The sequence below is a fragment of the Camellia sinensis genome, unplaced genomic scaffold, assembly GCF_055761805.1.
Source record: "Camellia sinensis isolate YWXY unplaced genomic scaffold, ASM5576180v1 Unanchor1, whole genome shotgun sequence".
In the NCBI taxonomy this organism is placed as follows: Eukaryota; Viridiplantae; Streptophyta; class Magnoliopsida; order Ericales; family Theaceae; genus Camellia; species Camellia sinensis.
Window position 1 is genome coordinate 18,905,326 of NW_028128987.1, and position 72,089 is coordinate 18,977,414.

Sequence of the window (72,089 nt, forward strand, 5' to 3'; positions counted from 1 at the left end):
GCCTTCCAAGAGGCAGTGCAGGGAAAACAGAGGCAGCTTATGCATGGCAGTGCACTTCCGAGCAAGACCCGAGCACGCGCGCATCGAACCCTCTTCCTGAGGCCGCTTTTATTGCTTTTCTTATACTTAGTTAATTTGTTAATTAATTAGGTGATTTGTAATAATTAATTAGCTTGCGAGTTAGTTAATTCATTATTCGAATTGTATTATTCTTTTGGTCCCCCCGAGCGAGGATGAATTTGTAATAAGTGTGGGTGAGTGTGTGCATGTCTTCCAACCCCTACTTCTTTCTCCCTTTTACTTGTCTACTTTGATGGTTAGTAATAGGTCATGTTTAATTTAGCATACCTTATGCTATGCATGCGTGCATCATTCATCCGTATTACATGCACCGGGCTCGGCGTATCATGCTAACTGCATTAGTATTTCAAATCTAACTTGAATACATGCTACTTGTGCATTTTCACATGTTATTCATAGAATAGCCGAGCCTACTCTAGTGACATTCCGTATGCGTTGCATTAGACATTTAAACATGGACTTGGATCATGCATTGATTGCTAACGCATTTATTGTTTTGGCACAGAGTACGATGTAAGTATTTATGCTTTAGCATACCACATGCATGTAAGTGTTGCCATAACAGCATGATTACCATGAGGCTAGCTGCTTACGTGATATAAACTGCTTGAATGCCTATGGATGAAGGTTGGATTGCGTGAGTTGGAACGGCTCATTGAAATCCGTATTTTAGCCTACTTGTGAGTAGCAAATTCCAAAACATTTCTTCAAAACAAACGAATATACAATGCTTGTTCCCAAATTAGGCAATCTAGTCTATACTTGTTTGCTGTGCGCATAACATAGTAATTCTAGGCTAATAATCGGGATAAGAATACATAATGTTTTCAAAACAAGATATCACGGTTAGTAGAGGCCGATCTTCGGATCGGGCGAGAGGGGGTGCTCATAGCTGACCTTCCCCCATCGTACCCAAGTTCCCTAGCCGAGGCAACTTTGGTGATGACGGACACGTGGCCTTTGGCACCGAGTCAGGGTTTCCTAAATTCCCCAAAATAAAATATTTAGGTGGCGACTCTGTATCTGGCAAAGCAGTCCATGTTTGGCACTTCTTTTCAAAAATTTGTTTCTCAAAAAACGATTTGCCGAATTCGGACTCTTTGGTTCAAATTAAGAACCGTGACACAAATCGAGTTCGAACTGTAGCGAGGCCCATGGGCGCATCTACAGGCATCTATAGCCTTTTATAGAGGGATGATAGCCAATGAATATACAAGGTATAGAATTGGGCTGAAGTTTGTAAGAGTTATAAGGTTTGATCCAAGGAAAACACCTATAACCAAAACTTTTAAGAAAACCAAAATCTGGAGCATGATGAAACAGGACTTCAAAAGGAGTTTTGTTATGCAATTTGGAATTAGGTAGTCGATTAACAAGACAGACAGATGTTTCCAAAGCATCAAACTAATAGGACAATGGTAGAGCTGATTGATGAAGAAGAGCAATAGTAGTACTAATGAGACATCTATGCTTCCTTTCTGCAACTCCATTTTGGGGAGGAGTGTGAGGACAAGAAAACTGATGCATAATACCATGGTTTTTAAGAAACAAATCAAACTGAGTACTAGTAAATTCACCACCACCATCAGTTCAAAAAATTTTAAGAGTAGTCTCAAATTGATTTTCAACAAACACTTTAAATTCTTGAAATTTAGAGAAAATCTCATTTTTGTAGCACAAAGGATAAATCCAAGTAAATTTATAAAGAGAACATAGTATTTAATATGAGAAGTGGAAGAAGAGAACGGTCCCCAAACATCACTATGGATGAGAGACAATGGTTTATTTACAGTAGAATTAGACAAATTGAAAGGCAATCTATGACTTTCGGCCACATCACAATGAGTACACAAATGAGTTTTATTACAAGAAGATGATGAAATAAGCAAACTAAAACTTTTTATGAGAACTTATATCTTATGAGATGAAGGATGACCAAGCTCGGTATGCCATGTAGCAGGGGAGACAGAACTAGTGGCAAAAAAAAAATACATTTGAAGCAAATGGTGCATGTCATGAAGATTGTGGCAAACTAGAAGGTAACTGATTGAGACCATGACTATGAACACCTTTATAGAGAAGTTTCTTGGTGGTCTTGTCTTGAATCATAAAGGATTGGTTATCAAATGTGATAGTGCAATTATTATTAGAAGTTAATTGATGAACTAAAAGAAGATTAGAATAAATGGAGGAAACATGAAGAATATTATTGAGTTTAAAAGGAAAGGAAGGAGTAGGGAGGATATCTTGACCTGTGTGTTGAATTGGAATGGACTGACCATTACCAATAGTAACCTGATCGGTACCATAATATGACTGATATTGCTAACAATTATTTAGATCAAGAGTCACATGAGGTGATACAGTAGAATCCACATACCAATTAGCAGTTGGTAATGAAGATCTAGGTGTAGAGGAAGCAATAAAAGCTGCCTTAGATGAAGAAGAGGATGATTGAAATGAAGCATCCATCCTATACCAACAGTTGAGGGTAGTATGGTTAGATTTGCTACAACGTTGGAAAATCAAAGCAGAAGCCGAAGACTGATATGAAGAATGAGAAAACTTTTGAAAATGTTTACCAGCGGCACTCCTTGGATTTGGAGAACCACAAAAAGTCTACCGCCTCTATGACCTCCTCTTCTTACATAAAAAGGTCGATTTCCTCGAAAACTAGAGGACTGAGATTCATAGGAATTTTGATCCTTCATTGCAGCATATGCCACTATAAAATCTGAAGATAGAGGAGCTTTAGTATCAACTTCTACATGTAAAGCCTCAGAAAGCATTGCATTAAGCAAGAAGTCCATTTAGAGCAATGAAAACTAGATCTTCATCTTGGACAGGTGAAGAACCAAGTGCCAACTGATCAGAGATGGTCTTGAGTTGAAGAAGATATGCTTCCATTGAAGAAGATTTCTTGGAAATATTGTTCAATTGATTCTTCAGTTGATGAATTTTATAACAAGAGAGAGAAGTGAATCTTTTGGCAAGAAAAGACCAGACGTCTCTACAAGTTGAGCAATCAAATACTGAGGTAAACACACGAGAGTTATTGTGATGCAACTAAGCAAATAGGAATCTATTTGCTTCCATTAGAGATTATGAGTTGATCATAGTCTTGCCATCGGAATCAAACATAAATTCAGAGGGACATTCAATAGAGCCATCAACAAATCGCAGGAGATTTGTGGTTTGGAGTATATTTTGGAATTGGTTCTTCCAAACAATGTAATTTGATGAATCCAATTTGACAGTAACAAAGGAATTCAAATTAGAAATCAAGAGTGTGAGATTAGAAGGAAGAGGATTTGAAGAATCCTCTATGAACAACATTGAAGGCCCTTACATTGTGTTTGGTTAGGGGATTTAGAAAGAGATTTGGAAAGTGAAAGAGAAAAGATGAGTGAAATTAGGTGAAATGTAAGTATATTTTATTCATATTTTACTTACCATTTCTCTTTTCTTTTCTAAATCCTTCGCAAATCTCCCAACCAAACACAACATTAGAGAACCTAAGCTCCTCGGAGCACTGGCTCTGATACCATGAGAATGATATGAATATCTAGATTATTATTTCAATGAATGAATACTTACATCAACTCTATTTATATACGTCACTTCGAATTGATAACCAACTATGTCTATCCTATATCTAACCAACTCTAACTAACTTAACTAATATAACAAAATATGATTATATCAACTAAATAAAGCTTTGGTGTGCTATAGCTTACAAGCTTTGCTGCAATTCTTGATTAGATGCACTTGATACTGACTTAATAATCCTATCACTTTCTACCTTCACCATCACACACCCACCACAACCCCTCTTTATCACCACGAACCAAACCCTAGATCTAAGATCTCCAAATCACAATCGCTAGTTTTTTTTAATCTACTTTAGGCAGTATTGTAGGAACCTCTACTCTAGAGGATCTAGACGACTTGAAATATTTTCAATGTTCTGGTTTACGGAAATGATGTAAAATGAAATGATCATTCCGTCATAATGTTTAGGGTATATGGTAAATCCTTCATAACTTTTTCACTAAACTCTACAAAATTTCATAACATAAAACATAAAAATCACAACATTTTCACCACAAAAATCATAACTTTTTTTTTTATCGTAAAATATCATAACAAAAAATCATTGTGTCATAATAAAAATTACAAAATATCATAACATTAATTGCTATCTCTAACTTTTGGGTGCATACCATAAATTCACTATTCGAAATTTTGTCACAAAATGTCATAGCACACCACAAACAAACATAACTTTCATCAGAAGGAATCATAACTTCTTACGATGTACACATTTTTAAGGGGTGCACGTACTAGAATTCTTCTAATGTTCATTCTCACGTTTGATTTGTGAAAACGTGACAAGAAAAATATATATTATAAATAGAATTATCATTTATAATGACGAGGAATGATTATTCTATGGAGAGTTAAAAGAATAAGCAATTCATTCTATTGTATTTCGTTTAGCAATGGATTTGTTTTATAGTCTAGGATTCTTAATGTATTTTTGTGTCTTGAACTACTTAAAGTTGAGTTGATCTTCCATATTCTTGGCCCAAATTGTTATTTTATGATAATATTAATAGATTAGACTTTGTATTTGGATAATAAATTTGAATAAAAATTTATGGAGAGGAAGAAAAAGAGAAGAAGAAAGTTACAAGCATAAAGATAAATTTGAATTATATTAATTAATCTTGTAAAATCTTATCTATTAATATATATTTTATATTTAATTTTATAATCAACTTTTATTATGAAGTGTTTTATTTATAAAAGAGTTCAAGAAAATTAGCTAGAAGGCTATGAGTGAGAGCTAGGACATCTCTCTCTGTCTCTCTATTGACTCTTACACATGGATCGCTGAGTGAAAGTGGGTCAAGTGCCAAACCACTAGATAGAGACATTCTTTTTCACGCTTGTTTGTTTCTTTCTCTTTCACTATTTGCGTCACAGCTACATACTTATATAGCATGTTTGGTTATTTGATGCGAGTGTATAGGTTTTGCTTGGGGCGGTGGTTATTTTGGTTGACTATTTGATTTGTAGGTTATTTTGGGTCTCGTTTAGGAACATGTTAATTTAGTAATTTTTTGATTATTTAGCTAAAATATGAGCTAAAAAAAATTAGTATGTTTGGGATGACTTTTTGACTTTTTACGAAAAGATGTGCAAAAAGTAGAGAGAAAAGAGAATCTGTGACTTTTTGGTATGGATTATTGGTTTTTTGGCTAATTTAATAACTTTTTGACTTTTTGGTTAAAAAAGAGGGTTTCCAAACGAGGCTTTAGTTTGACTAAAATAGTTGTGTATAGAAAGTTGAATTTGTTTTTTTTGGTAATTGATTTGATGGTGGTGAGAGAAAAAATGAAATGATTATGGGTTAGATATGATAGTATTTCGGCCATGCTACAGACCCCAGTGAGGTGACCCCCATTGACGACCCCCAGTGATGTGTCGCACTGGGGTTGGCCGAAAATCAAAAAAAAAAAAAAAAAAAAAAACCAGTTTTTTTTGTCCAATGGGAGCTGACCCCAGCACCCCCAGCTGGGGGTCTCAGTCATTTTTCATAGTATTTTTGTTGCAAATTGGGACACATATAAAACTGGGTCTCTGCCAGTGATTTTTTTTTTTTAAATTAAAATTAAAATTTTTATTATTGGTTTTTTTTTTTTTTTTTTGAGTAACATTTTTGTTCCAAGTTTGGCTGCCTATGAGATTTGGTTCTACTGTTAAATAAAAATTTAAGCATACAGAAATCAATTACAGATTTGATACAATTCTGAGGTGAGTTTTATCTTTTTGAATACTCATATAAGAAAGTTGTGTAAGATTCTATCAGTTTTTTGTGCATATAAAAAAACCTCTTTTGAGCCCATCTCCAATCTTTCATCAAGTTTAAATTTGATGAAAAACGTATTAAAATTCAGTTCCAACCATTTTATCAAATCGATATCAAATAAGGGGAGTTGAATTTTTTATCAAATCAAGGAAACTTTATCTTTTCATCAAATTTTGTAGGTGGCCGTTGGACTTCAAATTTTGTAGATTACTGTTGTTGCTCTACCTATAAAATAATAGTTCTCTATTTTTTATTCTCACCATATCACTACTTTCACAATTTCTTCTTTTTTTATTATTCTAAATGTCAATTTTTACTCATGGCCGGATGTCCGTCCAGACATTTGACAATGGTGCTTCTAACAAGATTTGATAAAAATTTTAAATTTACCATTAAAGTGAATCATATCAAATCAAACTTCTAATCAAATTTTTATTTAAATTTGATACTATGATACTATGAAGTTGCATACCAAGTGCAAAGTGCAAAACAGCAATGGAAAACAGTTCATGAAATTTTTAAATTTTTTTTTGTCTCCTTTTGGACTTCTGTTGACCTAAAAATAGTACTTGCAATTGCAATAGTGACCTGAACTAGTACTATAGAGAAGTCACTATGGAATTTATCTTTTCAGGAATTTAACTAAAGTAGAACACAATTAATTTACAAACACTTAGGTCTGTGGGGGTAATATTTAGATTTATTTTTTTTCAATTTATATTTATAATTTTTTTAAAAGTTATATAAATAAAAAACAATCAATAACCATCTTTGAGTACTGCCAACCACCTCTCATCAGCGGCAACAATCTTTGGCCGCCACTTTCGGCAGTAGGTGGGACACCACCTTTGATCGTTGACAACCATCTTTGATTACTATTTTTCGCAGCATAATTTTTATTTATTTTGCCAAATAAGTTTTTAAAATAAATGTTTTTATTTTTATTTTTATTTTTACTAAAATAAATATAAATATATTTAATGTTTTCTATAAATTGGTTGTTAGAGGGAAATTATGACCGAAGATGATTGATAGTAGCGATTACTACCTATGGTGATCAGAGTAAGTTGTAAAGATAAAAAAATCAGAATAAGTTATTAGAGAGTGACAAAATGTGATGATGACAATAATAATAGCGGTGGCCGCCAAAGAGAGTGAGATAATGAATCCACCCAAATCAAAATGCGTCAATTTTAATAGTTAGAACCCACTTAAATCAAAATCACCTCCCAACCAATTGCTTCCACTTCTTTTAATGAGCTTTCGTAGCAAGTACGTGTTCCGTACAAAAAGATTACATGACGTGTTCATGTCATAAACTTTTGTTTTTTTTGTTTTTGTTTTTTTAAATTGTTCCCATCAACACAATTTTTCTTCTTTAAATTACTGAGCTCGTAGAGTCTCACAAACACGCATTTTCTTAGTTATCAAAACAGTTCATGCAAGTTTTCATTTCCTCATTCTGCCATGGAAATTGGGTCTGAAAACTACGTGAAAACACCGCTCTTTGCGCGCAGTTGGCGGTGGTTGAAGACTCTGCCGGAGAAGTTAAAAGCCGAGGTGGTTAAGATTGCTAGGAATACTAAAAAGATTGGACAAGATGATCCAAGAAGAGTAATTCATTCATTCAAAGTAGGGCTAGCACTCACTTTGGTTTCATTACTATACTACTTTCAACCTGTTTACAACAGTTTTGGGATCTCTGCAATGTGGGCTGTAATGACTGTGGTGGTGGTTTTTGAATTCTCTGTTGGTAAGTTCACGAGCTCATTTATATTTGATAATGAAGCACACAAAATTTTGGAATTGTTTTGTTTAGCTTGATACTCTTTGTACTCACATTCTTTATTAATGTTTACTGTATATATTACTCTTGATTTTCATTAATAAAATTTTTTTTTACTAATAAATTTTTTTTTTCAAAATTCACTTACTATATATGGTGCACGAATTAAAGCATAAAAAAATAAAACTGTACACGACAACATAGAAGTTCGTATTTAAACTATGTGATTTAATTATATGTAAGCAGACTTAGGCATTTATTAATCCTTCACTAACAAGTTCGGTAAAGAAAGACCAATTTAGTGAAGGGAGACCTTATTTTATCGACATTGGCCCATTTGTTTTTATTGATGTAATCAGGTTGGTAAGACATTTAATTTTTATTAATAAAATTTTACTTTTGCTAATTAAAAAAAAGAAGAAATCTACGACAAAATACATGATGAATTTTACATACATTTTTTTTTTTGGCAGGTGCGACCCTTGGAAAAGGCGTAAACAGAGGATTAGCAACATTGGTAGCTGGTGGTCTAGGTGTTGGGGCTCATCACTTGGCTAGTATATCTGGAAAGATTGGCGAGCCCATACTAATTGGATTATTTGTCTTCCTCCTAGGTAAGTACTATACTACTACTAGCATTTTGGATTGTGTTTTTGCATTTATTTAAAAAAAACTTGTTTAGGTAAGTATTTCTAAACCGTATAGCTTAGTGCACGAGAGTTTTGTTAGTGAGAGTTTAAAAAAGGACTAGACATACCTAACTTTATCCACATATGTACGGAAGCAATTTTCGAGAACTTAAGGGAAAAAAAAATAATGAAAGACCAAAAATTTGTTTTAGAATTTTTAAAAATTATTTTTTGCACAAAAATAAAAACAATATGAAGACAATGTTTTTTTTTTTTTCGAAGTTCTCATTTTTATTTTTTATTTTTTAAAAACACAAAAACAACAAAAATAACAAAAACAAAATCAACAAGCTCTAATTCGTAATTTATTAAAATAATATTTTAAGAAAATTATGTTAATATTACTCTTTTATAAATTAAAGTTTTCCATTAAATTTAGTTTTTTGGGCATGTTGTGCAGCTGCAGCAGCAACATTTATAAGATTCTTTCCCAAAGTGAAAGCCAGATATGATTATGGGTTGTTGATATTCATATTGACATTCAGTTTGGTATGTGTCTCTGGTTTTCGAAATAATGAGATTTTGGAATTGGCTCACCAGAGACTCTCTACTGTTCTTATTGGTGCGACTGCTTGTGTCATTGTCTCCATTTTTGTTTGTCCTGTCTGGGCTGGTCAAGACCTTCACAATCTAGTTTCTCTCAATTTGGAAACACTTGGCAGCTTCTTAGAAGGTACATCCATTTATGACATAATTGAAATTGTTTTTAGAGTTATGTTTGGGGTAAAAAAAAAATTATCAAATATTTGATCAAATATGTTACATAGGTGTAGGTCACATAGGGTCTTACATGAGACTTGTACCCATATAAGACATTTGATCAAATATTTGATAATTTTTTGACACTTCTATTATTTTTGATGTTATTAATGGTTATCATAATAATATTTCAGTGATAGTTTTGAAATTATGAAGTATTTTTTTTTTTTTTTAATAAATCTTTTAGTACAATATCTATTTGTATGTAAATTGGCCTCGTTTGGCAAGTTAACATTTTAGTCAAAAAGTCAAAAAGTTATTAAAAAGGTCAAAAAGCTTATAATCTATACTAAAAAGTCAAAGATTATCTTTTCTCTCTACTTTTTGCACATCTTTTCGTAAAAAGTCAAAAAGTCACCCCAAATATACTAGTTTTTTTTTACCTCATATTTTAGCTAAAAAACCAAAAAATTACTAAAATAGTCTGTTCCCAAACGAGGCCAGTCACAAAAGGATAAGTTTAGGAATATGAAAATTAGTTTTAGGATCAGATACAATATATATATATATATATATGAATATAATTTTTTTTTTTAAAAGTGTGTTCAACTAACAAATTCTTTAAAATCTTATTTATTAATATACTAGTGCATGCCTGTGTAAATAAAATAAGTGAGCAAAAATGAAAAAAATAAAGAAATAGGAAGGAAAATAAAAAGGGGGAAAATAAGAAATAAAAATATAAAAAGGAAAGAGGAAGGAAGGTGGGCAAGGAGAGAGAGAGAGAGAGATTGCATGAGTGAAAAAGGGGAGGGGGAAGGAGGTGGGTGAGTGAGTGAGAATTAAAGAAATTTTGACCCTTAATAAATTTGGGAACTAATCTTAACTCTTGAAACAAAATGTATCTCTAAGATATTCTGACACATTTTCAAAAAGTCTCATACTTTATTATATAGATATTTTGTGTTTTCTTATGTGTTTAGTTTTTGTGTTGGTAATAGAACTAGTTAGAAGGCAAAAAAAGAAAATGAGAAAGAGGATAGATTGAAGCATTTGACTTTATCATATTTAATAAGTGAATTTAACACATAAAAAATTACACAAAAAATAATTCAAAAAACATTGTGGCATTACATGTCAAATATTGTAGCCCCCCTACTTTTTTTTTTTTGGGGGGGGGGGGGGGGGCACAAGAGCCGAAATGTTACAATGCTTTTTGGATAATTTTCGATGTAATTTCCTGGGTTAGTGGACTTATTCTATCAGAATAAAACATTGAACAACATAATTCAATGCACAAAAGATTCTTAATCCCTAAATTATTTCTTGTAATTGTTAGCCTCCATACTAACTATGAAAAGCAAATTTGCAGGATTTGGAGATGAATATTTTAGAACATCTGAGAGTGAAGATGGCAAAGACAAGTCATTTCTCCAAGCTTACAAAAATGTTCTCAACTCCAAAACCAGTGAGGAAACCTTGGTGGGTAAAAAAAAAAAAAAAATCATATTTTCTCCCTCCCTCCCACCAGTAAAAATTCTTGAATGTTTCCCATATACTGATTTTCTGAATTACCAGGCAAATTTTGCAAAATGGGAACCACGCCACGGTCATTTCATGTATTGCCATCCATGGAATCAATACCTGAAAATTGGAACCCTCACTCGACAATGCGCTTACCGGATTGAAGCTCTTAATGGCCACCTTAATTCCAAGACTCAAGTATGCTACAATATATACTACAATCTATTCCTAATATCCTTTATTGATACATAACTAAAATGTTTTCAAAAGAGCCCTAATTATGTGAATAAACATGTTTAATTCACCTCCCAATTATGCTCTGCTATTGATACAGGTAATGCCAAAAATCAGTGAACATTTTCAGGAAATATGTATAAAAATGAGCTTGGAATCTGGAAAAGCTCTGAAGGATCTAGCATTAGCCATCAAGACAATGACAGAACCGTGCCCTGTCGATCCCCACATTAAAAACTCAAAAACTGCTTCGAAACGCTTCCAATCCTTGCTTGAATTGGACTTGTGGGAAGACCTCAACCTCCTTGAAGTAATACCGGTTGCCACAGTGGCTTCACTTCTAAGTGATATTGTTGTCTGTACAGAGAAAATTGCTGAGTTGGTTCACGAGCTTGCAACTTTAGCACATTTTGAGAGCGTAGATTTCAAAGAAACACTAGAGAAATCAAAAGTAAATCAATGTGGTCGTTTAGACCATATTGCTGTAACAGTTGATGGTTCTAGTCAGCTTGTGAAAGTGTAATGTAGTAACACACAACATAATAAAATTAACTCATACGTAGAATAAGTTCCTAATTTTATTTTAAAAGTATATCTTAGTTGGTTTGCTGCAATCCTTTTCCTTTGATCCATACCATGCTGTTTGTTCCACTGTTCTATGACACTTTTTTTTTTTTTTTGGAACGAAAGGAAGCAACTTTTATTTAAATTTATATGAAACAAAATTTACAACAGAACACAAAAAAAGACGCCCCTAATATCACAGATAAGTACTAATAGCAAATCGGGAGAGGCCTCCTGGTACATATAGTCAAAAAGCATGGAAATTGCTTCCTTAGCCAAAAGTCTGCTGCTTGATTTGCCTCCCCTTTTTTTTTTTTATCAGCAAAAGAAAAGAAATTTCGTTGATGAAAATAACATAAGTTACATATGAATTTGCATCAATAAAGAAGAGGGAAGTTCACAAAGCATTATAGCAAGATTACCTGATTCCAACTAGGTTGGCACCAAGAAGAATGCCCAATCATATGTTAGCACAAGCCCCAAATGTTGGTGAGAGTCCAACCGAAAGAGGAGATTAAACATAAAATTTTGAACCAAAGAAAAGAAAGCACATTTAGCCCACTATGATGTGCAACCCAACCAAGAGCATCCAAAGGCACTAAAAACAGATTATCATCACCCCCAGAGCTGCTTTGATTTCCATGACAACTCCAAGCGTTAAGGGCCTCCTACGAACACATCAACATACCTGTTTGACAGTACATTAGCTAAAGGACTTGAGCTTGGATATTTGTCTTAAAACAAAGTTTGCTTCTTACTAACCCAAGTAAGGGCTACTACTGAAAGTAAGTACTATGGTTAGGGGAATGTCAAGCATGGTTTTAAATATCAACTAATAGGGCACGCATTGTCTGATATGTAAGCATTTTTTGGTATTCTGATGTATATACATTCCAATATACAAAAGGAAATGAAAATTATATGTGCCTCGACCGATTTGCAATATGTATATCGTTTCATAATTGGTTCATGATCCGACTCATAACTGGAATAATTAGTTTGGTGGTTACGAATTTATTAATTATCTTGGCTCATGATTTTAAAAAAATTCATGACTGCATAACTTGATTCCCGAGATGTAGTGCTCAATACTTTCAATATCGCTAAATTTGTGATGGATACCAATTTGTCTTCTAATACAACCTTTAATGCCGTAGTTTAGTCAAGCCAGCAAATTATATTAAATGGTTGTTTAATGAAACTTGGGCTGCTTCAGTTGAGAGTCTGCTCAAACTCAGCTTTTTGTTTAAATCTAAGCTTGAGCCCAACTTTTGTGAGAAATTGCTTCACCAAGTCTAAACTCAAGTGAAACTCGAGAATTTGGATTGGATTTGAGTTTTCAAATTCAAACACAAAAAAAAAAATCATTTCTAGTTGTGGTTACATAATGTATAGCTTTTATTAAAAAGAAAAAAAAATCACAAAAATACAAACACAAAACATAATAAGAAAATTGATTTGAGTTATGTGTATCAAGCAATAAATTGTATTACACTGCAATATGATTTAAGCCAAATGGTAAGAAAATAAATTTAATTTAATTTAATTTATGATATTTGATGTTATTACATATAATTTACTTATATTAACAATAGAATATGGGTCGGTCGAATTGTGACAAACCTAATCCACAGTTAGAATCTAATTTGAGCTAATAAATTTATCCAACTACTGAATAAATTTAAAATTATATACATATTGTTAATTAATAGGAGATTATACACAATATGAGCTACTTTTGAGCTAACAAATTTTAATCCAAGTACTGATTAAATTTAAAATTATATATATTTGGTCAATCAGTGATTACATACAATAAAAAGAAAATTATATTATAGTCCAACAACAACTATAGAAGTCTAATAGTCAGCCCAACAGATAGCCCTCGTAATGGCCGGAAAAAAAGGAAAAAAAAAATTAATAACTATCTGAACAACCAACTATACGTTAAGGAGTTCAAAATAGAAAAGAAATGAACAACACAATAAAGAATCTCATAATAAGAAATAAATGATCAATCTTTACATTTAGCAATACTTAATTTCTTGACCTTCCAAAATAAAAAAGTTACCAACTGAGCTAGTTCAATTAATTTAAAATTATATTATTAAAATTTTTCAAACTAGACTCTGATTTTGTTTCACTAAGCCCAATTGGGCTCTTTAGATTCAGCAAGTCAATTATGTAGGGTTTTTATTTTTTTAAAATTTTTTTTTAGTTATATTACCTCTTTATTTTTCTACATATTTTTTCGTAAAAAGTTAAAAGGTGAACTTATTCAAATCATACCAAATACTCTCTTAGAGCATCAGCATCAGAGTCGCCACAATGACTTTGACGCTATTGTAGAGAGTCAAATTGTAAATATATTGATGCATCAAAGTCGCTATGAGGTTCATTCATTTTGACAAAGCTACAGTTCCTCCTCTGATGAAGCGAGGAACTGTTCACAGGGTAATCAATTTTTTATTATATTTTCTTTTTTGTGCTTCTTTCTCCCGCCAACAAGAACACTATCTCTCATACCACCATTACTGTCAACATTTACCGGAGCCATCACACAAATTTCATTCTCACCATGAAAGTTCATCAGGTTCTCTCTCTCTCTGAACTGGAGCAAAGCTGGGGTCATCTCCTAGGATGTCCCTCGGGATGTCCCATGAGAAGAAGAAAAATGCTAAAATTTTGCTTAACCGGTCGACCGCCCGGTCGACTACCCTGGCTCTTGCTGTTCTGTTGTTGCTCTGGTGCTGTCTTGGTGCTGTCTTGGGTGTTATTTTATACCTGCTTTAATATATTTAAATTGAAAAAGATAAAAGAATAAAAAATAATATTTTAATGAAATAGAATTTTAAAATAGAGAGTTTGATGGAGTGTGTATATAAAAAAGAGGCAAGCTAAAATAAAAAGGTGAATTTTGAATTATAATTTGACTCAAAATTTACTGAAACTGATGCGGATGCTCTTAGCTTGAAAGCTGTATACAGCCATGCTTACTATTAACAACAATACATAAAATAGTATCTACACTCTATGTCGGTTCAGACCAAAAAAATAAAATAAAATAAAATAATAATAATAATAATTAAATATCAGCGGCCATTTTAAAAAGTATTTACATATTTATGAAGAAATTTATAATTTAATATTTTAGTACTTATAAAATTTATCATTTATATGCAATTATTTTTTAAAATTTGTACTGAATTGATATCTCTCGAACAAAAAAAATGATATCTTCACAAAATAATTATAGACACATGAAAAAATTTAAAATTTCAATTATTAATGTTTATAAAATTTACCATTGATCTGAATTAAAAAAAATACACTGAAGTGATATTTTTTAAAAATAAAAGTAAAAATACACAATACAACATTAAAAAAAAAAAAAAAAAAAGGGGGGGGGGGGGGGGGGGGGGCGGGAAGAAGAGAAGAAGAAGAAAGAAAAAAAAAGAAGAAAGAAGAATGTGGGATGGAAAGTGGGTATGGAGCTGTTTCCCACTAAACTCGGTAGCATCCATTAAATTCAGCCAAGAATATTCCACTTTTGCTATTTAATTACAGTGTAGAAATGTTGCCAATCTTATCATGCTCGTGCGATAGCTTATTATATCACTTTTAATATATACTATTACACCTATCATCATTGCTTGTTATATATATATATATATATATATTACATATCTAATTTTTTTAGGTTTCGACACCCGGTCCTTATCACATGATGTTTTCTTTCACATGGAGAAAATATACAACAAAATATAATTTGTGATTAGTTTAAAATAACAAGTTTATTATATAAAAAATATATTTGTTTCACTTAAAATTATGGACTCCACAGTTTAAAATAATCACTAATTATTTTATTCACGTATACCTTACTAGACGTGTGAACAAAAATAAAAGATAGGAACATAAAAAAATTGTCAAAAAATTTATTTCAAAATATGATGTGTAGTTAAGATTTAATTTTTGTATATTGAGAACCACATTTAAAAAGAATCTCCATCATACATTACCTTCTTCTTAGTATTTTTCTAATACCTAGCATTCCAGCGTGAACAAAATTGAATTCCAACAAAATTTTTGGGTTTATAATACCTCTATGCGTGGAGGTTTCTTTCATTTGTGGAGTGTGTTTAGTTTGTGTTTTGAAACAAATTTTCAAAAAAAAAAATTGGAGAGAGAGTTTAAATTTTTTTTTTAGTTTATTTGGTTGTATATATTGAAAATAGTTTTGGAGTTTGAGAGTTTGCAATGATTTGATATTTTGTTGTAGTTGAGTACGTGTGTGTGAGAGAAAAAGTGATTGAGAATGAGAGAAGAGAAGGAAAAAGTGGTTTTGAAAAAAAAAATTCAAAAAATTTGAACTAAACAAAATTTTGAAATTTTTTTTCAAAAATTATATTTTGAGATACAAATTACGTGTAGGTTTGTTTTTCTCCATATATGGAGGCTCTCTTTTTCTCTTTTGCAAATGCATTATTATCGAAATGTATAATAAACTAAGTTTTGTTCTTTCTGATAAAAAAAAAAAAAAAAGTATTCCTTTCTATTAGGGGTAAGCATGGTCCGGATTGGGATAAAATCATGACCAATCCGTTATTTACAATTCTTAAAAAATTGGAACCAATCCAATTTGTTTAAATCGTGGAACCAATCCACTCAAACACGGATTGGATCGGTTTAGAACTACAAATTCACATAATTAAATAACAAAAATAAATATATATATATATATATATAGAACATTTTAATTTCATAAAAATATAAACATAGCATCATATTAGTTCCACAATAGCAACATGTTTTTCCATAATAAAGATATATTGTTCTAGAATTTAAACAACCATAAGAAAACTGATTCCATTATAAGTATTTAGACCATTACAAATTAAAATTAAAAACTAACAAACAAAAGTAATAAAAGAAGATACTATGCGGGTTTAAGTTTTATATGGAATAAGATAATATACTATGCGGAAGGGTGTATAATATAAATATAGATTATTGGTATACGGTCTGATCGGTTCCAATCCAGAACCGTGAGGTTCAATCTGAAACTGATTCGTAAACTACGAATTTTTAATTTTTTAATCCGGAATCAAATCACAGATTCAAAAAATCAATTCAAATATACCGAATTAAACTGAACTAGATCAAATTACAAATTTTACAGATTTTTTACTCAGTCCTACTTTTTACGATATTTTCAAAGTTGAGCGTGCACAATTGGGAGCTTGATTCTACCCTAAGCAATTTAAAGACATGTACTTTGCATTGTCAACTCTATAATGCCCTCATTAAATTTCGTATCGTCTACCCTTTTTTTTTCCTTCTTTTTTTCAATAATGTTATCATTGAAGGTATTCCTTACCTAATTCTGTCACCACGAGTGCTTTGCATAATGAAATTAATGATAAATCGATATTTCACAATTCACTTCCAACCTTTCATACTCCTTTTTTATTTTATTTTGTCATCTTATCTTTCATTAGGAGAGTTGTCAAAGGCCAAAACAGAGTGTGAATATTATTTCTCAATAAATTTTAGAAGATCATCACGATATTGTAAAATTTTTGTATAGAAATAATCTTCCTATAATATATATATTTTTGATTGTGAAATAAAACAAGTTGATGCATGGAAGAGCGCATGCATGGATTGAACAAACTAACCAGAACAATTCACGAACAATAAGTTAGATTACTGTTATTTGAATTGTATTAACTAATTTCAATTTAAAAACGAATAGCCGTAAGGTTTATAACTTTATTTATTATAGTAGAAAACTCCTAATTGGCTACAAAATAGAAATATAATAATTTTAAACAAGACATTGAATAATTTAGATAATATTGAAAATGACTAAAATGAAAAATTCGAGTTAAATTTAAATTTAGATATTAAAAGACTAAAAGAAATATGCTAAAACAAGTTGCAACTAAAATGGAAATTTATACACAATGTAATTAACAAAATAGAATTTTTTTTAAAATGATAAAAAAAACACAAAATTGAAGGCGTAAATGATGAAATCAAACCAAAATTCATAGTTAGTTAGTTGTACCGAAATGGCAAGTACCGATTGTTGGGCCATTTCACATCGAATGTGTGTTATTTAATAGATGAGACAATGTTAAAATTTTTTAAAATTCTAAAAATTTGATCATAGGAAGTGTTTTTTTCTTGTAGTAGCTACCATCATTACCCTCCATATTTATTTGCTGGGCACTGCAAGACAGACAAACAAACAAAATTGAATACTTAAGTGAGCTTTTGTACAATTTGATGAGGAATATACATAGTACTTTATCAAAATATGCTTCTAGGTTAGGCCTTGTTTTTCTTACTTTGTCAAGGTAACGAGTTGAATTTGTTGTTTGTGATTACAACCACAAAATACACAACTTTCAGTTTCTTGTTCTTTTTTCTTAATTGGAAAGTACAAGTGGTGCACTGAGTCATCATTTTGCAAGGCACTTCCAAGGGTGTACTTATCACTAGCTAGCACTTGTTTCCATTTCATCACTAAGAAAATAAAGTAGTGTGAAGATAGTTATCCCATCAGCCACAAATATGCTCATGGAGAAAGAGAGTTCAAACTTTGGTTCTATGTATTAGTATAGAAATGAACCAAATATACTGCTACCAATTAAAAAATAAATTTGGCAAAGTGCCAAAGACTATTGTCAAAGATTTTTTTTTTTTTTTTAAGCCACCATGTACAACTATTCAAATCCTTCTATGTTATTTTTGTAAGAAAAATTATTAACGAACACAATTTGTAAACATAAATCTCATACAAAAATGATTCATAAACTCATATTTGTGCAATTGTAAGTCATGATGATGAGTGGTTTGGTCTGAAATAAAAGGATGGTAAAATGTCACATTATTCTGTATGAATTTTTTTTATATAAAAAGACTATTTGTATAAGAGTTAAGTTTCGATCTACCATGTGACCGTGTGTGCCTACTCAATAGTAGGGGAGGCACGTAACCATTATGTCTAAAAATTAAGAGAAAAAGTGATTATGTCCATCTACATACTGACGACTCTAGAAATTTTCATCAGTAGTGTCAATCTAAAACTTAAATTTCATAAATCAGACAAAAAAAAAAAAAAAAAAAAAAGAAGAAGAAAATTCATACTAATCATATCCATCACCTATTTCCAATAAATCAACAAAAAATTTACTCGTACATGAGTTTTACAATTAATATTATAATATTCACAAATCATTATCAATACTAAGAAATACATCATTTTTCAATATAAACCAAACCAATTACCCTTAAGTTCCATAAAATGGAACCGACTACGCATCATTTTTCAATATGTGAAACTAAAAATTATTCATCTATTAATCTCCTATTCGATTACGCAATCTATTTTTATAAATTGTATTGTAAAAAACACTCATTCTACAACGTCAATTTTACAAGTAAATAGACTAAAATAGAGTGATGAGTGAAAGAAAACCTAAAATCAAATTACTGAAGTCCGAAGAATATTTCTAATAAGGGTTGGTTTGGGGTGTCCTAAAAAAGTGCACTTTTTGTCTTTTTACGAAAAGATGTGCAGAAAAGTAGAGAGGTGATGTGATGGAAAAAAGATAAAAAGATAAAAAGATGGATTATATAGTAGATCCCAAACTAGGCCTAAAAAATACTTAAGATATTATCTTTAAATTTATTCACAATAATATAGACGATTACGTGTTAGTGGTTGATTTATTTATAAATAAACCAATTAAGACCCAATCTCTTGCCAATTGCTTCAATTGGATGGACTTACAAGGAAGCCAATTCCAAATATTTTTAAATATTTTCTTATATGTCAATTTATGGATTCAAATGAGTGGAGTTCAAAACCAGGGTTCAAAGCAACAATTTTTAGTGAGTTCAATTTTGTTTACTTTCCTCTAAAACTCCTACATTTATATGAATTGTTTTAAAAAGTTGGTTAAAAATTAATTTTTAACTTTTTTTTGACTTTTTTTTTTTTGAAAGAATGTGCAAAAAAAATAAAATAAAAATTAATATGACTTAAAATAAATTAAAAACTGCCTTTTAACTTTTAGGTAAATTCCAAAATTGAACCATAATATATATATATATATATAACCTTTTCAATTTTTCCCAGGGGATTTAGGTGACAACCCTGACTATGCCGTAGCGTTGCCCCTACCTCTACAATTAGAAGGGCACGTCACGTATGATATAGGGAGTGTTTGTTTCAGTTTTTCAGAGTTAATTTATGATTTTTAATTTTGGAAAAATTATTTTGGATTGTTTGGTTAAATTTATTTCAAATAACTTTTGATTCTAACAGCTTATTTTAACTCAAAAAAGTTAATTCTGAGAAGCTGCTCACCCCTTGCTTCTGATTATCAGCTTCTGCTGTGGACATGTTAATTTATGATTATACTCTTAAATTTTTTTATTTTTTATTTTTTTAAACATAGAAAAAGACTCAAATGGACTATAGATTATTATTAATATTTTTTATGAGAAATGTAGACAAACAAAAAATAAAAATTAATTGAAAAAACTATTTCACAGCTTATTTAACAAACACTACTCAGTAACTTAAATCTATAATCCAACAGTTATACCAAACAGATTAACAACTTCTGATTAAAGTTATAATCTATAATCTATTAAGTTATAATCTATAAGCAGTTTTAACAGCTACACCAAACGGGGCCATAGGCAGAACCTATTATAAAATAATAAAAAATATATATGTTATATATATATGAATTTCTTATTAAATTTTAGGAGTATTTATATATAAGTCTTAATTTATGAATTTATATTTTATTAAGTCTTAATTAAGGTTTTTTGGACTTTCAAGTTCTATTAAATTTTTAAGGGTAAATTACAAATATACCTCCTGAGGTTTGATTAAAATATAAATTGCTCCATGTGATTTTGAAAATTACATTCCACTCTCTGAAGTTTCTAATTTCATAACAAATCGTCATTTGTTATTAATAAATTATTAAGTCAATTAACAGTTTTTAATGATGTTATAAATATGTTTTAATTAATAATTTAGGTAATTTTATTATTGTATAGGAGAGCAATTATGAATTTTTTTTAGTTAATTCTGTTAAATAAATTTTTTTAACAATGAGTATTTGTAATTTTTCAAACTACAGGAGACAATCTGTACTTTAAGTAAATCTCATGGGGTGTATTTGTAATTTACCTAATTTTTAATAATAAGAATTACTTTCCAAACAATGATTGTTCATCATTTATGATTATCTATAAAAGAATATAATGATTTTTTTTGATCGGCAAGGAATATAATGATTTGATATTTATTTTGATTTCAAAACTTTAAAATTGAAAAAACTAAAAAAAAATTATTTGTAAAAAACTAATCAGTTTGTTTGATTTTAATTTTTTGAAAACTGAATTTTTTGTTTTTTGTTTTTCTTTTTAACAAATATGTATAAAATTTTAAGCTTTTATTTATCTTATTTTTTAGATGCGCCTTACTTAGATATGTTTAAAAAGTAAAATATTTGTGAAAGAATATTTCAAAAAATTAATAAATACACAAAAATATGAAAAATATACTGAATTTTTGCATTTTTTAAAAATATTTTTGGTATTGAGTGAATTTTTTAAAGATATTTTTCACAAAAATTACAATTTTTAAGTGTATTTATGTTAGGTATGTCTAAAAATTAAAAACATTGCTTAAAATATTAAAAAAATTCAGTAAAAACAAAAAAAATACGAAAAAACAAGAAAGTAGAATTTTCTTAACAGTGTTTTTAGAAAACCCAAACCAAACAAAGTTGTTTTTTTATTGAAAAAATTGAATTATTTTTTTGTGCAAAACTAAAATTTTTGTATGTATAAATGAGCATAATGATAGAATATTGATGTGCAAAACTAAAAAAAAAAAAAAAAAAATTAAAAATTGAAAAACTGATAATATTTTCGATTTTATTAGATAGTTGAATCAAACTAATAAGTAGAAGGAAAAAAAACGTTTAATCATATACTTTATTTTTTTCATTAGTTAGTGAAACAATTATCTGAAATATTACTATATAAAATTGATAATATTCTTAGTTTTAAAAATTGAAAAAAAATTGATTATATTCTCAATTTTTTTAAATATTATTTATTAGTTCAAAAAAATCTTAGATAGGACTTGAACTATTATAACATTTATAAATAAGACTTTTAACTAATTAATTCTAAATTTTATTACCACTAAATACAAAGATAGTAGACTCCACATAAATAAATACCAGTGCTTTCTACTCACACAAATGTTTGGATTATAAAAATAAAAACTTTAAAATTCAAGAAACAGTTATTAGTTTATAGATTAACTTTCAAGTGGTAATGGAATTATGGATAGATTTTTAAAACTGGCGAGGGGTATGTCTGCGTATAGAAAATTAGGCTTCAAGACACTAACTTAGAACCTTTGCTTCATATAATAGTAGATAGATACGTGAGATTCATTGTATTGTGTTTAGTGATGAGAACATTAAAGTATTTCATTCAGAAATTTCTCATTATATTCTTCACTGGGATAATATATATGTATATATATTTCTTGTAAAAAAAAATTGTAAGGTTTAATAGGTATCTAAAAACTGTCGGAGAAAAAAAAAAAAAAATTCTTCAGTTATGCAATTTTGGAGATTATAAAATTAAAATAAGAGGATGACAGTAAATTATATTATTAACATTTTGATGGTCTAATTGAATTTTTAATTTTATTCAAAACAAAACATGAAAAGAGGTTTTCTTAACGTCTATAAGATGATCATTTTATTAACTGTCAAAAAGTCATTATAAATTATCACATTACTCTATTTATTGTCTGCACATCTTTTTACAAAAATCATAAAATTAGTAACGTTGTTTGTTTCCAAACTGGGCCACAACATATGATTTTACTATCCGAGACCAAGAGGACCCAATTGATTTTGATAAAGTACTTGGGCTTGGAGGCCCAACCAATACAAAAAACTTGCTCTTTTGTACTCAAAATCAATCCAAGCCCAATCTCCATAAACATTATAATAGATGGATTGGGCTTTGGTCTGGCTTCTCGAATACCTTAATCGAATTCTATAACCTAAGATGCTCATTATATGACAAAATATATCACTTTGCTTGTTTCCACTTTTTAAAAAATACTTTTCAAAAAATTCTACTTTATTATTTTTCGTATTTTTTTATTTTTACTGAATTTTTTTAATATTTTAAACAATTTTTTTACTTTTTAGACACACCTAACATAAATACACTTAAAAAGTAAAAAAATTATAAAAAAATCTTTTAAAAATTCACTAAATACCAAAAATATAAAAAAAAATACAAGAATTCAATATATTTTTTGTATTTTTATGTATTTATTAATTTTTTAAAATATTTTTTTACAATTTTTTTACTTTTTAGATACATTTAAGTAAGGTGCATCTAAAAAAGTAAAAAAAATGTTTAAAATTTAAAAAATCTTCACTAAAAACAAAAAAAAAAAACGAAAACCAAAAAAATCAATTTTCAAAAAACTTAATCTAGAAAACTCAAACCAAACACACTGTATAGTATTCGTAGTCTTTATTTAAACCATTTGAAACTGCATTTTTCCCCCAATATAATCTCTCTGGTACTTTTGTTACTTAGCCCGATTTAAGAATTGACTATTTTAATTGATTTTTTTATTTATTTTATAAAAGAACATAGAAAAAATGATGTGATAACTCACAGTAACTTTTTAACTATTAACCTAAGTCCCCAAATGGGGCCTTATTGTTAGAATTTTGAACAAAAGAAGATCATGTGTAAAATTACAGAGCTCAAGCTGAATTCAAAAAGAAATTATAGGAATATTCTTTTGATTTCACTTTGGTTTCTCAAATTTTGCACATGGTTATTTTCTATCTAAAATGTTAACTGTGCATGATGGAAGGACAACATTACAATAAAACTAAAAGGTATGGGATTCAAATTAAAACTATGAAGACTAAAATCAATACAAGTTAAGGTTTGAGGGACAACAATTTAGGAACAATTACTTTTAGGGACAAAATATTTTTATTGTTAAACGTATCATTATTATAAAATTTACAAATGAAATTGGACAGTTAATGATAATTTGCTATCCATTTGGAACCAAATTTTCAGTCTAAAAAAATACAATTTTTTGAGACTAAAATATTTTGTTATTTATTTAGCAACATTTTCAAAATTTTGTCGCTAAAAGTTTTTTTTCTGACTTTTCAAGACGACTTTTTAATGAGTTTTCGTAACGACAGGAATTGGTCTCCACATATTTTTTATAACAAAATTTTTACTTTGTAGAATCAAAAAGTTTAATTCCTAACACTCTTATTTATTATGGTGAATGATAATTTACATAAATTATGGAGACTAATTATATATTTTATCTATAAATAAATGAAAGTGTCACGCATGCTGTTAAAATCCAGTACTTTGAGATAAACGCTAATAAAATCCATCAATGAAGAAGGACAATTGAATATTCATTTATTTATTATTTTTTTTTTGATACGTAGGAAGTAAACAAAAGAAAATAGAAATACTCACTATAAGAAATAACACTTTTGCCGATCAAAAAATTAGTCACTAAAAGTTCATTTTTAATCGGCAAAAGTTATCTGCGACTAATTTTTTTGGTCGCTAGTTTTGTCGCTAATTGAAGGTCAGCAAAAGTAATTCGCGACTAAAATTTTGGTTGATAGGGAAAAATGATATTTTTCCGACCAAATATCTTAGTCGCCAATTGTCACATTCCACGACCAAAAGTTTGGTCGCCAATTATCACATTGAACGACCAAAAAGTTTGGTCGCCAATTGTGACATTTCACGACCAAAAAATTTTGGTCGCCAATTGTGACATTCTGCGGCCAAAAATTTTGATCGCCAATTGTCACATTCCACGACCAAAATAATTAGTCGGCAATAGACCTATTCGCGACCAAATCCTTTGGTTGCCAAAATTAATAATTTTAACGACTAATTATTTAGTCGCTAAATGTGCTTGGTGATATACCGACTACTTTATTTAGTCGGCAAAAGTATAACTTATCTTTTTCGACTAATCAATTGGTCACCAAAACTAAAAAACAAAACCAAAATTTGGTTGCCAATATCCAACAAAATAAATCTATAATTTATAATAATCTATCCAATTTATTCAATATAATCTGTAATTTGCAAAAATCACTCAAACCAACAAATAAATTGAATGATGAACATTGAACAAAATACATATATCAACCATTTCTGATCCAATTTAGAGAAGGATTATTTTTGCTAGATGCATCACAGAGACAATGTTTAGCATGTTATGTTTTAGATACATAAATTGACAACACACGATTTAAGTTTTCCTATCTTTGATTGCGCTCTTTAGTACTCCAGAGGACACTGATGAAGCTGGGTTGATGGCTTTCATAATCTTTAAGACATTCCAAGCAGTGCCAGCACAGTGTTCGGCAGTCGCAAGCACATCTTCTGTTGCCTCCCCTGCATTTTCTCCAAACCTGTTTGCTCAACAATGGTGAAAGCCAGGCAATGAAAATTCAAATGGAGTTAGAGAGAAAAATAGGAGAAAAAAATGAAAAAGTGCTGGAAAAATTCATATAGAACAAGTTGTACTGGGAAAAAAAAGGGAAACAATTGAGCTGATAAACTAGACAAATTGATTTTATGAAAATTTGATTCAATGGGACAAATGTTGTCGGAAAATTGTTACATTTTAAGTTGGTGCTCTAGAACTACTACACAATTACCCAATTTTGTAGTCATTTTAAATTCTCATTCTAACAACTTAGAAAGGTAATTGTGTTTTATTCCCTATTTTTGTAAAGTAACCAAAAATGTGAATGTACACCAATATCTGCTGTTATTTATATAAAACCATGTTTTAGTCACTATTAAGTCTTTTACCTTTCAGAAACCATTTTGGTTGTGGCAGCAGAGGTGGCAGAGAGGGCTTGTTTTTCAGCAACTTCAGCTGCATCTAACACTTTGTCTGTAGTTTCAAGATAAATCAATGTGATTACTTCATATTCTTTTCTTTGAATCACAAAACTTTAAAGTAGTCTTTACTCACTGGAATAAATCTAAGAATACATAAACTAGTCAAAAAATCAGATACAAAATGCATATATGGATTGCAGACAAGATTTTTTTTTAAGAGTAGGTCCTACTAACAAATTTTGTAAAATCATGTATATTGTGTCTTTTAATATGTTAATGATTTCTGTATTGATAATAGAATTATTACTTACTGGCAGCATCGAGTGAGGCCAAGAGGACTTGTCCTGGAACCATGGCTAAGAAAGCCTTCCCCACCTGCGACTAAACCACCGGTGCCATCACAGTCCCGGTGGCAATGCCAACACTATCAAGCATTGCCTTGCTCATCTGTTCTGTCATATTAGACAGGTTTCTCACACTACATAATAAAAATGTAAAATAAAAATCCATTAAAATCTTTTGAATTATTATAATTTTTTTTTAATTTCTTGGTCAAAAGATATTCTAACAGAAAGATCAATGTTTCAAAAATACCGTTTAAGGGTTTGATTGATTTTGTTCTTCTTTGTGGCACCAGCACCATTGTTGCTCTTACTTGATCTATTTTTCTCTTCCACAACTTCAATCAGAATCATTTCCCCTCCCTTTTGCACCTGTTTTTTTGCCCCTCACTTTTAATTTGACAAACCATTGAATTATGTAAACTATAACACACTGTTTAGCATAACAAAAATCCAACATTTAGTAAGTGGCCACATCACTAGGAGGTAAAGTGTTTGAGTCCACTCCCTATGCTAGAGTCCTCTATATAAATATTTATTTATTACTTCCGAAGTAATGACTCGATATACTGATGTAGTGCTCTTAATGTTAATAAGAGTACTAGTAATGGGATGAGTGAAGCTAGCCTAACTCAACTTGTTTAGTTAGGTGAGAGATAAGGTCAATATCAGTCATCTTCTTTTATGTGACTTCATTGGTCGAAAGTATTGCATGCACATGCGACGATGATACTTTAAGAAAATTAAATAATTTTCCATTCGATATATCATAAAAAGAAAAAATAAAAAAATGATTACTAGGCTTCATTACATTGGTCATGGGTACTGAAATAATATTTTTTAATCTTTTCAATAACAAAGAATTTTCTATGATATTAAGCTCCCAAAATTGTTGTTAATTTAAGTCACTAAGTAAAGTGTCCTATTATTCCACTCCACACACGCGCGCACATATATATATATATATTAGTGGGTGTGTGCTCACTTGATAGATGTACTTTTAAATTATAAAATATAAATTTTGATTTTGAATTAAAAACATGTAGCGTGTCTATTGCTTAAAAGTGTTATTTACATTGGTATTGCTCAAGTAATAAAAGTATTGTTTACCAAACTAATGGTCTTAGGTTCAAGTCCCTTTCACCACCTCAATATTTAATTTTTCACTTACTTCTTCACTTTATATAATCTATATATATATATGGTTGATGCGTTTTGATAACTAGATTGTAATCTGCATTCAAAAATTAAGTACACTCTACAATTGCTCTCATAGAGAAATTAGCATAAGGTTTAATAAGCACAATCTCCAAATACAACATATTTGTTTTTGTGGATCAATAAGCACACAATCACATGAAATCAATTCTTAGAAGCCAAACCATCTATATAACTTGTAAGGGTATATATAAAGTATAGCATAGTATAGTTCCTCTGTTCCAGCTATATTCATTCCTAACCAGTGCCTTCCCACTAGGCCTAAACGGTCCATTTTCAGAGAATGCCCCAACCCCCAATGAAGAACAACCAGGCCCTACCACCAAAATAAAAATCAAAAGACCTCTTTGTACACATTTACTTTGATAAGAATTCAAGCACAAGACATTAACCCTAGCAGTCTGCTATTATTTATTTATTCTTTAACTAATAGCAGTGCTGCTCTTCACTATAACTATTTTTGTATTTACTTGTAATTTCTGGCCCTGCAATATCTCTTCTTCAAGCTCATCAAAAGACCTGCAGATGAAGACCAACGAGGCCAAACATGATTAGTGATTAATCTCTACTAAAAGTTTTTCAGCACTAAATGGATCTAACAGATGCATACCTTTTCCCGCCATTCCTAGGAAAAGCCTCCACACATTTCTTGTTTCTTCTCCCTATTGCCATATCGAAACAACATAATAAGGTTGCATGTTTCTATCATGAGCAACCGATGTTATAAAGGCAAAATTTGTAGAACTAGGAAAGCAAAGAAATCTATCTGGCTACTTACAACAAGTTGTTATAAGGTCAGCCACACCACAACTTTCGAAAAAGGTGCTATCCTGGACAGATGAAAACAGCAACTTGGAAAAGGCCTTCATTTCTCTTTCTCTATAATGTGCGTAATAAGTGCAGAAAAATACAAGAGGAATACGAATAAGAATATATTTGAACTCTTTACTACTTCCACATTATATTTATAAGAATAAGAATAAGAATCACTATGGGATAATGTGCGTAATAAGTGCAGAAAATATATTTATAAACATAAGAATCAAAGTGAAGAATTAATGAAGAATAAGAATCAATTTGAACTCTTTACTACTTCCACATTATATGGCATATTGGACAAGTTTGTTTATTCCTATCGGGAAGAGTCAAGACAAAAGATGGTCATATTGCTTTCTTCCATTAGAATCCCCTTAGCCTTCTCGCATAACACCCTAACCTACAACAGAGAGAGAAGATGTCAATGGAGAACCCTTTTCCATTACACTAAAACAGAAAGGTATCCATTAAAAGGTGAATACTATAGCATAATAATAACAATAGTTTCATAACATGGATAAGGCAAAGTACAATATATAGATGTCCTGGGTAAGAGTCAAATCTAGATGGACGGCTTAAATGTGAGCTACATATATAAAGGTTCCTTTTATAATAAATGGTTATTCATTCATCATAACAGAAGAATACTCGAGCTATCATGGTTCTTCAGTAAATTATTTCCAGAACCAGAAGTGCCTTTATTAATAGTTGATTCAATGCTCACTTTCGAATAATGGAAACTCCACACAATTTCGTGTAGAAGTCAATCCCAGTATTTATTGACCTGCATTAGTATACCAAGAAATTAACAAAATTTATGTTTTGGGATAGGCAACTTAAGAATACAACATAGTGTGTGTTACATGTACCAAAAGGGAAAAAAATGTGAACAATTACAATTTGCTGCAGATAGAAATATGTTGTAGTCCACTATCTTTTTTTCTGTTTTCTTTTTCAATAAAAGTATATGCACTCCCTCTTTATGACATAGAAAGTAAAGACAAACAAGAGAACATTATGATGCTAAATGTTAATATCTAAATGCAGTTTAAAGTTAAAACTAATTTGTCATGAATGGTTAATTTTAGGTGTCACAGAAAACTACAAAATTATTCACCAAGAAAGAAAGCAAATGAGTAAGAAGACTAAACGTGAGCTAGCCACATTATTTCATTCTCATGTACACTTTTTAAAAGCAAAGGAAATATATGCTTTCAAAAAAAGATGATATAAAAAAAGGAATAAATCATACCCTAATGAAACAACATTCGCAGTCATCAGCCAATACTCTGCATAAATTAATCCCAACAATTTATAGCTAGTTTAAAAATCTAGTTTAGCCATATGTAGAGGAATATCTTTTCATAAAATTGACACCATGAGGAGACACTAAATTATATGCTAGCAAGAGAAAACACACAATCATATATGTAAAAAACACAAACAAATAAAAATTGAAGGCATGTAAAGTTTTCAATTTAAATTCAAAGAATTGAAGGAAACTTGAGATAAAAAGGAAGTAGTCCACTTATATTCCAAATTTCATTAGAGAGAGAGAGAGGAAGAGACTTGAATTGAGTGCATGCCTTGCTACTAATTTTTCTCCTAAAACACATCTGTTGAAGTGACTACTTGCTTCTCAGTAAAAGGCAAATGGCCAAGTCTATGCTCCATAACCTGAAGTCAAAAACAATAAAAGCAATGATGATTGGTAAGATTTAACATTTTTATTCTATTAACCTTTTGAATTAACCTTTTAACATTTTTATTCTATTAACCTTTTGATGTGTGCCCAACCCTCATATCAAAACTAAACTTACACTACTAGAAATCAGCTTTTTAGGGATAAATTTATTCCGTCCCTAAAAGTGTAATATTTGTTGGGAAAAACTTTTGCCAACCAATTTTCTCCGTTGCGAAGTTTGTCCCAAATGATCCGTCTGGAAAAGTCAAAAAATGACTTTTAGAAACAAAATTTTGCATTTGTCACTATAAATAGACTTTTAGAGACAAAAATATGTGGTTGCAAAAAGTTTTGATTTTGAGACCATCAAAATTTGTCTCTAAAAGTCAAATTATAATCCAGACAAAAATTAATTTTTGAGACAATAGAAATTGGTCTCTATAAGTTTAGTTTTTGGGACAAATGAAAGTGGTCTCCAAAAGTTTTAGTTTTTGGAACAAATGAAAGTGGTGTGTAAAGGTTATAATTTTTTTGAGACAACTAAAATTGGTCGCTAAAAGTTTGGTATTTTTATTTTATTTATTTATTTATTTTTTGTAACAATTACTCTAAAAATACTAGTATGACCATCAACTTATATTCCTATCTTGATTTCTCAATAACCAAACAGAAAATATCAAACATATCACCAGACTATCTGTTTATCTCCAAATTAAAATTCAACTACATGGAAAAAAAAAAATGCTCATCACATTCAAAGAGATTTAATCAAAAGATATTTCAATAACAAAAAAATACCATGCTCTGATTCATTAGTATGTAATATCTTGATTGTATACCATAAACTGACAGAGATTTCAAAAGTATCATTTCCAATTTATACGGCTAGTGTCATAAGCGTTGTTTGTAACATTCAACTATTCAATGAACAGATTGTAATTGGAGTTATATCTATCTACATAACAAAACAACTAAACTCATCGCATCTTCTTCTCAAGGACTTCATTGAAATGGCATTCAAAATCTAGCAGAGAGCTCGCAAGTTTCAAATCGACACAAGTTTGCAGAACCTGCATAGAATAGGCCAAACTCTCAAATAGATTACCAATTAAAAATTATCCAATGATAGATTAATTTAATAGATTGCAATTTAATGTGCCAATTGTAGTATCTGCAACAATCACACATAAATCTTAGTACACAAAGCTGTCCAAAATTCACTATCAATATTTAAAAGTTAACAAAGATTAAACTAAAATCCAACCCTGTGTTAGGCACAAAAAAGCAATTACCAACAATTAAACATTTAACCACTCTTCTTACCAAAAAAACAAAAAACCCCATCACTCCTTAAATATCATAAGATCAAACTGCTAATAACTGAAAAGCAATAAACACAAACCATAGGCAAATCATATACCAATCAAATTATAATATAACAATCTATGGTCAAAAAATTGAACTCACTATACAGAGGTAACAAGCGTTAGCATTGGAACTCACATTGCTATAAGGGTAGAGGGTTCTTGAAAATTACAGTATATGTATCAATCCACCATTGTAGGTGTGTTGTTAATGTGGTAGAATGCGCACAAGCAATCACCTGCTGTGCTACCTGATGCTCACTAGACTTGCATGCCCGGTCATGTTAGTGGAGTTACCTAGAATCGACCAACAACATAGACATGTTCATTCAATCCACAGTCAAAACAGAGACTACAATTTTTACCACAAAAATGCTATCAATAAGAAATGCAGATCTGTAGGGTCCTATATACTTTCATAAACATGTTCATTCAATTATTAGAGGACAATGCAGAAATGCATAGTTTCTTAAAACCCGAGATGTTTATGGGTATAAATTTATTTAAAAAATAGTAATCTAATTCTGAAGAGAAAATCACTTTTAATGATGATGTGCATAAATATTCATTGAAGTTGGTAATTGTTTCTATTATAGCCAATCAACCCATATTGCAATTCAAAAGCACTCTAATTTATATTTTAAAGACTATTGCATTTGCCTCCTTGTCATTAGTTGCACATCATCTCCTGCAAAATAACACACCCATATACTTAAATGTACACTCACATCCATGACAACCACCAGTATAGACTAGGCCTGTAAATGGATCGGATTTGGATCGGATCTGTTAAAACTCCAACCCCACCTACAAAACCACGGCTCACCAATATCGGCCCAAGATTTTTGAGACCACAGCCTAAACATCAAAATGAGTCCTCATCTTCTTAGGCTTTTGAAAATTTGGAACCTTTGGTAGCAAGAATTTTTGAGATTTTCTTAATGAGTTTCAGTGATAGTTTGTGAGGCAATCTTTCACAAAACTGACTTTCAAGTGTAATGTATCTTTCTTGCAAGGGCTTTCTGACTTTCTCTCAATCTAAATTCATGATCTAAAAATAGAGCCTAAGACTACGTCTAACCCCTGTTGTTCCCTAGATAAATATTCAAGAAAAGAAAAACAAAAAACAAGATTGTAGCCTGAACTTGTGCTAGGCAACATGAAATGGAATTTAAAAAAAAAAAAAAAAACATGAAATGGATAAAGCTTTGGTAAAATCTAGAACTATTAGGCAGCAGTTGTTCATCCAATGGCTAATTGCTAGAGCAGTCACCAAAAGGCATAGTATAAGAAATGGTTAGGTACTAGCCTGAAATTACAGATGAGAACCAGTAAAAAATCACCAGTGAGGTCTGATAGATGAATGAGGATAATAGGATGATGTGCCTAATGCCTCTGCAATACCATTACGGCTCCATTCCCCACAAAATAGGATATTGTAGAACTTTCTTTCACATACAGTTTTCACTGTTCTCTCACATCCTCATTTTTAATCAAAATCTATTTTAATCTACTTGCAAAATACGTATCTTGCTTCTTCCCTAGCTTGTTCAATTTAGCAGATATTTTACCAAACGAACCTAAAACAATAATTCACATATTGATACTACAAAAAGTTTTAAGAACTTCATAAATAGGCCTTTGAGCTTATACAATATACAATACATATGAGTTCTCTCTACCATCCTTGATTGCCTGAAGCTTAAAAATAAATAAAATTGAAAATTTTAGACTCCAATTAAATATCTAGGTAATAAAATAGATCCAAATTAACTAATGATTATTGCTAAAGCTTTAATGATATTCAGAGTTATAAGGCAACGAAATAAGCTACCCCATGAATAAGAAAGTGCACATTTAGCCCTCAAAATGTTGATCCTCAAACTCAACAGCAAATGAATTTCATGATACAAAAGTTCATAAAAAAATATAAAAACAAAAGTCAAAAACAAGCAATAGCAGGAATTCTTTATCAGAAAATAACAATAGATCATGCCTGGAAGTAGAGGACAAGATTGGAATTGTGAAATATGTGTAGAGAAATGGAATAAAGATGAAAGATTCTGACAAGGCAACCACCATATGCAAATAAAAATATAACAACATATAAACCTCAATATTCAAATATTTAGTGATCTACTCCCAACTGACCCAGGATTAAAAATAAGCAACAATAGGATGTCTTAGCTTCTTTAGAGGCACAACAGTTGAAAATGAACAATTGACTATTAAATTAATCTCTCAATAAAACAGTAGATAAAATATTATGTGATGGCACACACATTAGTTTGCACATGATCATTTTTTTTCCCCCCCCAGAGAAATAAGATTTTGAAACGTATGATTGAATTATCAAAATTTGAAAATTGATACACTTTATGAATTAAAAAGACTAATAGTTAAGAGGTTTGAAAAAAAAAAAATTTAATGGCATAACTACTCGTGTAATTACTATTGGGATATTTTTTTAAAAATCTAAAAAGTGAGACATCAACACCAACTTTAGCCTTTGTATAAATATATGCAAAGAGGAATTGGTAGAGTTAATGGGGGCAACATTCGTCTTCTTGATTAACACATTTATAAATTCCCACTACCAGACTAGGAAACAAGTTTTGAAGCAAACCAATTTAAATTCCTAATCTACTCAACAGTGTTTATTTGGCAAAAAAAAAACTACCCCCCCAATTGATAGACAAACCCGACCCTCTTTCTTAGAGTCTACCTGATGTCATTGGTGTAGTCCTGACAACAACACAACAAGGTACTACAAGTTTCAGTTTGTCATCCTTCCTATGGAAAGATAGACAACCGTCACACAAACAGGATCAATGACTCAGTATAGTCATTTAAACTTCAGCTGAGAAAATTATGGCAAATAAGATAATACATGCTATTATAAGATAATTTTTGTTTTCACCAAACTAAACAGATTTTGAAAACTACTCAACCAAACACAGCCGTTGAATTCTTATGATTAAGACTAAAAGACAAATCAGGAATTCAATATTACTTTCAAAATGAAGTAATTTTGAATCAAACACTCACAAATATAAATTTTGTGACAAATGCAAAACGAATCAAACACTCACAAATATAAATTTTGCATTCGTCTCTTTCTCCACAATTACGGCTATTTCGTATCCACAATTACCGAATCTAACACTCACAAATACGAATTTAAAACGAATCATATTATGATAATACATCATCAACACAAACACTGCACCGATAAATCGATTAATCACATTGGATGTTGAAATCAAAAACCAAATCAATGAGACTGAAATCGATTAATCGATCGAACCTGGATGCTGAATTCACAGTGGAGAGAGATACTATGTTATCCCTTAATTGTTGAAATCAACGAGATCAGAAGAACACTACGATCAGTTTGTGCTCACAGCCATCAGGGATTCGATCGTGAGAGAGAGGGACTGAAATCAAAAAACCACCGAGAACAATGAAATTAGGACTTCGATAGAGAGAGAGAGAGAGAGAGAGAGAGAGAGAGATTGGTGTGGAGAAGGAAAAGAAGTCCCGACTATTGAAATTGAAAGAATGAAAATAAAATAAAATAATGTATGAGTTGAGTTTATTGGGTACGAATCAAAATTGTAGGCAAAAAGTCATTAACTCTTTTGAAACCAAATAATTTTGTCTTAAAAATATAATAATATGATTATTTTATTTTATTTTTAAATTCTTTCATTTTGTCTCTAAAAATATAATTTTTACAGACAAATTATTTTTGTCTCTAAAAATTTGTCTTTAAAACCTTAATTTCTTGTAGTGTTATAAAGAGCAATAATTGCAATTTTATAGAATATACTAATAAAAGAATCTACTATAACAAACTTGAGACAACCTATATCTAAGAGAATTGGAGAACTAATAACCATTTCAAGAGAAGTACATGACCCACATAATCATACCCCAGAAGGAGGTGCATGGACTTTTTTGCTCAGGTCTGCTATTGAATATGATATAGCATTTACTAGAGGTGTATGGACTTTCTTGGGAACGATGGGAACAATGGATTTCCTTGAGAAATCATCTTTCATCAAATGATTTGTGATGATCAATAGGTGGAGGTCATAGGTTTATTGTGCCTGAAGTTTCAAATGTTTTTGTGATGACTGCAGATGGAGTTTGAATCGCTACAAAAATGATGCCATAGAGTTATAATTAAATACAGTGCTCAAGTAGTTTCAAACAAATGGAAATACAAGTAACATTGTGTTTTAATAAGACCTACAGAAATTTAGACCCTTTTATAGTTTCAGCTCAGCTTATGTACATGGTATAAAGAAAATTATTAGGCTTAAGCCACTTAGCAGTGGGAATTCATAAGAAAAAAAACTAATATCTTAGTTAGAGTTTCATCACTAAACATTTCTTTTAAGATAATTGGGTGTACCTGAGTTCAAAGAAAGGTTTTGGTCAATCTAAATTGAAATACATCACGGGAAGTAGACAATGGTGGCCTGCATCTAACACGTACTACTGAATCATGGATTTGTGATCCTTGATTCTACAAATTACAGCTAGAATTTGGATACAATATTTGGAGGAAAAAAAATCCCCTTTCTATTAAGTATCATGACTAAGGAAATGTATTTTCAAAAGCCACAACTTAGTAGAAAAACAAACAATGTAATTAATCCCTATTTGTGTTTCAGGGGTCAGCCATATGAACCTTGTTTAACAGTGATATCAAAGAAGTTGCAAACACCGAGAACCCACAATAGGACAATAATGATCTTTAGCATGGATATGAAGAGACATCACGAAAAGATTTCGTCTGTTCACCTATCACAAACAGAAGGAAAGGACCCCAAAAATAGCAGTGCAAGGGGAAGCTCAACACTAAATAAGTCATACCCAAACCACCCTTAGTTTGGAGTTCTAAAAACTTCAGCCAAAGTCACAAACATCATAGTGCAGTTCATAACTATTGAGTTGAAGTCAGAAACGTCATAGTGTGTGTTCTTCATGGATGTTGCTTGTACAAAAATCCTAATTTTTCTACTAAAAGCAAGTGGAAATATGTCTTCAAATAAAAATTCAAATTTTTTTTTTGATAAATAATAATTGATTAAAGAAACAACATCAGAGGGGTTGCTACCCTTATACAAACAAGAACTCAAATGAACAAGTCAAAGCACACAATTATAGGTTCAACACGATCAATCATGTCTTTCTTCACCTAAATAACTCCTATCAAAACAGCTAATCACTTCCTATGTCTTTTTAGTTCAACCAAATTATTTGCGAGTACACGAGGTTTGTGAGCAAAAATGTTACATTTAAGTTAAGTTGAGGGCTTTGCCATAGAACAGACCTCAATGGGGGAAATAAGTAATTTAACATCCTGTAGCCCCTTAGTGTACATAAAAATAATCATGGTACCCTATTACTATTCTACATCTTGAAAATGGCTCCTTGGACACCAGAACATTGAACCATGAACAAAGAAAGGCATGGGGAGAAAACTTCCTACATGTGTCTATGGGGCATATTATTTATTCATCCACATCTATCCCAATGAGTCGTCTATCAAATCAATATCCAGGACGGACAGAAAAGCTGTAATGCTTAGTTCAATCCATGGAAACTACATAATACAAAAGGCCCAAAAAAAAAAGTTTTAAGAGGTTGAATTACTTCCCCCCTCCCACCCCACCCCACCTTTTGAAGAGCTAGTCAGCACTTGTAACATTTTCTAAAGTACATACTTTAGAATGCTATAACAACCAATATTGATTTGTTCCCCAAAAAAATAAACAAAACACAAAATAAAGCTTCTCATCTGTGGCATGGAAAGTAATGACTACCAAAGTGTTTAAGAATTGAAAAAAGACAAAACATAATCATTTAGTCTTGTACATCATAATGAAAGACAATGCTGTTGATAACGCCTTAAGTATGTCAAGGTATGCATAATTGGGAGAACTCCACAAGGAAAAAAGGTGATGGAGGGTAAACTTACAATGTGGAGACGGATAAAAGCTCACCAAACATGTCATTCACTTGGCCTTGAAGTTGATTGTGACCAACATTTCTACAATCAAAGCGTAATGTAACAACCAGTGGTTAAGTATGAAGTTTTAAATAGTTTTGACATGAATAATAAAAGCCAAATTTCGGATGCTTGACTAACAGGTGTTTTAGGGAAGTCATTTGAGATATGGAATAAGGGATGCCACCAGTGAAGCTATTTCCAGCAAGGTTTCTGCATTATAGGAGGATTGCTAATGAAACCACCATAAGAAAATTAAAGGGCGCAATTTTTTAATTTTTTGATAAATGAAATTAAGGGACTGAAATAGAAGAGAAGGAAAAATCAGTAGGCATTAAGCATACAGTTGTGTGCAGTTTGAAGGTTTGCAAAATTTACACATAAATTAAATTAAAGAAAAACAACTTGGAAATGAACAAATTGAATCAAAATCAAAATCACATAGGAGATAGACGACTTTGACCAACCCTAGCCTTAAAAAAATCACTTGTTAGGGTTCGAAAATTAGAAGGAGAGGGAAAGGGACAGAGTGAGAGCAACAAACAAGTGAGAGAGAGAGAACTTAACAGAGTCGTAGTCGTCGGTGGTAGTCGCAGTCGCGGTGGCGGGCTTTGTCTTTGTGTTTAGAGTCTTCGTCCTCGGCGGGCTTGAAAGATGGGGGCTTGATTGTAGGGGGCTTCGGAGGGAGGTTTCCTAATTTTCTCTAAATATCGTCCCATTGAGTCGAAGCTCATTCCACGTCCTTGTACACGAAGTGATAGTTTACCATTTTTGAGAATCTCCGATCAACTCTCTCTCTCTCTCCCCCTCCCTCCCTCCCTCTCCCTCTCCCTAAGTATCGTATTTTGGGGATTTTTTGTTAGGGATTGGGGATTTGAGATCGTGAGAAACAAAGGGAGGGGGGGAGGGGAAAGAAAGGAGGGAAATAGAAAGAGCGGGAAAACAAAAAAAAGAAGAAAAGAAAAGAAGAGGAGAGTTAGGATAGCTGGTAGTTTTATTTATTTTTTGTTAAAATATATATATATTTTTTGTAGTTAATGAATTTTAATTTTAATTTTTTTATTTTTTTAATTACTAAGGTTGAAAATTTATTTGTTTCATTTTTATTTTAATGATTTTTTTATTTGGTAAAAGTAGGGGTAATATTTTTATGAAAAATATTTTCAATTAAAATAAAGTTAATGAAATTTAGAGAGATAGAGACAGACAGATTAACTTTATTTTAATGATTTTTTTTTATTTGGTAGAAGTAGGGATAATATTTTAATGGAAAATATTTTCCGTTAAAATAAAGTTAATTTTTTATGGTCAATGGAAAATATTTTTTTGTGGCCCATTTTTTTTTATTACTAAAAATCAAGAGCTAATTTTTTGTGGTAGAGGAGAGAGAGCGGCAGTAGTGGTGAAGGTGGTGGTGATGGTGAAGGAGATTAGTGGTGAAGTTGTGGTAGTGGTAGAGGATATGGAGTGGTGATGGAGGATGAGAGGTAATAGCAGTAGTAGTAGTGGTAGCAGTGGTGGTAGTGGTAGTGATGGTGGTAATAATGGTAGTCGTAGAGGTGGAGTGACAACATTGGTAATAATGGTGGTAGTGGAATGACATTTGCAGTAGTGGTGAATGTGTAGAGGAGATGGGTGGTGAGAGAGAGATGTGTGAGAGACAGATAGAGAGAGAGACAGAGACAAAGACAGAGTGATGAGCGAGAGAGAGACAAAGTGGTCGCTAAAAGTGCATTTTCTTGTAGTGGAGAGCTTAATAAATAGAGAAGAGGGGAGGGAGAGAGTGAGCAAAGTGAACACAATGGAAGAGTGAGATAGAAAGACATAGAAAAAGAGAGAGATAAAGAGAGAAGAAAGTTGAGCGAGAGAGACAGAGAGATATAGAGAGAAGAGAGATGAACAAGAGAGATAGAGAAAGAAAAGAGATGAGAGAGATAGAGAGAAGAGAGATGAATGAGTCGTGGTGAAGTTGTGGTAGTGGTAGTGGTAGAGGAGATGGAGTGACGGTGGTGGATGAGAGATAATGATAGTAGTAGTGGCAGTAGTAGTGGTGGTGGTGGTAGTGGGGTGGTGGCGATGGTGGTAATACTGGTAGTAGTAGAGGTGAAGTGGCAACAGTGGTAGTAGTGGTGGTAGTGGAATGACATTTTGCAGTAATGGTGAAAGTGGTAGAGGAGATGGGTGGTGAGAAAGAGAGATGAGTGAAAGACAGATAGAAAAGAGAGATAGAAAAGAGAGATAGAGAGACAGAGACAGAGTGATGAGTGGGAGAGACAAAGTGGTCGCTAAAAGTGCATTTTCTTGTAGTGGATTGATAAATCGAGAGGGAGCTCGGTAAATAGAGAAGAAGGGAGGGAGAAAGTGAGCAAGGCGAACACAATGGGGGAGAGAGATAGATAGACAGACAAACAAACAGACATGTAGACAGAGAGAGAAAGAGAGATAGAAGAGTGATAAATGAGAGAGAGAGAGACAAAAAAAGAGAAACAAAAGATGAGCGAGAGATAGACAAAGAGAAAGAGAAAGAAAGAGAGCGAAAAGAGATAACGAAAGAGAGAGAGAGAGAGATGAGCGAGAGAGATAAAGAAAAGAGAGATGCGAGAGAGAGAGAGAAGAGAGCTGAGAGTGATAGAGAGAAGAGAGATGGACGAGAGACACAGAGAGAAAGAGAGAGAGAGAGAGAGACAAACAAACAGACAGAGAAGAGTGATGAGTGAGAGAGAGAAAGAGAAGAGAGACAGAGACAGAGACAGAGAGAAAAAAAGAGACAGACAGACAGAGAGAGATGAGTGAGAGAGAGAAAGAGAAGAGAGACAGAGACAAATAGACAAGAAGATGAAAAAATGGGTGAAAAGAGAAATATTATATCAAAAGAGTAAGACGACGTTGTTTTTTCAAAAATTTTTTTGTGACAGAAAAATGGCGTTGCATTTATTTAAACCATTTTGTGACTATATATATATGAAGACGTCTCAAAGCCACAATATATATATATATATATATATTTGCAACGGTACTTATTATAGTCGCAAAAAACTGTTCTTTTTTTTTTTGCGAATGCAGCTGGTGCCATCGCAAAAAAACTCTATTTTTTTGTGACAACAATCTCTGCCGTCTCAAATACTCTCGATTTTTTTTTGCGACAACAAATTTGGTCGCCAATAAGTTTTTTGTAATTCCAAATTTTTTATTTTCCATTCGGCGACTACATTGTTTTAGTAGCCAAAACTCAATATACAGCGACTAAAATATTTTTAGTCGCTAAAAATAAGTTTTTTGGCAACCAAAATTTTGGTCGCCAAAAGATAAAAAATAATTTTTTATTTTTCATTTGGTGACTACATTGTTTTAGTAGCCAAAACTCAATATACGGCGACTAAAATATTTTTTATTGCTAAAAATAAGTTTTTGGCGACCAAACTTTTGGTCGCCAAAAGATAAAAAATAATTTTTTATTTTTTATTCGGCGACTAAATAGTTTTAGTAGCCGAAACTCAATATACGGCGACTAAAATATTTTTAGTCGCTAAAAATAAGTTTTTTGGCGACTAAAATTTTGGTCGCCAAAAGATAAAAAATAATTTTTTATTTTCCATTCGGTGACTACATTGTTTTAGTAGCCAAAACTCAATATACGGCGACTAAAATATTTTTTGTCGCTAAAAATAAGTCTTTGGCGACCAAACTTTTGGTCGCCAAAAGATAAAAAATAATTTTTTATTTTCCATTCGGCAACTAAATAGTTTTAGTAGCCGAAACTCAATATACGATGACTAAAATATTTTTAGTCGCTGAAAATAAGTTTTTGGCGACCAAAATTTTGGTCACCAAAGATAAAAAATAATGTTTCATTTTCCATTCGGCGAAATAGTTTTAGTAGCCAAAACTTAATATAAGGCGACTAAAATACTTTTTGTCACTAAAAATAAGTTTTTTGGCGACTAAAATTTTGGTCGCCAATTCCACAATCAACTTATTTTTTATCTTCCGCGACCAAATTTATAGTTGGTCGCCAAAACTATATCACTTTCTGCGACCAACTCATTTTTTGGTCGCCAAAATATGACCTTCTGCGACCAACTCATATTTGGTCGTCAAAAATAATGATCATTCGTGACTAATTATTATTTGGTCGTCAAAAGATAACTTTTAACTATCAATTTTTATATTAGTCGCGAAAAATAATCGCTAAAAGTACTGATTTTGCAGTGATTACAAGATTACTACTTATCATGTCTGCAAAATAAGTTTACTCATAATCTGATCAGGGAATCTTTTAAAACTTTTAACTAACTCCCATATTAGTTAAGGTATCTGCACATTTGTTGCTCTCCTAGACAGTAGCCTGTGGAGTATTATTATTGAATGAAATCCTTACTTGTGTCCTTAAAACATATATTAAAAAACTAATAATTAGTTTTATTTACCTTTACTAGTATGGAAAATGTTGAGCAAAGGTACAAATAAATTAAATATTTTTTTAAGAAGCTAATAAATTTGATATTTACTTTTATGTGGACAAAATACTCATTCTTGGGAAACGAAATTGATTGCAAAAAAATTGATTGATGCTAAACGAAATTGATATTTACAGTGTAATTTTAAATAAAATAATTTTTTTTAAAAAAAACTTAAATTATTATGTGAGAGCCAAACAGGGCCGATTTTAAACATTTAGGGGCCTAAAGCGAACACTCAATATGGGGTCCTACATTTCTTCATATCACTAAAAAAAAAATCAACTTAAAATTTTTACAAAAATTTTAAAGGATAAAATTCAGTATTATTGTTTATATCTAACAATTTACACAAGAAAAAAAAAATACTATACAAAAATCTAGAACTATAATATCAAAAAAAAAATAATAATTATATCAATATATCACTTAAGCATTACGATTCTTGCATTTTTACTTACAAAATTGAACCAAGATCTCGTAATTGTGATTCAATTAATTCTTCTATACTTTCTTAGAAGTATAATTAACTAAACAATGCATTCTATTATTCAACAAATAACAATCAATTCAATTCTAGAGATTTCAGTTTTTTTTTTGTTACAGGAAAATCCTCTCTACCCTTCCGCAAGTCCAAGGCAACGCCCCTTACAGAGATCACCAAGGTGTCCTGTTAGCCGTTCCGAGCGAGGAGACTATAACTTGAGAACTTGACTATAGCCTGAGAACTTGCCCTGACCTTCCAAGATAAGCTCTGCTTAAGTCAGGACTCATACCCGACCTCCCAAGATAAGCTCCGCTTAAGTCAGGACTCATACAGTCGGGGAGCATTGAACCCACACCAAATGCTGACTAGACAACTTAAGATCCAACCTCCTAACTAGCAGTGCTTCGCCTAGGAGATTGGTTCAAGAGGAAAATTGAACTTGTGACCTTGAAGCTTAAACCTCAAGACCTTACCACAATACTACAACTCCTTGTGTTGAGGTTTCAAATTTCAAATAAAATTAACAAGTAAAACTTGAAATGATACACAATCTAAAGTTACCTAGAGAAAATGTTAAGATTATAAAAGATCAATCTCGTAATGTTGACTTGACTTGGAGAGACATTTGATAAAGTAAAATCAACTACTTTGGACCGGTCATTAATAAAATTATGCTGTCTTGGGGTTTAATATATTAAGTGCTAAATTTAGTTAGGTCTTGATAAATTGAAATCAAATAAAAATAATTTTATTTTTGAGTTTGGTGTTGAGGGTTGGAGATAGGAGTTTTGATGTTAAATATTTTGGAGCCTTTATTTAATTGAGGTCAAAAAACATTATAAGAATTTTTTTTTTTTTTTAAATTTGGCATCCTAATTTTTAGCTCAAATTTGGGGCATCAAGTGACGGCTTTGCCGGCTTGACCCAGAGCTGGCCTTGGAACCGAACAAACTTTTACGGTAAATGATTATTCAATTGTCATCCATTTATCTTCTATTTTACTTTTAATTTTATATGTATTTTTTTTTAAGTTAATCCAAATTAGAAAGAACTTTAATTGGAAATTATTTTTGTTGGTTGAATTTTAAAAAATTATTTTGAAAAAGTATAAAATTAATTTAATAAAAATAAATACAAAAAAAGAAGAAGATGTTTTTAGATTTTTAAAAATTATTTCTATACCAAAAAAAAAAAAAAAAAAGAAATAAAAGTTTAAAATGGAAAGAAAAACAACAAAAGTGTTTTGGTCTTATTATAAAAAAATAACTATTTAATTTAGACAACATTTAAATTTTTACAACTTCCTATACTAATAGAAGTAGTTATACAATTTGTAATTCTTCCTTGCATATGCCTTAGCACACATCTATCTATATATAATATAAGTAAAAGGGAGTTTTTAGTGAGAAATCTTCTAAGGCCTCCACATGTATAACCTAAATTTCTTATTTTTTCAATTTAAAAAATAATAAACTATTCATATGTCTCACATAATTTTCGAATTAAAAAATAAAAAATCTTCAAGCCATCTCTTAAGATCATTACGTAAAAGATGATCATTTTCTAAAATTAAATATAGAAATACGATTTGTTGACCTTTCAATTTATTTGTTCATCTTCTAAAATCTCTGCATAAATTTTTTCATTCCTTAAAATGAATTAAATAAAAACCAATTCAAATCTATTTAAATTATTTTGTTTGATTGATTTTGTTTCATTATAATTAATTTGGAAAACTGATTTGGTTGTTTCCCTATAAATAAATTAAATAAACCGATTTGGCTCTTTCCCATATTAAATTTGTGAATTCTTAAGTCTAAAAAATAATTTAAAAATAAAAAAAATTATGATTTATGATTTAGAAAAGAAAAGATGAAGAAGATTCTTCTTGTGCACTCTTTCTTTAACCAATTTTTTCTTCTACCCCAAAACCCTAGTCATTAGATATTACATATTCTCCAAATCATTCATGTATTCCTCATAAATATTACATTCATGCAATGATGCAACTCATCATTTTGCGTTAGGATCCTCTAGAGATCCCCTAGAGTGATCTCCTAAAGTAGAGGAGAGGAGCTCGACACGTGTCCCCACTGAGCCTCCAAAGGCTGAGATTTAAACTCACCAAAATGACGTCGTTTTGATGAGTAAATTGAAAAAAAAATAAAAAAAAATAAAAAATTCAAAGGTTGATGTTAGATCCCTGTGCAACAACAATGGCAGCAACATCTTTATCTTTAGCGGGTGGAGAAAAGAAGCATTATTGATGGCTTAACTACAGAAAGATATTTCAAACACCTTGATGATGATGATGATGATGATGATGATGATGATGATCAGGTGTAAATTGAAAATAAATAAATAAATAAAAATTGAAAAGTTGACATTAGATCCTTGTGCAACAAAAATGGCAACAGAAAGGTATTTCAAACACCTTGATGATGATCAGGTGAGTGAATTTAAAAAAAAAAGTAAAAAAAATTCAAAGGTTGAAGTTAGATCCTGTGCAACAACAATGGCAGCAATTCAAACACCTTGATGATGATGATGATGATATCAGGTGAGTAAATTGAAAAAAATAAAATAAAATAAAAATTCAAAGGACAATGATGATGATGATGAGATCGTTACATTCGTGATTTGCATTCAATCCCTAACATTTATGTATTTTTTCACAGAACGTTCTTGAATCGTCGGAGATGAAGAAACGAACGAGCTTTGAGTTGGAGAGCGAGCTCGCAGCGAGGGATTTGCTACAGGACTACATTTCGAGCATCAAAATTGCCACCGACGACTCGTCGTCTTCTATCTCCTTCGATAACTCTTCTTAGTAGCTTTTCAAAAGAGCAACTTCTCTCGCCGGAGAGTGATCGTCCCTCTTTCAATTGCTTCTCTGTCTCCGATTGGAAGTGCTTCTCTGTCATGGCCGGCCTTTGTAAAAAAGCAACCAAGAAGGGTAATGGAGGTACGGACTGACTGTGAAGGAAATTTGAATTTTTTTTTGAGATATACTCACCAAAACAACGTCAATGTCTTTTTGGTGAGATTAAATCTCAGCCCTTGAAGGCTAAGTGGGACACGTGTCGGGCTTCTCTCCTCTACTTTTGGAGATCATTATAGGGAGATCACTCTAGAGGATCCTAAGGCCATTATTTTTCCTTTATTTTTGTGAGACGATCGGAAGTTGGTTAATAATTAGTCTTTTACATTCTTTAACCAAACTCTTTCATCTTTTAGGTACACTTTTTTCTTTTTTTACCATTTTTTATTTTTGCATTTCATATTTTATGTATCATTTGTCCCTATACTATTGACCATTATTTTTTATTTATTTATTTTTATTTTTTTTGCTTATAACCATTTTTTTCTGTTTAAAAATATTATCTCATTAGAATTTGTATGCAAAACTTTATCCTAAAATGATGTGATAGTGTCATTTGTATAATAAAAACAATGTCAATGGATTCTTTATTATAAAGTGATAGATCAAAATTCAACCAAATCATTATTAATAATTTTTTTTTTTTGGTATTGAGTTTATGTTTGTACACTGCTCTTTTTTTATTTTTTACTTTTAATATTTTGTGATATCACGATATCTGTTAATTGACAATTGATATAGAGCATTACTTCAAAAGTACCTAATAATTTTTTCTTTAATATTTTTATAACTTCACTTTAATATTTTTATCAGGCAGTTGATTTTATTTAAAAATATCAATTCAAAAAATGTTTACATAAACAAATATTTGTTTAATTTTGTTTTGAATTGAAGTGATATTTTGTTTTTATTATTTTTTGTTTAATTTTGTTAAAACTATTATAAAAATATCTATAGTTCTAGATTAAAGTGAAACTAAGGCCATAGTTACAACACTATAAAAAAATATTACATTTAATTTATTTTTTTCAAAGCTATTAAATATGCATAAATATGTATATTTTATTATGAAAAAAATTATTAATGACGTATGTTTACCAATTTAAAAAATATTTATATAAACAAATTGGTCAAGTGACTCTTCAATTTATGTTAATTGATATAAATCTAACATGGCTTAGGTACCTTGATCATCTCATAAAATTAATAATAATAATAAAAATAAAAATAAAAATAAAAATACTCTTACATTTTACGGTTAACTTAAATTTATCATACTCTATCAATTGACAAACTAAATTTTAATAATACGAGAATATTTTTCCTAATGTGCTTATTGAAATAAATATAAAAATTTAAATACTTCATTTCAATTTTTTTGACACATTGCCTTAAAAATAAAGAGAGATAGAAGATGAGTGAGAGAGAGGAACAGACAAAGAAAGATACGATTGTTATATCACTTGACAAACTGTGGGACAATGAATTATAATTACGAATTTCGTTGACGATGTAATTATACTTGACTGAAAGTATAATTTTTATGATTTTAGAAAAATCATTTTTTTAATTCTACCAATTAAATTATTATATATCCATTTGTTATATAATACTTAGGAAAAAACATTAATTGCAACAAAAAATAAAATAAAATAAAAATTGTATAACTCATGCCATATACTTAAGACAAAACATTAATAACAACAAAAAATAAAATAAAATGGAAATTGTATAACTCATGTCATGTTTAGGGTGTTATCTTTTTGAGGGGAAATTATTTAATAATTTTGAAACACTACGTGATCATATTCTAAGCCAATCACTAATTATTTAGTCTCCATGTTGTTTCCTAATCCCCAATATAAATTGTGGGCCACTACCCCCTCTACTAATGAAAACTTTATAGAGTACCATGTCACTACAACATTTTCTTAGTTTAGTGACATTTGAAAGTGCCACAAAACTATTCTTCTAATGACATTTTTTGGTCTTGTGGCATTTTGAACAAGTGCCACTTCTATCGGTGCCATGGTAGATACGAGTGCCACGGTAGATACTTGCAAGTGCCACTGCACCATCATGGCTGAAAACTTTCAATGACATTTTAATGTCATGGTAGATATTATTTATGGCACTATCAAGCGCCATTAAAAAAAGAGTTAGTGACACTTGTAAGTGTCATTACACCATCAAGACTAAAACCTTTCAGTGACACTTTAATGTCATGGTAGGCACTATTCGTGACGCTATCAAGTGCCATTCATGACGATAATTTGTTGTAGAACAATTTGTTGTAAAACGTGTTTGGCATGTAAAAAAAAAAAGTTTGAAAATCTTTATATTAATTCGAAAAGACTAAACAATTGTTGTGAGTGAGTGGAGAAGTGTTTACACTTTTGCAAAAAGAAAATTTAAGTAACAAACAAAAATATTTGTATTTTGTCTACACAATTAAAAAACTCTTTCTTAAATACATTAACTTGTTTTTTTATCTCTTAAAAAATCTAAGAAGCCATTTAAAAAGCTAATTTCAAACGTTTTTTTTGTTATAAAAAAAAATAATTTAAAACTTACTTAATATTACTTATTATTTATTTTTTAAAAATATTTTAATTAATTTAAAAATAAATTTATTAATTGTTATTTAATTTTGTACCTAGCACAATTAATATGCTAGTGTTAACAAAACCCAAGATAATATAATAATCTCGGTGGTGCTACATTCACCAATTAGTGTACTAACTAATTACCAATATTAGTTATGACATTATTATTGACCTTACTAATTAATCACATTACAAATATTAAAAATTTCTTAAATTATACGACATCATCAATTAATACACTAATTGGTGTACAAATTAGTGCATATAATATTATTCTAATAACCTTGGGATGTGAGAGCTGTGCGTATGTAATTAGTGACGTGTGTGTTTAATTAATTCATTTATTTGGCATTGTTCTACTTTAGAATATCTCTAATGGTTCATCATATTTTTCACTAAATCTGAGTAAAAAAAAGATGATTTCCTCTATTTGATATTGCCTGCTCCAATGGAGAAATTTGGCTTTTCATCAAATTACCGATCGACCAGCCGGTCGACTAGTCAATGCAAAAAAATGAAAAACTTGGTTCTGATCTTTCTCTCTTTCCCTATTTATTTTTATTTTATTGAGAAAACAAAGAGGTGGTCGACTGGGGGGTTGACCTCCTAGTGTAAAATTTTCACAAAATTTTACTTGGGCTAGTCATCTGGGTGGACGTTCGGCCGGTAGTTCGGTGGGTCCATACTCAACGGCTACGCACAATAATTTGGTGAAAGGTGCAACACATCTTCAATTTGGTGAAAATTTGGGACTGTTCTCAATTTGATATTAGTTTGATAAGATGTACTTTTTTTACCAAATTTAAATTTAGTGATACATTTACTAAATCATTAGAGATGATCTTAGCATGCTAATGGTACAAATGGGCGGTTCATATTGCACGGAAATCTTGAAACACCTCTATCTGTGGCTGCAAATGAATTTTTTTCAAAAAAAAAAAAAAATTTACTAATTAGGATATGACCTTCCCTACATGATATTCATGTGGTTTGTTCACCAAAACATAAAAAATAAAACATATTTTTATTTAAGGTTAGTAACACTTTTAATCCTTATAATTTTATTTAAGTTTCACTTTGATTTCTATTATTTCAAATTGAATAGTCTAATTTTTCTATTTAAGTTTGGGGTTAAAATTAACTATTTTGGGACACTTGTTAGTCTTCTTAACTTTATATGTAAAAAAAATTAATAAAAATTTGAATGAAAGAACAAAATTAAATAAGATTTAAAGTGTAGAACCAAACTGTTCAAATTAAAATTATAAAAATCAAAATAAAATTTGAATCAAATTATAACGAAAAGTGTATTAACCTTTTTATTTACAAATAGATGTATGTGTATTGCAACATTTGTACGTCACCGATGCATTATTTATTCATGAAGTTGGTTCATAAAAATCTTAAAACAAAAAAACATATTCTTATTTACGTATAGAAGAGTGTGTATGTATCCTCATTTTTGTAACATTAATGTATATGGTCGAATATTTGTATATCACCAACACTAGATATCTATTCACGAAATTCGTTCACAAAAATCTCAAAACAAAAAAATATAATATTTTTACATACATATAGAAGACCTTGTATGTACCCTCATTTTTGTAACATTAATGAATATGGTTGGACATTTGTATATAATCAATGCATTACTAGATATTCATTCATGAAGCTTGTTCACAAAAATCTCAAAACAAAAAACATATTTTTATTTATGTATAGAAGAGCGTGTATGTACCCTCACTTTTGTAACATTAATCAATATGATGGAACATCTTGAATACGGTAGTGTTACATGTATTAATTAATGTATTAACCAGTGTACTGACACTAGTTATAATATTAATATTGACTCCATTCATTATACAAATTACAAATATCAAATATCAAAAACCTCTTAAATTATGTTATTTATCAATTAGTACACTAATTAATATACTAATTGATACATATAGTATTATTTTTTCAAATATCAGTAATGTATTACTAGATATTTATTCATAAAAGTTCGTTCACCAAAACTAAAAACTAAAAACTAAAAACAAAAGACATATTTTTATTTACAAATAGAAAAGCGTGTATGTACCCTCATTTTTGCAACATTGATGAACTTGGTCGAACATTTGTATGTCGCCAATGCACTACTATCTATTCATTTATGCAGTTAGTTCCAAAAAAAAAAAAAAATTGAAAAAAAAAAATTATAAATAGATGAGTGTGTACGTATTATTTTTGTAACATTAATGAATTCGGTCAAACATTTAGATGTTTCCAATGTTAGAAATACGTCTTGTTACTAACAATTTGCTAGTACTTTCACAAATTTATGAGTGTACCACCACTTTACAAAAATAAAAATATTAGAAATCTCAAAAGTTTAATTAAAATTTTTACCAAATATCTCATATAAGTGTGGGATTCATTACCAAAATTTTTATCAATTGTCTCACATGATGGGTCCCATATCATGTGAGATATTTGGTAAAAATTTTGATAGAACTTTTGCGACCTCTACTGTTACTCTAACAAAAAACTCAAAAATTTATGAGTATATTAATAATTTTGTTAATAAAAGTATATGTCCTACTAGTTATATGTAATATATTATAGGAAGATTTACGTATAGACAAGGTTGTTAAGATCGCGATTCGGATTGTAGGATCGTGCTACGATCCTACGATCTATTTTTGGAGAATCGATCTGGATCGCATGATGAATCGTATTTTGTTCAGGATCGGTAGGATTGGACGTGGGATCGTAGGATCGTATTTGGATCGCGATCCTATACAATCCTACTTTGGCCTTTTCTGATATTTTTATTACAGGTTTGATGCACCTTCTCTCTTTTCTCAAGACCCACGACATAAGATTAGGGCAAAATATTAGGGGAAAGTTGGTCACGAGAGCTGAGCAGCCTCCATCTAGATTCCAGGTATGCTTTTTCTTCTTCGTCTTCTCTTCTTCTTCTTCTTCTTCGTCTTCTTCTTCTTCTCTGTGCTTCGACTCCTTCTCTTCTCCTTCTTTTTCTTCTTCTTCTCTGTGCTTCGACTCCTTCTCTTCTCCTCTGTTCGACTCCTTCTTCTTCTCTGTTCGTCTTCTTCGACTTCTTTTCTTCTTCTCCCTTGTTTTTCCTCTGCTACTGTTTTTTTTTTTTTCCTCTCTTCTTCCATTTTTCTGTCTTTCATTCCCCTTTTGTTTTTCCCCCTTTTCCCCTTCTTCCATTTTTCCATTTTCCTGTCAACCTAATTTTGAACTTGTAATTTATTTTTGCAGACACCTACCACCAAGGAAAAGTGCACAGATACCACCAAGGAAAAGTGCAGCTTCATACAGGTTTGTTCTCAATTAATTTGTAAATTGTCACATGACTTTAGATTACCTAGTGTTCATGTTGGTAACAGTTGATTCAATGTTTGCTCTGTCTTTTTATTAACATAAGCTAAAGTTGCTTATGATTATGTAGTCTTTCATTTGTAAATTAACTTCTAAATTCTAATTTATCCTTATCTATAATTTCAATGAGGCCTCTGTAGGGCATCATGGTATTACTATTGTAATCAATTTATTTTTGACTGTAACTTGACTTTTTTCTCTCTGATATTTCATAACTATCAAATTGTAAATTGTAGTCAATTGATTCAGTGATATTCAATATATGACTGTGGCAATGATGATTTCGGCGATGAAGATGATGACTTATTTTAGTCTCTTGTTTATTTATTCTTCTCTTATTTTAGTTTGTTTTGTTAAGGATATCAATGTTGTGCAAGTGTTAACTTGAAGACTTGAAGTTGAATTGCTATTTTCTTTTAGTATGTTCTTTTGTTAAGATTTGACGAAAATGTTTGAATGACAACTTGAATTGCCACCTTCTTTTATTATGTTTTCTTTGTTTAAAAAAATGTGCAAAATGTATATTTGAATTGATTATTGTTAGTGAACAAGGCACACAACTGAGAATGCGAGGATTTGAACCTCGATCTGCTCATAAGTATGAGAGCTCTACCATTTGAGTTACATTCTCAAGTTTTTTTGGGTCATTTTATATGTATTTTGATAGTATTAATTAGACATATAAGAATTATTGCATTTTTTCATCGTTTTAGCAGGATCTTACGATCCCCGATCTGATCCTACGATCCGATCCTCCAGACCCCCAAAACGATCCTATGTAGGATCCCGATCTTAACAATCTTGTGTATAGATCTTAATATGTAGACTTCTTATCCAATAGATCATATGATAATTAATGGAATTTTTTATTAAACACTATTAAAAAATATCACTAATTATTAATTTTCAGCAATAGTTTAAAAAATTTATCACAAAAAAGTCACTAATTATAAGTTTTAGCGAAAATTTAAAAAAATTGTCAAAACGTTACTAATTTTCAGCTTTCAACGACAATTTGAAAAATTTGTTAGATAAAAATGTCATTAATTGTAAGTTTTAGCAACAATTTATAAAAATATGACAAAAAAGTCACTAATTATCAATTTTTAGTGACATAAAAAAGTTTTTTTCGACGACAATTTGAAAAATTCGTTAGATAAAAATGTCATTAATTGTAAGTTTTAGCAACAATTTATAAAAATCATGACAAAAAAGTCACTAATTATCAATTTTTAGTGACATAAAAATTCTCACAAAAAATTATTTTTAACGACAATTTTAGTAGGGCTAACTTTCAATAAGACTTAATGTGAATTAAGTCTAACTATTAAGATTTATTGATGAGTGCTGCTATTAGCACATGCCTAAATTCTTTGGACCCCCCAATTTCTAATTTTTCTTTTATTACAATTATATGCTGAAATAAAATTACATTAAAAGACAAAGTTTAATGGAACATCCATCTACCAAATAAGAACTAACACTATACAATACTGTACACCCACCTCCACCTTTATCTCCAGCTATACGTATTCCACCTTTCTAAACCCCAAATCTGTTACTGTTCATAACCATCTTAAATCCTGAATGTATCCTCTTTATCATCATCATACACCCTCCTAAACTAGAAATCTTGAACCATAAAGCTCTTTTCAAATCCAATGTATTACTCTTCATCAGTTATTTTACCTTATACAACAATGGATAATGATGACAAGAATTTTGATGAGCCTAGCATTCCATTGGTAAGTTTACTTGTCTTGCATTAATATTCTTGGTCGTTTTCAATCGTTGTTGTTTTGTTTGAGCTGTTCGGTACTAGTTTGCCGACTGTTAAGATTATGTTCGGTAACACATTACTGATGTGGGAGCCGAATATTAAAGGAGGCATACTTTAATAGACAGGTATTGCCCGGCTCTGTCCAGAACCATCAGGATGCCGAATACAAAGGGCAGATAGGCTGAATAGGTACTGAGCTATGGAGCCGAGTAAATATGAACATAATGAGCGAAAAGTGAACCTGGTCCCGAGGACCAGGGAACGAGTATAAATAAAGGAATAGCAGACTGAGAAAGGTACGTGATAATTGTGGTGTTTAACTTAGAATACAAGTAATCTAGAACGAGAGACTGACTTGTCCGTCGGAGTGCTAATTCCGGCACCCCCGACCAGAGTGTTTACTTCATTTCAGGTGCCTATCGGTGGATCACAAGCGTCCCCCAGGATCAGAAGAGTATTTCCTAAAACCACTTCCCCAGAATTGGCGCCGTCTGTGGGAATACTCAAGCACATCCATGGCGGACGCAACGGAGGACCCTCCAATAGTCGTTGATGACACCACACAGATAGACGACTTCACTCCAACAAACACGCATGGACCGGAGCCTAACCGAGTAAGACGCGCTTTGAACTTCGGTTCACCTTTGACTCCAGAACATGAGGCAATGCAAGCGATCGTGGAGCAGGCAAAGCAAAACGAGCAGCGGTTGGAGAACATGATCGCTGAGAACAAGCGTCTCCGTCAGGATTTGGCACTGGAGGTGGCAAAGTCCAAACAGGCAGTGCGCCAAAACCCGGAGCGACCTTTGAAAGCAAGTGGTCGACGACCTTGAGCCCGGCAACAAGACACTGATAGCGACTCCGACTCACTATCTCTGGAGCCCAAAAACAAAGGACGACCTATAACTTCCAGCTCCTCTAAAGAGAGCCCACGCGTAAGGCATAAGCGTAGAAGAAACGGCTCAGATGACGAGAACCAGCATGATCCTTTTGTGCGACGAATCGTAAGGGTAATCTTGCCCAAAAAGTTTAAAGCTCCGTCTTTTACTCTCTATGATGGCAAGTCAGACCCCACCGATCATATCTGCCACTACAAGCAAGCCATGACATTGCATGCAGATGACGAAGCCCTCATGCGCTGAATATTCCCCAGCAGTTTGGGACCACTCGCTGTCAGGTGGTATTACAAACTGGAGCCGGCTTCGATTGAAACCTTCCACCAATTACAGAAGTCTTTCAGGGCTAGATTCATCACAAATGAGGTCCAGCCGAAACAAGCTGACTCTCTCTGGGCAATGCAAATCCTGCCAGGAGAGACGCTAAGAGCATATTCGGCACGATATTGGGAATGCTTTAATCTTGTAGATGATGCTTGCAATGACTCCATGGCCATCACCACCTTCAAAATAGGACTACACCTAGATAGTGCCCTCCGCAGTTCCTTGACCAGAAGACCCCCCAAAACAGTCTGGGGGTTGATGAAGAAAGTAGAAGAATACTGCAAAGTAGAAGATGACGCTTTGCGGGTTAAAGCCGGACACATACCACCAAAACAGCCCCCCCTGAGATTGCCTAGCCAATAATTTCCGTACCTCTTGAGAGCCATGAACCACGCCAGCGGACTAAACGAGATAAGAAACAAGATTCTTGCCGTCCAAGCGATCAGTGCCCACACCGAACAAATGAGCAATTGCAAGTTGACAACAGGCGCACAAAGCGCGCCGACAAGAAATATATGGAGCTGTCAGATTCAATCAGCTCGGTTATGTCCCAAATCCAACATCTTCCATTTTTTAAATGCCTGTCCAAAATGGTAGGACCTCCCGACATGAGATGACGGTACAGACGGTGTGAATATCACAAAGATCACGATCATGATACGGACAGCTGCCATGCTCTGAAAGATCACCTTAAGGAATTGGTGCAAGATGGTCAACATCAGCAACACGTACGAAAGAACGCAATCAAAATTGTTGCCCTTAGGCAGGATTCGCCTCCACTCGGCATCATTCATATGATCTACGACCTTCCAACGCCACTTGCCGTACACGCAATTCAAGCCCCCCAGAAGCAACTCACACCATCGAGGCAGCTCCACGATGCTCCGAGTATTATCTTCAACGATTCCAATCTTATCGGCGTAACACTCCCCCATAGTGATCCATTGGTCATTGAGCTACACGTAAATCGATTCGTCGTTGAACGCGTCTTCATAGACCAAGGAAGCACTTCGGAGGTTATGTATTACGAAACCTTTGTCAGACTCGGTCTTAATCAATCAGACCTGTCTCCGGCTCCCCATCTATTATTTGGCTTCAACGCGAATCTAGAGTATCCGTTAGGGAGGATCACACTACCCGTTTGAGCCGGCTCTCGAACGATGGATGTAGAATTCTTGGTCATCAAGCTCCCATCGCCGTATAATATGATCATGGGGCGAACTTGGTTGCATGCTATCCAAGCTGTGCCTAGCACCTACCATCAGCTGCTGCGCTTTCTTATCCAACATGGTATTGAGCAAATCCGTGGTTCCCGGCACTCCGCACCAGCATTCTGTCCCCTTCCCGAAATACCGAATCGGAACATCCTCGACTAACACGGTCATCATTGGAAGGATTCCATATCGGCTTAGAAACACTTTACGGTCCTGAAACTCGGGAATTGTCATTAAACCTGACTTGTGGGGAATGATCTCAGTTCTAAAATGATTCTCCATGTACATTTTCTTCCTTTGTAAATGCAAGGATTCTTGTTGAGCCGATATAATCCCATCTTCTGCCAAATCTAATTAAAAAGGGTATTCCGACCAAAAAGCCCCTTCAGCGCATGACACCGTTGGGCCGATAAAGCCTCCGAATTCGGAGCCCCCTCGGCGCATGATGTCGTTGGGCTGATAAAGCCTCCGAATTCGGAGCCCCCTCGGCGCATGACGTCGTTGGGCTGATAAAGCCTCCGGATTCGGAGCCCCCTTCATGGATATCACGATTGGCCAAGTAAAGCCTTCGAATTCGAAGTGCCCTTCGTGGATATCACGATTGGCCAAGTAAAGCCTCCGGATTCGGAGCCCCCTCAGCGCATGACGCCGTTGGGCCGATAAAGCCTCCGGATTTGGAGTCCCCTCGGCGCATGATGCCGTTGGGCCGATAAAGCCTCTAGATTCGGAGCCCCCTCGGCGCATGACGCCGTTGGGCCGATAAAGCCTCCAGATTCGGAGCGCCCTTCGTGGATATCACGATTGGCCAAGTAAAGCCTCTGGATTCGGAGCACCCTTTGTGGATATCATGATTGGCCAAGTAAAGCCTCCGGATTCGGAGCCCCCTTGGCGCATGACGCTGTTGGGCTGATAAAGCCTCTGGATTCGGATCGCCCTTCGTGGATATCACGATTGGCCAAGTAAAGCCTCCGGATTCGGAGCTTTCTCGGCGCGTCTCGCCGTTGGGCCAATAAAGTCTCCGGATTCAGAGTGCCCTCGGCGCATAACGCCGTTGGGCCGATAAAGTCTCCCGATTCGGAGCGCCCTTGGTGCATAACGCCGTTGGGTCAATAAAGCTTCCAAAAGCCGAATAACATTCCGAATTCGGAGTGCGCTTAGTGCACATCCAAGCAGGGAAATGTAACTCGAGCTAGCATAGTGGCATAAACGAAACAAAACGTGCCAACACTCGAAATAAGATGCTTAAAAAAAATTCACAATGAAATACAAACTTTTAAAATAAAACATTTTATTCGATTAAACAATAATTACAAAAACGCAATTCGCGTTCGAGCATTACAAAGTCTACTTTCATACAGCGTCACCTTCATCCTCACCCTTCTCAAATTTCAAAGACGAAAGAGGGGAAGTGGTCGTGAAGGTACAGCGATAGCGTCGGATCGACGCTCGTTGCCCAGAGAGCGTCCGTAGCTTGAAATTCTTCGATCTGACCGCGCTTGAACCCACAATGTTTACACCGGCGCGACAATCATCCTCAAGGTCGAGAGCCTCGACACCATAGACAATGTCAAGGCCAAGATCCAAGACAAGAAAGGAATTCCCCCCGAAAACACTAAAATTCAACGGTTGTAGCGCTACGTCGGCCTTTTCCTTCCTTCGGGGTGATCTACTTCGACGACTTGGAGGTCGACGTTCTTCCCGTTCTTTGAATGCCCCACCCCTCGCATGGGTGGGTTCCTTGCTGCGATTCATTGCAGTGTCAAGCTCAACCAAGGTTCGAGCCCCTCTTCTGCTGTTGAAGAAAATTCCATTTGACATTCACATTTGTCTGCCCCATGCAACAAAGTTGTTTTAAAGCAAGCCTGAACACAGGAAGTGAAATTACTAGGGCGAAAAGTCCGAGGCAATCTATTTTTAATCCTTGCAGTGACCCCGAAGCAATGTCATTAATACTGAACTTCAAAAGATGGATGCCGATAGATGTTGGCCATAGCCATTCCATGTACTAATTTTTGTCTTTTTTGAGTTAAAATGGACTAATTATGGCAATTAAAGATGGGATGACAGTTTCCGGATTCGCAGCCCCTGGAGCATGGCACGTTTGGGCCAATTAAGCCTCCGAATTCGGAGCCTCATTGACGCATCACGCCGACCGATACAAGTCTCCGAATACGGAGCCTAATTGGTGGAACGATCTTGACAAGCCGGCACGTAACCGTTCGGAATTAAATGACTACTTGAGCCAGACAATGTTTATACAATGAAAACATATGCAAACACGTGTGTGCCGAATGTAGATTACAATGAAACATTTAAAATAGGACGTTTTATTCAATCACGCAACAATTACACAATTACATAGTATTTTTATACGGCGTCGTCCTCATCCTCACTCTTCTCGACTTCAAAAGCAGAAAACGGAAAATGATTACATTGGTAGAGTGGCAGCGCTGAATCAATTCCCGACGTTCGAAGAGCTTCCGTGGCTTGAGATGCCCTGATCCAACCGTGCTTAAAGCCACGATTCTCATATCGGCAAACTTCTTCGGCGAGTTTCTCTTTGGTCTTCTGAATTCCGACCAGTCGGCCGTCATGAAAGCCCTTTTCATAGGCCGCGTTTCTCGCAGTCTCGATCGCATCACTAATCAGCCTTTGAGTAACCCTCTCTGCGACAACCGGGTTAGGGGGGACGGCTGATTGGGGCGATGCAGGCTTGTTTTTCCTCAGCTCGCGCTCGGCCTTTTCAGCGCGAGCTTTTAACTTCCGAATGCGTTCGTCTCTCTGTTCTATGTCCCGACGAGCGGCGCGGAGACGTATATCGATCTCATAAGCCGTGTAAAGTCCCCTCACCGCCCCGTGAACGCCTTCACGAAACACTTCGAAGTCCGAACGGCCTACAATCGACTGTTGAACTTCGGGCGAAAAAATCTGTCGAGCAAACTCGACTACCACATTTGGGTCTCGAATGATGGAATCCGCCTCCATCATCGGTCTGTTACCCACGAAGACTGCAAAACTCAATGGGCGAGGAGTTGCGTCGGATTCCCTTCCAGGATGAGATTGAAGAGACTTATGCTGTGGCTAACTATCCCTCCTAGGAGATCTACTTTGATGTCGAGGAGATTGGTGTCTCTCCTGACCCCTCGACGTCCTATCGCCCGTGCGTAACGGTTCATCGCTTTGATTCATAGCACCTCCCAGCTCAACTAGCGTCTTCCCTTGACCTCTACTATTGAAGAAAAGCTTATTTGACATTCACATTTGTTTCACCTTCCTCAAAGAGCGGGACTGAGAGGCTCATTTAGCACGTAAATAGGACCCTCATTCACGAAGTACATGCCCATTTATTCCCTACAAGGGCAGCATCTCCGAGGCTACCTCATTAATAATGAAGCGTGAATAGCCCATCCTGTACCGTCCTGTACATCCCAATCGCCCAATCGCCGACTGAACCAAGCCCCAATCGCCCCATCAACCGTTGATATACGGCATTCTTGGTTCATGAACCAGCTGGGGCAAGGGCAGATTTATCAATCTATACGGCTCGAGTTCCCTAGCCGTTCCACGAATCGATTTATCTGAGCACTAGTCTTGAATTCATTTTGTTTCTGACTAAATCAAATCAATATATACGGCTCGAGTGCCCCAGCCGTTCCACGAATCGATTCTTACGTGCAAAATTTATTACGTTTTATTCGGTGTTCTACGTTCGTGAACCAGCTGGGGCAAGGGCAGATTCATTAATCTATACGGCTCGAGTGCCACAGCCGGTCCACGAATCGATTTATCTGAGCACTAGTCTTGAATTCATTTTGTTTCTGACTAAATCAGATCAATATATACGGCTCGAGTGCCCCAGCTGTTCCACGAATCGATTCTTACGTGCAAAATTTATTACGTTTTATTCGGCGTTCTACGTTTGTGAACCAGTTGGTGCAAGGGCAGATTCATCAATCTATATGGCTCGAGCGCCACAGCTGGTCCACGAATCGATTTATCTGAGCACTAGCCTTGAATTCATTTTGTTTCTGACTAAATCAGATCCCTAATTTTAATCAGCCGTTAAGTTTGCCGTCTCACGCATGCTTGACATTTTGTTCTAACTGCTGACTCTCCTAACTATACGCTCATATAATAGACAATGCAAAAAATAAATTGAGAGCATATAAAATTTTCATTCATAAATCGGGCGCTGGCAGCGGACATTTTACATATGAAAATCCAAAAAATGTACATTGAATATACTTAATAAAACTAGAATGTCTCCCAAATCAATCCTCGGGATCAGACTCAAGTGGCTCAACGTCCATTTGCTCATATGGAATTGGCACGGCCAATGTAGCTCCAACGACAATAAGGACTTTGAGCCACCCATGTTTGAATCCTCGATTTTCGAATTTGGGGACTTCGTCTACGTATTCCTTGAAGGCGGCGCTCTTCCCAACCTCAAGCGCCGTAGAAACTTCAGATTCGGTTTTTTCCTTGGCCGCCTTCAACTCAGCCTCTGCCTTGGCAAGCGCCTCCTTGGCTAACTCGAGTGATTCCTCACTAGCGTTTGCCCTATCCTCAGTTTCGGATCTGAGCTGGTCAGCAGTCTGAGCCCTTTCCATTTCCGCTTCGGCTCGCACATTTTCCATAGCGGCCCTCATCGCCTCGAACTCGGCCCTGCTCCTTTCACCTTCAGCTTCAGACTTTAAGCGGACAATTCTTTCGGCGGCATCATGCTGCCAGCGGCCTAGTTTGGCTATCCTTCCAGCTGTCTGCAAAGCAAATCGGGATCATCACATCAAGCAATATAGTGTGCAAACCAAATCAAATGAGCAGAAAAGAGAATATCGTATACATACCAGAAGGGCAGACTGGGCAACGAACGCTATAAGCTTCAAATCTGGCTCTTCTTGTAAAGTGGCCTTATAAGTCGGCAGTGAAACTGAGGCGGCCAAGCTCAACGTTACAGCCGGATCCTTTATGACGGATGCGTCATTAGAGATTGGCATGTTTTTGATCTTTGGTTTAACAACAAAAGGAACCACGTTGACTTCCTCTAAACTAGGCCTTTTGCCAATAAGACTATCCTCTGAGCCTGCATCTCCCTCGGCATTACGTTTTTCGCCCGTTTTTTACGAACCAGTCGTTCTTCCGTGATCTGCTATTCGGCCTCCCTCTCTGTCTCATCCAAAATGATTTGAGCCGTTTTTTCCGCAGTAACGGGTTGTAAAGATTCAACCGGGGTAGGCTCAGAACGAGCGGCCTCTGCCTTCTTTCGAGCGACCATTCGCTCGACATTTCTCTTTCTCGCCATCTGCGTGAGATTTTCCCCAGCCATGCCTTCAGAAAAATCGCCAGGCAGGTCCCCCAAATCCGTAAAAATGTCTCCGAAAGAAAACTCTACCCGACCCGAAATGGACGGGGAGTTAGGCTGGTTAAGACCGGCAGTTTCAAATGCTGATTTCAGAGCTTCGTCGACCTCTTCGGCCTCGGTAATGAACTCCCTGGTTGATTTGGTGACCACCTCGACTTCCGGCTTTAAGTCTTGCTCCAAATCGGAAGTCTCGAGACCAATCTGTTTCAGGGACTTGAAGCCGGGGAAGATAAGAGCCAAATGGTGTTGTTCGCCGGTTGGGATCAGAATTGTTTCTGCGGCCGAGAATGTAGTATAGGTAGGCTCGTACCTCAGAAGAATATGGGCGGCTCTGCCTTGTTTCTATACGTTTGGACGGCCAAAATACTTTAGCGCAGTCTTAATGTCCGAAAGTACTGCGTCGTTAGCCGAGGTCAGAACCCTCTTCAACTTGTTGCTTGCAAAAACGGAGGATTATATTTGGAGAAGAAGCCGAATAAAAGAAAGTTCAACAAACAAGGAATCACACGGCAACCTGGTTCACCCCTTGGTCTGGGAATAGGGTCCAGGCGATCTTCGCCATCGCCGAATTCCCAGTTGCCCCGAACATTGACGATTACATCATCAACTCATTTGCCAGAGCTGGCAAGCATGGTTACCAAGTGATGGTCGTTGTCCCTGGCCCTGAGAAAGTAACGCCTGAGCTGACCAGAGGATTTGGCTAAAGCGTAGCAATGCCGAATCGTAGGAATGCCCAGGTTGATCCTGAGGCGCCAGTTCAATTCAACAATTCCCATTACGAGTCGAAAGAAATTCACATTGAGTTGCGAGGGAATCAGATCCTAGTGGCGGACGGCCTTAAGAAATGGATGTAGGGGAAAGCGAACGCCACCCTCCGCAATGGACAGGAGAGGGAACATGATTGTATTTGGGTCATCCCTCTCCATATCCAGGGAACTCTCCATTACTAGAGATAGATGAACATCATCAGGAATAAAGAAATGTTTTCGGAACCCAGAAATTCGACCCTTAGAGAGGAGGTCTTTCAAATGCTTAGCCATTCTAGAGAGAACTCAAGGATATTCTAAAGCAAAAAATAAATATGGAAAGTAGGATTGCAAAGAAAAGAGAAGAAGACGGAGAGGAGTTGCAGAAAATACGTCGGAGAAGAAATACCGATAGGCGGTCCAGAAGGTTCAAATATTCGAAAAAGTACGTGTTCGAAGGGACTTAAACTTCAAATCATAATAAATGCGAGAGAAGCACGAATGAGGCGGGAAGGCGTTACAGTGATCGAAAAACATGTACGCATCCTGACATGCATCGGGAAGAGGATTAACCGCCGAATTTCTGTTTTCCCAAATCAAGAACCAAACACATCGACTAACTGATGCTAGAAGGGTGTTTGGGGGGCAATTGTGGATGCCGAATATTAAAGGAGGCATACTTTAATAGACAGGTATTGCTCGACTCTGTCCAGAACCATCGGGATGCCGAATATAAAGGGCAGATGGGCCGAATAGGTACTGAGCTATGGAGCCGAGTAAATATGAACATAATGAGCGAAAAGTGGACCTGGCCCCGAGGACCAGGAAACGAGTATAAATAAAGGAATAGTAGACTGAGAAAGGTATGTGATAATTGTGGTGTTTAACTTAGAATACAAGTAATCTAGAACGAGAGATTGATTTGTCCGTCGGAGTGCTAATTCCGGCACCCTTGACCGGAGTGTTTACTTCATTTCAGGTGCATATCGGTGGATCACGACCGTCTCCCAAGGTCAGAAGAGTATTTCCTAAAACCACTTCCCCACAATTGAACACAAGCATTTAGTTCAGTATATGGGTTCTAGATAATAGTGCAGATAGTCAGTAATGTTGAACCGAACATAACCTTTATTTTCGGCACTAGTGTGCCAAACGGTTCGATTTTTGTATCTTTACCACCAGATTGTATTTTTTATAAGGATTTTTCTCTCTAAAATCCCCTTTTACTCCAAAATAAACCCCAAAAACAAAAATGTGATAGGAAGAAGAAAAGCAATACTGTTGATAAGATGAGGAATCGGTAATTACCTGAAAGGAATTTTCGACGAGTTTTCTGCAATGGTGGACAGGAATTTCTGATAAGTTTTTTGATGGTATTCTTTCGACATCGTCGAATGATTCTTTCTTTTGTTGAGAGTCAACAAGAATTTCAATGATGGATTGTTGATGCAATGCTCTTCATTGAGGCAATAGTGTTTATTGATGCAATTACCTTCAGCGTTCTTTTCAACAGGAGATGAACGGTCATCGAAATGAGAAGGAGAGAGGGTGTGTAAAATTAGATGGGTGTGCCTTGGGTGTGATAATATTATGAATATGGATAAATTTCGTATTAAGTAGGGCGTTCAAAGAAATCTTATTAAAATTTAGGATTTAGGGTGGGGGCTTAAAGAAATAGGGATTTCAAAGAATTTAGGAATGTGCTAATAGCAGCCCACTTTATTGACAGTTTACCCTATATAGGATACTTTAAATTTTATTTGAAACAAACAAATAATATCAGCAAAAATAAAAAATAAAAATTGGGGATCCAAGTTCTACAGATGCTATCGTTAATCATTATATTGCCAAAAACATATATATATATATATATATTTATATTTTACATTATATTTTTTATTCATTTTTTTGAATTAATATTTTTTTATTCATTAATCATTGATTATTTTATTTTAATTTTTATGAGAGAACTCCAAACAACACAGGTCTCACATGCAAATCACATGTATTGCTTCAAGTTTGAATGATTTTGCATCTCATGAGAGTCAAACATGAGACATCTAAAAACTATGAAAAATGTTACTACACTTACGTGAGACATTTGATAGAAATATTGGTAAAACATTTGAGATCCCTAATGTTAGGACCCTTGTTGTCAAAATCCATGGAAAAACTAAGTTTGTAATCAGATTGTAATTTTCCAGTTTTGTTCTTCCCGCTCGAGCGGGGAAATGGACGCTCAAGCGGAGTTTACACTCTCATAGTATTTTGTGTGTCTATAAAAATACTGAGTAATGTGTTTTTATGCTCAAGCGTGGGATCTTCTGCTCGAGTGTGAACCCTGGGTTGGAACAAGCGATATAGAGTCCCCGCTTGAGCGTTCATTTCCACGCTCGAGCGGACTGCGTGATCTCTGCTTCTATAAATTCGCTTGTTTGTCTAACTCTAGGGTTACTTTTCCTAGATCTTCTTTAAGAGTCTTAGGGTTTCGTTTGAGGTTTTCTCTAGAAGGTTTTTGTGAGTTTTCCTTGATGATTTGAGTGAGTATTAAACTCATGTATTGATAAGCACATATCAAGGAGGTTGATTGGTTATATTCAAGAGTGTTCGTCTTCGGTGGAATCCGGAGATTCAAGCGTGGAGTGTCAAAGGAGTTTGATTCTATACGTAGTCGTTGATTCGACAAGTGAAGTTGTGGATTCAACTTCAAGTTAATCAATTCTGAGACGAAGGTTGCAGTGAGAGATATACAAAATATTTGAAGACAAATTGGAAACGTCTGGGTAATTTGTTTGTTGTCTTTGTTATCTTTCTTTCTTCAGTAGTGGATTGATTAGTAGCGTTTTGCCCGTGGTTTTTTGATTACAATTGATGTCGATTTATTGTTTTTCGAAAACAACAATCTAAATCACTTTCGTAAGTGCTTGGTGATTTAGATTGTGTGTTTTGAATAATTGGGAATTGAAATATTTAAATCTTGATCTAATCACGAATCACTTAGGATTTTCAATTAGTATCAGAGCAGGTCACTCTTTGTTTTTATCAAAACTATAGGAGTGTGATTTTGTGTGATTGGTGACATGGATTCAATTCGTGAAGGTAACTCGGCCCATAGACCTCCATTACTTGATGGTACAAACTATTCTTATTGGAAAGCTCGTATGGGAGCGTTTTTAAAATCCATCGATGGGAAAGTTTGGCATTGTGTGATCTATGGATGGAGTGAACCTATTGTCACCATTGATGGTATTGATATTCCCAAACCCCTTGATAAATGGGACACAACCGATTATCAAAACTCGAGTTGGAACAGTAAGGCTCTCAATTCCCTCTTTTGCTCTGTCACACCTGAAGAGTTTCGTTGTATTTGCACGTGTGAGGTAGCAAAAGAGGCTTGGAACATTCTTGAAATGATTCACGAAGGTACTACTTCTGTTAAAAGGTCAAAACTTCAACGTCTCACCTTTGCCTTCGAAACTCTTTTTATGCGTGATGATGAGACATTTGATGATTTCTATGCTAAACTTAGTGACATCGTGAATTCCTGTTTCACATTCGATGAAAAAATCCCTGAAGCTAAAGTCGTTGGAAAAATTTTGAGGTCATTACCCGAGAGGTTCCAATCAAAAGTGACAGCCATTGAGGAGGCTAAGAATGTTGATATCCTCAAGCTTGATCAGTTGATTGGAAACCTGCAGACTTATGAAGCCCACTAGATTTCGAAGAAAAAACAAAAAGATAGTGTGGCTTTCACTAGTGCTCATGAGACTGAAAAACTCTTGAGACAAAGTTTGATTTAAAGTCTGAGATGACGGCTATGTTTACTAAATAGTTCAAAAAAATTTAAAGAAAAAGAAGCTTAATTTCAGAGACCCTATTTCAAAAGACAAGAGTAATGATAAACCCAAAACTTTTCTACCAAAACTTACTCCAAAAACTGAAAAAAAGATTGTAAAGGGGCAAGGGGTCAAGTGTTATGAATGTCAAGGGTTTGGACATATTTCCCTTTAATGTCCTTCAAAAAAGAATCGAAAGACAGTCTACACAGTGACTTGGGATGATGAAAACGGGTCGGAGCAAGAACCCGAAGAAACTGAATTTGGTGAAGATGGGGATAGTGCTTTCATGGCATTCTGGTTGACTTTTACACAACCTTTTCCAAAGCTAGTGAAATTTGCTCGTGGTCAGAATCTGCATCATGCTCCCACATTTGATAGGAGTAATTATTTGTATTGGAAGATCAGAATGAGGGCGTTTCTGAGAGCTTTTGACCCAGAAGGCTAGCAAGCCATTGAAGAAGATGTTGAAAGTGCTGACAATACGAGCAATCAGAGAGTCCTGATTACTATTCATGGAGCAATTTCTGATGAAGAACAACCACGGGTTGCTCACTGCACAAAGGCTAAATATGCATGGGACATTCTGAGCCAGTATCATGAAAGAGGGGATTCATCTACCATCAATCACCTTTCCTGCCTTAGTTGCTCGACTGGATAAGGTCAAGGAGAATGAGGAGCAAAAAGAAGATGATGAAACATCATAAGACAATGATGAGATTAATGGTGATGATCTACAACAAGCTTACGAAAAGCTTTATGATGAATCTCTGAATTTGTCCAACATCAATGACAAACTCACTCTCAAGCTCAAAACATGTGAAAGCGAGAATGTCAAGCTAAAAGGAGAACTGGTAATAGCAAAACAGAATGTCATCAAGATCTCTAGTGACAGGCAAGACCTATGTGGGAAACTTCTATCTTGTGAAACTGAAAGGAATGAACTCCTAAAGACGTATTCCACATATGAAGAGAAGCTTGAAAGCCTTGAGATGTCACAAGCTACATTGGAAGAGATGGTTTGTCATAAAGATGAAGAACTCCGAATTGCTAGAGCCACAATTTTCATGTGGAACAAAGGTTCCAAATCATTAGAAGACATCCTCGGGTCTCAATAAATGGGTTGTGACAAAAGTGGGCTAGGCTATGGCGCGACAGCTCACAAGGGACAGGCCTCTACATCACATGACCTGAAGACTCAAGCAAAAGGAAAGCTGAAGGTAAACTAGGGTGATCCCTCTCTTCATCTACCTAACGGGGGTAAGACTAACAAAAGGGAGGTAAAACCTGTTTTTATTTGTCATCATTGTGGTAGGTATGGCCACATTCGTCCTTATTGCTTTGAATTGTTTGGTAAGGTGTCTCAAAATGGTAGAAATTTGAATACTTTTTGGGTTAGGAGACAACCTTACATGTCTAGGCAGAATACTAAGATTCATGAGGGTGTTCACAATGCCAAGACATTTACCAAGACCGCCAGACCTGACTTTGTTAAGACCAAAAAGATTTGGGTAAGAAAAGATGATTGGACTTGTTTAGTTGTTCACACTGCTCTAAAAGCATGTGACTCACACATGTGTATCTTGATAGTGGGTGCTCGTGTCACATGTCAAGTGACAAATCCTACTTCACCTCCCTTGAAAAATATGAAGGTGGAATTGTTACCTTTGGAGATGGTGGCACTTCTAGAGTCATTGGTAAGGGCTCTATAAGTGTAGCTGGTCTTCCCAAGCTAGAAAATGCTTTACTTGTTGATGGTCTTAAAGCAAATCTTTTGAGCATTAGTCAAATGTGTGATTCCTACCATGAAGTATTGTTTTCAATAAATGTGAAATTTTGGATAAAAAGGGAAATACTGTCTTGCATGGGGTTCGCACATCTGATAACTACTATGGTATTGTTGTTACTAATGATCTCACTTGTCACTCAGCCATCATAAGTAACATTGATTTGTGGCATCAAAGATTAGGTCACATGAATTTCAAAAGACCTAATTAAGATTGCCAACAAAGAGCTTGTGAGAGGAGTACCTAAACTGGGTGAGAATCTGAATCATGTGTGTGGACCATGTCAACTTGGGAAACAAACCCGTGCTCCTCATAAAAAGGTGAACATCTTTACAACCAAACTTCCTCTTGAATTAGTTCACATGGACTTAATGGGACCTACTCGCATTGAAAGCATTGGAGGTAAAAGATACATTTTTTTTAACTGTTGATGATTTTACTCGTTTCTCGTGGGTAAATTTTTTAAGAAAAAAATCTGATACGTTTGGTGCTCGTAGTCCTTAAAATCCAAAATGAACAAGGTGTTTTCATTGGGCGTATCATAAGAATCCAAACTGATCATGGCCGTGAGTTTGAAAACAGTTCGTTTTTGGATTTTTGTGATATGCATGGAATTAAGCATGAATTTTCTGCACCTATTACTCCATAAAAAAATGGAGTGGTTGAGAGGAAGAACATGGTTGTTCAAGAGATGGCTAGGGTCATGCTTCTTAGTAAGAAACTTCCTCCAAAGTTTTGGACTGAAGCCCTAAATACTACTGTTTATGTCATAAATCGCGTGTATTTAAGGCCTGGTACTTTACAAACTCCATATGAATTGTGGAAGGGATTGAAAACTAATGTAAAATACTTCAAAACTTTTGGGAGTAAGTGTTACATTTTCAAAGATAGAGAGCCTTTGGGCAAATTTGACTCCCGAAGTGATGAAGGTATTTTTCTAGGGTATTCAACCACTAGTAGGGCTTTTTGAGTCTATAACCGGCGAACTTCTTCTTTAATGGAATTGATCAATGTGGTTATAGATGACACAAGTTTTCCTACTCCAGCAACAAATGAGGATGAATATGGTGAGTCTCCAATCCTGGATACTGTACTACAAGGTCAAAAAGATGCTGAGGTCCAAGCACAAGAATTTGAGACAGCACCATCTTCACAGGTAAGTCAGAGTCCAAAGAGTGTACAGAGAGACACCACTTCTGATGTTTCTGTCACCACAAGTCCTGAGTTCAAACCATCAGCAAGGGTGAAACTGAATCATCCAACTCAACAGGTGGGTGAAACTGAATCATCCATCTCAACAGGTGATTGGAAGTGTATCGGATCGAACGAAAACCTGAAGACAAATTCGGGATGAGGTATCACATATGGCGGCGTTGGTAGATCTGTGGGAAAGTGATTATAGCTTATAACTTAATAGCTTATAGCTGTGAACATAAGCTGATTTTTGACTTATAAATTAAGCTTCTCCTCCCCCACTCAAAGAATAAGTTGATTTTTGACTTATAAAAAGCTATAAGTTGTATTGTTAAGCTGAACCAAACACATCAAAATAGCTTAAATTAAGCTAAAAGCTGAAATAAACTGGAAATAAGCCCTACCAAACAGGGCCTATGTGTTATGTTTCATTAATTGAACCTAAGAATATTAAAGAAGCCTTACTAGATGATAGTTGGGTGAATGCTATGCATGAAGAATTAGGTCAATTTGAATGTAACAATGTTTGGACTCTAGTTCCCAGACCTAGAGACATGAATGTGATAGGTACCAAGTGGATCTTTAAAAATAAATCTGATGAGAATGGTACTGTGGTTAGAAATAAAGCCAGGTTGGTTGCTCAAGGCTACACATAAGTAGAGGGTGTTGACTATGATGAGACGTTTCCCCAGTTGTACGTCTTGAATCTATTCGCATTTTACTTGGTGTTGCTTGTTTTCTTGGTTTTAAATTGTATCAAATAGATGTGAAAAGTGCCTTTCTGAATGGGTACTTGAAAGAAGAGGCTTATGTTGAGCAACCAAAAGGGTTTGAGGACCCTAAATGTCCAAACCATGTCTACAAGTTAGACAAGGCATTGTATGGGTTGAAACAAGCTCCTTGGGCTTGGTATGATAGACTTACTACCTTTCTTCTTGATAATGACTTTCAAAGGGGTAGTGTGGATAATACTTTATTTGTGAAACATACTAAGTCTCATATTCTTGTTGCTCAAATTTATGTTGATGATATTGTGTTTGGATCCACCGCTGATCATCTTGTAAAATATTTTTCGGATTGCATGACACATGAGCTTGAGATGAGTATGATGGGAAAGTTGTCTTATTTCTTGGGTCTTCAAATTAAGCAGTCTCCTTCTGGTATGTTTGTTTCTTAGACTAAGTATGCCAAAAACCTTGTGTCAATGTTTGGCCTTGAGTTTGCCAAATATGCACGCACTCCCATGAGCACCAGTCTTCACCTTTCTAAAGATTCCTCTAGTATTGATGTTGATCCTACCCTTTACAGGAGTATGATAGGGAGTCTTCTTTACCTCTTTCCAGTTGTCCTGATACTGCTTTCAGTGTAGGTGTTTGTGCCCGTTACCAAGCCAGTTCTAAAGAGTCTCATCTTCTTGCAGTAAAACGCATCATTAAATACATTAATGGGACTTTGGGGTATGGGGTTTGGTTTTCTACTGATACTATAGCTGAAATTATTGGTTTTTCTGATGCCGACTGGGCAGGGTGTGTTGATGATAGGCAAAGTACATTCGGGGGGTGTTTTTACCTTAGGAATAATTTGGTTGCTTGGCATAGTAAAAAGTAAAATGCCATCTCTCTTTCGACTGCTGAGGCTGAGTACATTGCTGCACGGAGTTGTTATGCACAAATGCTGTGGATGAAGCAAATGCTTCATGATTATGGGATAGATCAAAACACTCTCACTCTTTTTATGTGACAACACAAGTGCTATAAACATTTCAAAAAATCCTGTCCAACACTCTCGTACCAAACACATTGACATTCGTCATCATTTTATTCGAGAGTTAGCAGAAAATGGCCTTATTGTTCTTGAACATGTTCTCACTAAGCATCAAAAAGTTGATATTTATACAAAACCCCTTGATCTTCTTAGGTTGAGTTCCTTAGAAAGACCTTGGGTGTAGTGCTCAGTTGTTAGGGTGTTATCTATTTTGGAGGGGGTGTGTATGATTGTTTTTTTTGTATACTTGGATGTTATAATCTCATTCTCCTTAATTCCTGTCATCATTGCATTTAGAAAAATATGAACTCTTATACTGCAAGCTAGACTTCTTTGTTCATTGTTCATAGCTCATTCTGAATGCTCATACTCATTAACTTCATGATCTTATTCTATACACATCCTTGAGATAAACTGTTGCAAGGGTTTCCGCACAAGTGATCAAAGTTCTCTATGGACCACTAACAGTGTTTCTTGTACTTTTCCAGAGGAATTGACCTATACTAGTATATCATGGGTGATGTTGAGTCTCTTAACCATCTACCATCATTTTTCACTTTCACGGTTTCTCCCTCATTTCATTGAAGTCTGGGCATGAGGAAAAGGCTACCTCAGAGGCACCAACCAGAGCATCCTTTTTTATTCCATTCTTCTTTGGTTTGGTCTCCATACTCTTGAGCGTGCATGCCACTAGTGAGTGCCCACAAGAAAGAAATGTTGAAAAAAGAAAAAGAAAAAGAAAAATAAAAACAGGGACTCATTGATTGAGGGGGAGCCTCCGCATTTACTCAACAAATACCCCGTGATTCCTAGTGGTTTGACTTTTCTCTGTGATGTTTAGTTACTCTTGCTGGAGGTCCAGCCATCTGATCACTACGAGGATTAACTCTAGCTCTGTGGCCTCTCAAGGATTACACACACACATTTTGCATGTGAGCTCTCATGTTTGTTTTTGAGTTATGCATTCTCATGTTGCTTATGATCATTGATTGAATATTATCTGACTTGCTTATGATTTTGTGGTTCATAGTTTTTTTTCTATAAACAAGTTTACAGGCTTCATGGTGCGTAGGTCATTTCATCCCAGTGTTACAATCTTCCAGTTATACTCTCCTTTGTTTTACAGTTCACCCTTCTCTGATTGAGTTGTTTTTGTTTTTATTTTTATTAAAAAATTTGGGGGGGAGGGGTTTGGAGTTTAATGGTGTTTTGTCCTCGCTCAAGCGGAATTTATCGCGCTCGAGCGTGAATTTCAATCTTTCAGCATTTAGTGCAGGGTTTTGCAGTTCTGTGAGGGTGTTTTTGGCGCTTGAGCATCCTTTTTCGAGCTTGAGCGTATCTGTGCGTGTTTTGGCTCCCGTTCGAGCGTTAAATATCACGTTCGAGCAGACTGGTTCGGTTTAAATACTTCCTCCCTCGACCCTTCAGATCATTCTTCTCCAAATTTCATTCTCTTTATTAAGGCTTCTTGGCGTTTCCATGCATTGTCTTCCTTGGCCTTTTCATTGCTGAATTCTGTTCTTCTTGCACACCTGAGGTATGTCCATCTTCTGTTTCATCTTTGATTTCATGTTTATTTTCGTAGTTGTTTTTGTTTTCACTAATGTTTCATCCTTCACTCATGTTCATATAGGTTGGGTCTTATTAGTCGTGTGCATCTTGTCCTATTTTATTGAGTCTTTGGCATATTATGATGGGTTAAGGTCTATTACTGTCGTATGTATCAATGTTTTCCATTGAGTCTATTTGTTCTTTTTAGATATGGTTGCCTTGCTCACCATGATTCATCTCTGATGTATTTTGCTCTCTTGGGCTTACTATGCATTGACCATTTTGCTTTATAGCCTTATTTGCCTGACTCATGTTGACATATTTGACTGTGCTACTAATGTTTTGTTTTTCCTCTTTTGGTTTAATTTTTGTCTTGGGTTGGGGGTTATGTGTTTTGTCTTTTGTCTGTTACTTGGTTTAGTCATGCCTTCTTTCAAGAGAAGGAAGTTCACTACCTCTTGACCCTCCTATAACTCCGACCAATTTCCCTCGGCTGAGAAAGCCAAATTGTTTCGAGAGTCCTATCCGTCTCGAATTGTTCATCTCGAACGCAATGTTCAACCCAACACCTTTGAGTCTCCATATTCGTTCTCTTTTTGATCCCTTGGATAGGGATTCTGTTCTCTCTTTCTCAGGTCCTCAAAACCTTAGTTGGGTTGAATTTTATTGTAACATGGAGAGTCTTGATGACATTGGTCCATCATTCAAGACTTGCTCCGGTTCAAGTTAATCTAGACTTCTTGTGCGACCGACTTGTGATTTCAATGAGGTGGCCACTGCTCTATGTGGTACCCCTCGTTCTTGGCTCTCTGGGGTACTGATCAAACAAAATGAGCTTCTACCCCATTTTTGGTTACTAAATCTAATCGTGTGTGCCAACATTATAGTGACTACCCACAGCTCAAAAATC

General features: G+C 33.9%; 1 protein-coding gene and 1 pseudogene across 2 annotated transcripts; one reads left to right on the forward strand and one right to left on the reverse strand.

Moving 5' to 3' along the window:
- Positions 1-6,978: 6,978 nt before the first annotated feature.
- Positions 6,979-11,477, forward strand: LOC145814045 (aluminum-activated malate transporter 2-like). Its single transcript, XM_082910566.1, has 6 exons — positions 6,979-7,709; positions 8,216-8,356; positions 8,832-9,104; positions 10,503-10,612; positions 10,709-10,852; positions 10,989-11,477. Exons 1-6 carry the CDS (start codon positions 7,424-7,426, stop codon positions 11,409-11,411), a joined length of 1,377 nt encoding a protein of 458 aa, XP_082766692.1. The 5' UTR covers positions 6,979-7,423; the 3' UTR covers positions 11,412-11,477.
- Positions 11,478-24,712: 13,235 nt separating this feature from the next.
- Positions 24,713-37,753, reverse strand: LOC114309329 (protein EARLY-RESPONSIVE TO DEHYDRATION 7, chloroplastic-like; annotated as a pseudogene). Its single transcript, XR_014357636.1, has 12 exons — positions 37,040-37,753; positions 36,869-36,940; positions 31,016-31,173; positions 30,490-30,582; positions 29,398-29,505; positions 27,791-28,228; positions 27,623-27,674; positions 27,483-27,531; positions 26,048-27,328; positions 25,765-25,931; positions 25,421-25,505; positions 24,713-25,014 (listed from the first exon to the last, which is right to left on the reverse strand). The product of XR_014357636.1 is annotated as a protein EARLY-RESPONSIVE TO DEHYDRATION 7, chloroplastic-like (transcript).
- Between the last annotated feature and the right edge of the window lie 34,336 nt (positions 37,754-72,089).

Excerpts from the sequence above, each read along its gene's own strand:
- LOC145814045 (XM_082910566.1), top strand. The coding sequence starts at position 7,424 with ATGGAAATTGGGTCTGAAAACTACGTGAAAACACCGCTCTTTGCGCGC. Across the intron at positions 8,357-8,831 it reads ATTATTTGTCTTCCTCCTAG|CTGCAGCAGCAACATTTATA; the intron begins GTAAGTACTATA and ends CATGTTGTGCAG. Across the intron at positions 9,105-10,502 it reads ACTTGGCAGCTTCTTAGAAG|GATTTGGAGATGAATATTTT; the intron begins GTACATCCATTT and ends GCAAATTTGCAG.